Source organism: Homo sapiens, chromosome 18, assembly GCF_000001405.40.
Source record: "Homo sapiens chromosome 18, GRCh38.p14 Primary Assembly".
Classification (NCBI taxonomy): Eukaryota; Metazoa; Chordata; class Mammalia; order Primates; family Hominidae; genus Homo; species Homo sapiens.
Window position 1 is genome coordinate 75,684,802 of NC_000018.10, and position 72,089 is coordinate 75,756,890.

Genomic DNA, 72,089 nt, shown 5'->3' on the forward strand with positions numbered 1-72,089 from the left:
ACGGTTAACCGCTGGCTGCCAGGGGTTCTTCACCTGGACTCACACAACACATTGGGCAGGGATGCAAATGCCACTCTAAAAAGCTCAATCCCTGCTACGTGAAAGAAGCTAAGTGCTGTAACGGGGAGGGGCCAGTCTACCGGAACGCCACAGAAAAGTCAAGTTACAACAAAAATGAAAAGATTAGTTGGAGGCTCAGGAGCAGTGGGGTGACACAGGGAAGACAATTCACCCAAGTCCTGGGCCAGTTCACAGCTGCAAGATCCAGGGCTAGCACTTCTCTCTGGGCTCATAATGCATTGCTTCTGACAGGAAAACTTCTAGATATGACTCCAAGATTTTGTGATTTACTTGACCACCCATATGATACAAAGACATTAAATGTAAAAAGGCAAGTTCAAAACAAACAAATGGACACTGCTGACAGTAGAAGAACTCAGACTCTCAGTCGATGAGGAATCCCTTGCCCCATTTTTGCCGTTCACCCATTAATATATATTTTTTCACTGTGTCCCTTCCTTTAACACTTGAGCTGGAGCAAGATGAGCATCTGAGAAAACTGCCACTCATGCTTGGGAGATGTCTCAGGAAGAGAGCGCAGAGCCTTCGTGACGACAGTGCCCAGTTCTGAGTGTGGAGGTGCCGGGTCCTTCGGGGGCTCCTGTGCCAGCCGTTAGCTCCAGTTAACCATTTATGCTCCTTTACTCTCTTTCTCATAAGAGATGGCTCCATCTTGTTTTATCTACTGACTTTTTTTCCCATAGTTTTAAGATTATTTTTAATATTATTATTATTTGCATTTCTTATTTGTATAAACTTAAGGGGTACAAGTGCAGTTTTGTTACATGAATATAATGCATAGTGCTGGGGTCTGGGTTTTTAGTATAACGATCACCAGAAAAATGTACATTGTCCCCATTAAGTAATTTCTCATCTGTCACCACCCTCCTCCCCCGCCACCCTTCCAAGTCTCCATTGTCCATTATTCTACACTGTGTGCCCATGTGTACAGGTGATTTAACTTCCTCTTGTAAGTGAGAACACGTGGTATTTGACTCTGCTTCTGAGTTGTTTCACTTATGATAACAGCCTCCCATCTGTTAGTGTCCTTCACTTATTTTATTTGTCACATTATTTCATCATAAGTAGCATGAAAAGTCTGAATAGGAGATCAGAAATATACAACTTAGCAAAATAGCAAAAAATAAAAATCATTTTTATACATAAGTTTGAGATATTTGACAGAAACGTCATTAGGTACGTGTCTATTACATTTCTCATCCCATGTTGCTGGTCTGCATATCTACTTCAAAATGTCAACTTCATTCCATATCCATCAATAAATATTTACTGGGAGTTACTCTATAGCAAATATTGTGTTAGGTGTGGTGAACACAGAGGGGCACAAGACAACCATAACCCATATCTAACTGTATAGACCCCCAAATACATTCCTTATTCAGTACAGCAAAGAACATGCCATATGTGCAGAAGACAGCACTATGTGAGAAATCTCTTTTCTTAAGACCCAGAATGGTGAAAAGAAGAACATTTTGTTTTTGTCGACAATGAAGTTTCTTCCCTGGCTCTAGAACGCAAATAATGTTAAAAGCCCCACAGGATGGAATGCAGGAAACAGACCCTAAGGAGCTAAAGACTGGCTTCATCTCTGGCAACCTAGGGGTGAAACCTCAACAAAACTCCAGACTTATGTACAGGTGGTTCAGGCCACAAAAGTGTTGGAGGAATATCTCCAAGATGCCTGATGCTGTTCTCAGATGCCTCCATTCTCTCTATTGTAGATCCAGCCTCGGCTCAGCAGGGACCACGTGGGTGCAGAGCAGAGAGGAGCCTGGCGGAGAAGGAGCCCATGCCACGGGGGGCCTGGTGGATAGGAGGACTCCAGGGAGACCCAGAGCTCCTGAAAGAAGCAGTGTTGAAGGGCGGGGAGGGTAGTGCACAGAATGGGAAATGGTGTTGCCTCATAGAGAAGGAATAGGTAGGAGAGCAATGTTTCAAGTCTTCAGTATCTTAGGATAATGGGAATGCCAGCATGTTGTCCATAAGAACTTCCTAAGTACCCAGAATAACAGAAGAAGACAGATTACCCAGTGCTCGCTGCCACTTTTATTGAAACAGCATTAACTGCAGATGAATTTCATAAAGTAGTTTGTTCTGCATACAGGATCTCAAAAGGTATTCAGAGATGAGTCATCCAATCTCTTTATTTTGTAGAAGCCACACAGAGATTTTGATGCCTGTATGAAGTAAAAAACCCAGGATGGGAACGGGAACAGGTCTTAATATCTCTTATCTCCACAGGTCACAAGGAGGAGAAGACTGGATTTAAATGCTAAGTCCAGCCAAACACGCAGGGGTTACATCTTTGCAAGGGTTCTTAATGGGAGGGTGCTAACTGCCTGGTTTAGTTCTAACTGCCTTTAGAAATAGACAATGTTTGTCCATTCTATTTTTAGTCTCTTACACAAAAATGAAGGGTTATCAGGAGAAAAAGTTCCTAGAGTCAGCATTTATGTTGAAAAAGATTTCTAGATTTAAGTGGATCCAGTGTGAGTATCAATTGTCGGCATTTACTTCTATAACCACTCTGTCTTAAAAACTTTTAGCTCCATTTAGAAACTTATAAGTTATATATCAGACCCCTGTAGACAGAAAGAATACATAGTTTGAATAGATTGCTTCAAACAGACATATCTACGGGCCTAAATACAGTTGAACTCAAGCAGTGAAAAACAGAATTATTTTACAGATGTTAATCTTCTGAAAAATTTTGTCTAAAAAACGTCTATTGCCAGAGAAAATAGAGAGATTAAAATAAAAAAGGAAAAGCACTGATACTTCTAACATCTTTTATGTATCCATTCATTTGGTTGTCACATAGTCAGCTAAGAACACTTTACAACCTAAGACATGTAACGCTTTCTGTGATTGCCAATACCATTTTTGGAGAGTGTTTTTTATAAACGGAGCTGCTTGTCTCATGAGTCATCTGTTTCAGAGATGACAAAGAGCATCCCAAAGTTAGCCTGCCTCCTCCAACTCTAACTCTGGTTCCTACCTATGCACTTTAATATTTAAGGTGAGGCTTTCATGACCAAATATGAGTAATAAGTTTAAAACATTTGAACATGTGTTCCACCTGCTACCAAGAAGGAACTTGGAGATCAATGCCTAGATGTTCATTGACAAACCTACATATCAGCTATCTTATATGTCTGCAAATCATTTTTGTCTCCCTTCAGCTTTGCAAAAAGTCTAGCTCTAAGAAGTGATTTAGAAATATGAGAAATTTCTTGAATCTCTTTGTGCGGAGACTTAGGAGTAACCCATGTTTCCTTCTGGGCTGATATACAGCCGTATCTCGATTCCAAGTCATCCTTTGACAATGATCACCAGTCCCTTTGGCATCATCCTCCTTTGTGTGTTGAGGCCCCTGTAAAACCTCAGTCAATAAGTGCTTAATACAAAAATTGACAGTGGTTTATGGGGTACTGATTCATAAAGGACTCGGGCTGACAGCATCGAGCCTTGTCATGATTTGCATTTCCAACCACTTAGTAAATAACAGTATTTGTCTAAAAATAAAGTCTAAAAGTTAAATGCAAAAGAAATGAGTTCTCAGGAAGGTGGTTAAGTATTAAAACAAGCACTATAAAGTAGATTTATGTCATCTTAAAAGATCCTAGTCTACATAGGAGAATAAAGAAACAGATGGAGGTATACTGAACAGTTATAGGAAGTCTGTGCTTGTTTAAAAGTCATGTGTTGATTGACATCATCTTTAGGTCTATGTTCAATTTTCAGAGAAAGCTAAAGAATTGCATTGGTTTTCCTGATGGTTGCATAATAAATTAGATAAACAGGTCCTATAATCATGTCTTTAAATCTGATTTGTAGCTGCAAAGGGAATTTATGCTTAAACATCTTTAAGTGTAAACAAACACAAGTCAGAGGAGAAGGCATGGATTCTCAAGTTTCCTTTTCATGCTACAGAAACTTCAGGAGGCTAAGTCTGCTATTTTTCTCCCATCTCCCCACCTTCATCCTCAGTTAACAAAATAAAACATTACTTCGTCAGCCGGGCGCGGTGGCTCATGCCTGTAATCCCAGCACTTTGAAAGGCCAAGGCTGGTGGATCACTTGAGGTCAGGAGTTTGAGACCAGCCTGGCTGTCTCTACTAAAAAAAAAATTAGCCGGGTATGGTGGTGAGCACCTCTAATCCCAGCTACTCAGGAGGCTGAGGCAGGAGAATTGTTTGAACCCAGGAGACGGAGGTTGCAGTGAGCCGAGATCGCGCCCCTGTACTCCAGCCTGGGCGATAGAGTGAGATGCTATTTCAAACAAAACAAAACAAAACAAACAAAAAACTTCTTCGAGGCTATTATCTTTTTGAAATGAATATAGCTGAATTTCCCTGTACTTGGAGACTGGTGAGGACAGAAGCTCTGTGGCTAATCTAAGGCTTTCTATCATTAGTGCTGATGTTTATTCTTTGACAAATAAGATGAGGGTAGAAACTTTTTTAAATGGTAAAACCATTGTCTTTATTTCAAATTCAGGAAGAAAAGAATTGTAATAACAACAGCAAAACTATAACTTCATAAAATATATCATCCCAGTATCTCTAGTAAAATCTAAGAAAAAAACAAATCAATCCCAAATATAGTATTATTCCCGAATAGTAGACAAAGCTTCCATTTCCAGATAGAAGGGACTAATGGGCATGAGCAAAGGAAGGATGAAAGAAACTCCCTATGTTATGGATGTATGCAAAATGACTCATGATTAAGTACGAGGTAAAACAAAGGTATAATTCAGGAAGGTATTGTTCTGCCAAGGTGTTGCTATGCTTGTGAATTAAAATTGTTGATCTTGTTTTAAAACATATATGAATGTCTGTGTGTGCTCTAAAAAAACTTGAATTTGCATGCGGACCTGGTGTTCTGACATAGACTAAAGAGGTCTCACATGGACTCTGTTTTCTATGTATTTGCATAATAACTGAAACAGACATATTTTGATAGGCATTTGGAGTATTGTTTTAATATAATTTTCAACTTGACCTTTTGCTTTATAAACTAAGACTATTTAGTGCTCACAAACATTTGAGAATAAAATATTTTAGAGGTGGATCCTAATTTATACTAAGGTTGTCTTTCTAGGCTAATAAAAGATTTTCTTGGGATCCAATATGAAACTCCACAGGAATTTCAGTTTTCTAAAAATGTGAAATGGTAAAGAAGGTCTCCTATTAAGTAGAACAAGAGATGCATTCAAATATTAGGTGACGTTTTCTTAGAAAGTTAGAGGAAACGTAACATCAAATGTAATTTTGCATAACTACATTTTTGATAAGTATTGCACTATCTCATTTGGATTCTTTCCACTATAAACATTGCTTTATAATAACTTTTGTGATTTTTTTTTTTGGAAAACACTTTAATCTGGATGAGCACCTAAAAAGAAAAATTGTTTTAAATGGTAAATAGTGATTACAATAGCATCAAGGAGGAAACCTAAGTTAAATTCCCAGATGTTGAAAACACACATAGTAGAATAATCACATAAATGAAGCAATTGTAAGCCATCAGATTATTTGGGGATTCAATGAGAATTTCAGTGCTCAGTTGTTTTTTTAAATTAATTAATTAATTTATTTATTTATTTATTTATTTATTTATTTTTTGAGATGGAGTCTTGCTCTTTTGCCCAGGCTGGAGTGCCGTGGTTCTATCTTGGCTCACTGCAAGCTCCACCTCCCCAGTTCACACCATTCTCCTGCCTCAGCCTCCTGAGTAGCTAGGACTACAGGCGCCCACCACCATGCCCGGCTAATTGTTTTTTTGTATTTTCAGTACAGACGGGATTTCACTGTGTTAGTCAGGATGGTCTCAATCTCCTGACCTCGTGATCCACCCGCCTTGGCATCCCAAAGTGCTGGGATTACAGGCGTGAGCCACCTCACCTGGCCTGTTTTTTAATTTTTTTTTTAATACTAAGCAACATAGGTGTTTCCACCCAGTAAGTCAAGGTTAAAGTGGAATTTTCAAATGAAAAGCCAATCTCAGTCAACTTAACTATAAAATCAGTTTGCTAAACTCTAAAATTGGAATTTGGCTGGATAATCTCTAAAGTCCACTAAATGATGACAAATGTGGGGTTGTGATAAGGTGAGAATAAGAACTGTGGTCAGCATAGGCCAGGGGCTTAGATGACTATGAAGAGCTGAGGGGTGGACTTCTCCTCAAGGAAGAGGGTGGCAGCCCACACGCCCAACCCAGAAGACACAGTCACATGCAGAGGACTCCAGGCTCACTCTGAACATCAAGAGGCAGAGTGTGGACGTGCTGGGTCATTGGTGGCTCTAGGGCAGAGTCACGGGACTGAACCATTTGCACTGACCAGTGGGGAATGAAGCAGACCCAATCCAGGAAGGAGGCCTGGGTTCAGGTGACCAGGCTGGTGTCAAGACCAGACTCATGTCCTAGTAAGATGTGGAATTCAGGTGGGTGGAAACGAGGGATAGAGAGGGAAGTCAGAGAGTAGAAGATTCTGCTTTGGATGGAGAGTGTAGAGAACAAGACGCATAAGGATGTGGCCAGCATCCAGGTGCACTTCTCCAGCTAAATACTGCTTGTAATGTGTTGTTCATTGATGTACTAATTGGGAGGGCAAAGAACTACACTGAATTATTCCTCTGCTTTCTCCAGGCATGGATAAAAACATGGCCCAACTTCTGTCTAGTTGTTTGTTCGTTTGTTTAATCCGTCAGGGCCTGCAAAGACCCAGGCTGTCCTGCAAGTAGCTCCATGAAGCAAGACGTTGTCCTGCAACATTCCCCGCAGTGTTCCTTCCCACCTGCAGGGGCGAGCTGTTCCTTTCTCCATGTTGAGCTTCTCCTTCAAAGTGGGGAGTGGGGCTGTCTTGGCGGGGCATGCTACCTGGGATCTCTGTGTGTCTCCCAGGCCCTACTGTCTCACCTTGTGCAGGACTCTGCAACCTACTGACAGTGGGACTTTAGGGAAGTCAACGTCCTGATTCGGGAAGGTGGGCAATAAAGCTCATTTTCTGGTTTTCTGTGTGGATTCTGCACAAGGGCCCATGGAGAATCCCTGATACACACTAATTCCCTTCCCTGCACATGCTAATAAATTCCCTGCACATGTGAATTCCCTTCCTTTTCACTTTGCCATCAGTCAGTTCGACTGAGTTTATTATTCATTATTGGGTTGAAGAGAAGGGAAGAGAAGTAGGTTATGGTTACAGAATGCAGGCTTTAGGGCTAGGAAGATATGGATTCAAATCTTGCCCCTACCATTTGAAGTCGTGTGGGCCTGAGTGTTCAGTGAAACCTTTGGAGCCTCTGTGTTCTCATCTGTAGAATGGAGGCAGGACTGATGTGAGGTTTAGAGATGATGTAATGGTATCGCAGCCTAAAAGACACTACATTAATGCTGGCTTTCAGTATGAGCTTGCCCTGGTATCATTGTGTATACTGCCACAAATCATTGAGGCTGAGAGACAGTAATTCAGATGGACAGTACCTCATACTGTCACCTGACATTGTCACTTTCAGTGTGTACATTCCATGGTCACCTCCTTTCATCCTGTAACAGTTGCTAAAGTAGTCACAAAGATGGTGCCATTGTCCCTTAAGATAAAGTGCTCTCTATTGACTGTCACTCAGTGAGTGGGTGAATAAAACATGGTGAATCCATACAATGGAATACTATTCAACAATAAAAAGGAATAAAGTACTGATACAAGCTGCAGTATGAATGGGCCTCAAAAACATTAAGTTATGAGAAAGAAGCCAGACATAGAGGATCACATATTACATGAGACCGTTTATATAAAATGTCCATCAAAGGCAAATCTATATAAAGTGATTAAGTTAATCTGTGGTTGCCTGTGGCTGGGATGAAAATGATCACTGACTGCTCATGGGTATCAGTTTTCTTTTGGAGATGATGGAAATATTCTAAAATTACACTTGATCTTAGCCAATAGGCCGAGAAGCAATATCCTAAAATTAAATTGTGGTGATGATACAATGATTCAGTTTACTAAATGTCATGGAGTTGGATCCTGAAAATGGGTGAATTTTATAGAACACAAATTGTGCCTCAGTAAAGGGATTTTTAAAAAATAAAACTGTCAACGTTGCCATACGATTGCACAGCTGGGGAGTGGAACCCCTGGGACCTGGGCCCCCCTTTGGCTCTGAGTCTCCTTCCCCTCTGTAGACATTGTCACGTGGCATGCCACCATGGCCTCCCGCATCATGAAGGGTAGGCCCAGTCCTTCTGCAGCCTTTGTCTCCTCTCGCTCTTGTCCCTGCTCCACTCTGCTCCAGAGACCCTGGCTTTGGACCGTTCCAGGTTCCCTTGGCGTGCCAAGCCCTGGTCCCTGGGACCCTCTGGGCTGGGTCTCTGACTTTTCACTTCTGCCACTTCTGCGACAATGTTGCCCTGTCTGCGAGGTTTTCCCAACCACCCAATCTGATGTACCCTCTAAATGCTCCATCCCCATTTATTCTCTGTCCCTCAGGCTTAACTGCCCTCTGAGCACCAGCTCATCACATACGTGTTTGTTTTTTCTCCTTTCCTCTAGAATGTGGTCGTCTTGAGAGCCAGAGCCATCCTGCTTGGGGTTCTGGTAGCACCTGAGGCAGAGCAGGTGTTGTGAAGGGGAGGAGCAGACAGAGGGAGGGCAGGAAAGACGTCCCCAAGTGGGCATTGAGAGTCACGGGAGGAGAGCCTGAGGGGACGCTGTTCCGACCTCACCAGCTTGGCATCCACGGTGCCCGATTGCACTCAGCTCCCAGGGAGGCCGAGCACATCCAGTGGACTCCCAACTCCCCAGGCTGTGAGCGTCAGGGCCAAAAAGCTCTCTGAAGCCTAAGAGAAGAACATTAGCCAAGGCAAAAATTTAAAAAAAGAAAAAAGAGGGTCGAGGTCATTTCGTATTATTTGAATGACTTGTCTCCTTTCTGTATTTAGACACCGCTGAAGTCCTTCCATACTTTTCTGAAATCATAAATGACTTGTTATCCCTCGAGGCATCAGGGAAGAACTCCCTTTGTATAATCTGTATATTAAAAGACTTTGAAAGTGAATTTCTGTCAGTCAAAAAGAAACCTCTCTCTCTCTCTCTCCTGTCTCTCTCATACTGGTTGGTTTGAACACAAACTTCCCTGATGCCTTTCACCGTTTGTTTCCCTCTACGTATTAAAGCTCAAGCACAGATGGGAAAAGGGCACATGGGAAAAGTGGGAGGACACGGAGCACGGAGCATCTCCTAGCTTGCAGCCCCTGAGATTCCCGCCCCCACCCTCTGCCGGCTCCTGATTCACGTAGGAGCTTTTGGGGATGCACTTCCCTGCTGCCATTCCACACAGTACCTGCCAGGATCCAGTTCCATGAGCTGTCCCTCTTGATGGTTCCCAGAACAGGAATGTGGAGCATGGGGACCTCACTAAGGACATCTGCAAAGTAGATGAGAAATTGATCCTCATCCCAAGCCCTGGACTTCCTGCATGCCCTCATGCAGGGGCCCTGCTTTGATTCCCATAGCTCTGCCTTCATTGCAGGTGCCTGGAGCGCCTCTGCAGCATCCAAGCACTTACTCTGCCCACACTGAGTCTGCTGCTGTGGGAGAGAACCCCGCTGCTCTGTGGGCCACACCCACAGGGAAAGGCAGGACCTGTTCCCAAGGGAGGGACAAGGCGTGTTGCCTGTCAGCTGCTGGGCAGCGCTCATCCGTCTCTCTCATGACACAGGTGCAGTTCCCTGGGCCCTTCCAACTCCTTCCTAAGGGCTCTCAAGGCCCCTGATCCCTTGATTTATTTCCTGAAGCACCTCCTCTTTTGGGAGTCTCCCAAATATCACAGGACCTGCTTGAGTGGGGAAGATCTTGAATCCAGTGCTCAGAAAGGACTCTCCTCTCTCTAAAATATGATATTATTGGATGTCTCCTTCCTGCCTGCTCTCTGCCTGTGAGCAGGGCTGGCTTGATAGCCCACTGTGGGAAAAGCCGTGTTTACTCGGAGTGTTTCTTGACCATGTTAGCCAAGGAGGTGGCCTTGGCCTTGTCCGTCTCCATGTCAGTTGGATCTGACAGCAGGGTCTGTTTTCTCTCTCTCACTCGGCGACACATTTAGCCACCTCTACTCCGCCTCATCTTGGTCCGGTAGGGAGGCAGGAAGGTGATTCCCCTGGAGGGATTTATGTTTGAATGTAAGACTTTTAAAGATGGAAATGAGCTCAAGGTGCTCACCTCTGAGGGCATGGCAGGTAAGCATGTCCCACCCAGACCCTCTCAGATCACTCTTGGTCATCAGTCAGCATGACAATAGCACAGCCAGCACCAGCTCTGTTCCTTGTCATGCCCAGGAGGCTCACTCCAGGGTAGTTTCAATGGATATAAGATGCCCTTTACAATGTAATCAGTTAATTCATTAATCCTGCATTAATGGGACAATTTCTTCGTGTGCAGCACTAATGATACACAAATAAGACGTGGTCCTTCCTCTTAAGAATCTTGTGTCAAAGACAATTGGACATTCAGAATTCCAGGGAGTAAGGTGTGGCATATTTCTGAGCCATTATTCTGTCTACGATTATGGGCAACTTGCTTTTCTGAAAGCTCCCCATAGTCTAGGCATGTAATACATGTAACACACCTAGGATATGGGGGAGCTTTCAGAAAAATAGGTTGCCCGTAGTGCTAGATAGAATAATGGCTCAGAAAGATGCCACATCCTAATCCCTGGAAGCTGCGGATAAGTCACCCTTCATGGCAATGGGACCTTGCAGGAGTGATGAAGTTAAGAATATTGAGATGGAGAGATGATCCTGGAAGGTCCAAGTGGGCTCAGGGTCATCACAAGTGATCTTCTTAGAGGGGGCAAGAGGGTGAGAGTCAGAGAAGATGTGATAATGGAGCAGAGGCTGGCGTGATGCAATCAGGAGTCTAGAAATGGGATAGGCTCCAGAAGCTGGAACCACAAGGAACAGATTCTCCCCCAGAAACTTCGGAAGGAACACAGTTCTGTGGACACTTAATTTTAGCTGGTAAGATCCACTGCAGATGTCTGACTCCTAGACCTATATCACAGTGTCTATAAGCCACTATATGTGTGATAATTTGTTACAGCAGCAATAGGAGGCTGAAACACTCTGCATAGAGGAAGACATAATAACAACGAATCTATGTTCAGTCATTGCCATGTGCGAGATATCACCACAAGTCCTTTCCATCTGATAGTTTATTTAATCCTTGCAACAATTCTGTAAGATGAACAGTGTCATTATTCTCTTTTTCTGATTGAGCAAACTAAATTTCATAGAGGCTAAGGGACTTTCTAAAGTCACACAGCTAGAATGCGGTGGTGTCAGGATTCAACTCCAAGCGGTCTGACTCTGCGGTCTTAACCAGTCTTAACCCACCTCTCTGGGTGATAGTCCAGAAATGCCACCAAGATCACATGTACAGCCAAGGCAGACATAATGATCAGCCAGGGCAGGGATTCCCTACCAAACACTTACTCCATCTTCACCACTTTTAGGATCTTTCAAATACTGTTATTATTCTTGTAATTGAGAGAAAATGGCTGTTTTCCAAAGTCTTGAATCTTCTACTTCTCTGCGTTACGATGACACTGAAAATATGATACTATAGATGAGAGGCTGCTACCAGAGCTTCCCTTTTGGAAATTCCCGCACCTAGGGCCACATCACCACACCCCCTGGTACCCCTCCCTTCTGATGAGGAAGCTCCCACAGTGGCTCGAGGCTGTGCGTCATGTTCCCACAGTGGATTGCAGAATCATTGTGAGGGTAGAGACCAATCATTTTCTTAAAAATAAAATAGAATAACAGAGAATATTAGGGAACATGGCAGAATATATAGAAAATATCAAAGTGCAAAAAAGCATAAGTAAACTTCAATTTTGTTTGACTTTACGTATAAATATTCCCTTATTCCCAACATAAAATAGATTTATCACTGTGGGTTATGTTAGAAAACTAACAGAGAGAAATCCAGAGTGAGCTCTCTTAGACCACAGCCATCAGAAAAAAACCAGTTCTTAAAGGGAAAGAGACTGATGTTAACAATAAGCTCACATGTGTACTCAGGAAAACATCTAGAAAAGGCAGCAGTAAAGTCAGAGATCTTTAGTCTAGAAGGGTCTAGAACCACAGAAAAGTAAAATAAAGAATGACTTGCCAATTTGTATAGAACCATAGCTTGAATAAACAAGGTTTGTAGAAGTGAAATATTTATGAGTAAACTGAGGTTAGTGTTTGAAACTTATTTTGCTTTTAACCCATGTTGTCTGTGATATATTAAATTGCTGATAAGTGGATGAGACAGTCATATGTAGTGCTAATGTAAAGAGGTCTATTTATAAATAGCAGGAGCAAATGCACTGTATGATACATCTTTCCTGTTTTCTGTCATCATGGAGTAAATATAATTGCTGGTCTAAACAGGTTACACCTGTGGCAGCCACCTCAGGTGTAGGCCTGTGATTTAGAAGGAAATTATTCACTTATGAGTGATTGGTGTATCGTTTCCATCCAAGAGAGACGCAGTACAATAGATAAGCAATGTGGCCAGGTAGAAGGAGGCAGCTTTGCGGTCAGCTGATAAGACATTCTTTCTTTAGATTTCTTCTTCAATACTCATCACTCAGCCCTATTGTTTCCTTCGGACCCCATCCGACTGTGTGGCACAGCTTCTTTATATCAGCTCACTCCTCTGGGCCTGAGTAAACCATGTGCCTGTAGAAAAAAAAAAAAATGAGAAGGGAGGCAAAAAGCTCATCTTCTTGTAGCTGTCACGGATGTAAAAATCCTGGCAGCAAAGTGGGACTTGTGGTAATAATTGTGACACAATAGATTTTGACAAGAGAGACTGTTGATATGTTCATTTGCATACTGATGTGTAGTACTCTTTCTTCACGTTATACACTCTGGGCCCAACTTGCAGGCCCAACCATTCCTCCAGAACAAGGCATTGCTCAATCACTTAAGTCCAAAAAACTCTACATAAGAAAAGTGGCATTTTTTGTTTTTGAAAGAAAAAGTTATAAAAGAGAAAGGATGTAAAGATAAATATAAAGCAGGATTATGTGTGGCTGTATATTTCCTATTGGAAAGTATGGGCAATCTTTCAAGCTCATATACAAATGACATTGACTGAAGGAGATTGAAATCCCATAAGAAAATATGTAGCTGACTATTTGAGAACTATGAAAACTATACACCTAACCATTGACGCGAGAGCCTAGAATCCATTGAGAATTGATTTACTCCTAAAATTCTAGCAACAAGCAGGTCTTTGTAAGTGGATGTCTAGACACTGAATGAAAAGAACAGGGAAGACATTCATCTCTCTTATCCTACAGTTACAATCTTTCTAAAGATGCAAGGTTGATTTCTGTTGTTGTTTTTGCCATATTAGTATTTTTTAAAAGAAATATATTGTGACTGCTATAGAGCTAAGGCATCTTCGGAGTGGTGGTAACTGGCACAGCTGAATTCCACAGCTAGAATTGCACATTTGAGACCCATCTGTTAGTTTCTGAATTTTGTTATAAACTAATCAGGAAGAACTTAAGTGGAAGCTCACTGGAATAAAATGGACGAGGACAATAAACTTCATGGTCATTGACTCAGCAAGATCATAATGATGCATATGTGTGATATACTGTATATAAAGATTTAAATAATAACTGCTAAAGTCTGTCCTCTTAAAAACCTCCACATTTGGCCGGGCGTGGTGGCTCACACCTGTAATCCCAGCACTTTGGGAGGCCGAGGCAGGCAGATCACAAGGTCAGGAGATCGAGACCATCCTGGCTAACACGGTGAAACCCCGTCTCTACTAAAAATACAAAAAATTAGCCAGGCGCGGTGGCGGGCGCCTGTAGTCCCAGCTACTCGGGAGGCTGAGGCAGGAGAATGGCGTGAACCCGGGAGGCGGAGCTTGCAGTGAGCAGAGATCGCGCCACTGCACTCCAGCCTGGGCGACAGAGCGAGACTCTGTCAAAAACAACAACAACAACATCAACAACAACAACAAAAACCCTCCACATTCACTGGATCGGCATGAGATAAATGTTAGTCTCTGATAAGAATAATGGTGTCCAGCCTTGGTCTATAACAAGAATGGGAAAGCTCAGTTTTTATAGACAGCAGCTCCACTGATGACGTCAGATGTTTCCTTGATACTTCACATTCCCAGCGTCTCCAGCAGAGCAGCCAGCCGATGCCTCGCAACTGGCATCCTAGGGAAGGCTACTTCAGCCACCCAGTGGCTTCCTGGATTCTAGGCTCTCGAGTCTATGCTGAGCTCTAGAAGACTTCCTGGAAAACATATTTTTGTCACAACATGCAGTCATCACCTGTTTATTAAAAACAAGATTTTCTTTATCTCTGACTGAAGCATTTTCTAGAACATCTGGTTGGTTATACTTTACATAAATTAACAGACTGTCATCTCCTCTTGACAGTTACCTGTTTACTTTCACTTCATTAAATGCCATTTTTCAGAAATAACACAAGATATATGAAACACAACATGTAATTAAGCAAAACAATACAAATAAACATAAATAATCGTAATGAGAATGGGAAGGAAAAAATTCACTGGAGCATAAAACTGGGAATTTGTCTATTGCCAGGCCTGTGAAAGTAAACTCAATGATTGCAGTGATGTTCTAGGAAGCTATAGTAACTAATTTGCATGTAATGTATATAGTGGTTTTTTAAATAATATGTTAAAAAGCCTTCTATCTTCAATTTATACCTTAAGTAGAGCTGAATGCCCATCTTTTTTTTATTTTTTATTTTTTTATTTTTTTTTTTAGACAGAGTCTCTCTCTGTCGCCCAGGCTGGAGTGCAGTGGCGCGATCCTGGCTCACTGCAACCTCTGCCTCCTGGGTTCAAGTGATTCTCCTGCCTCAGCCTCCTGAGGACCTGGGATTACAGGCGCGTGCCACCATGCCAGGCTAATTTTTGTATTTTCAGTAGAGACGGGGTTTCACCATGTTGGTCAGGCTGGTCTCAAACTCATGACCACCTGCCTTGTCCTTCCAAAGTGCTGGGATTACAGGCATGACCCATCGCACCCGGCATGCCCATCTTTTAGTCAAGGAAAATCCAATTCCATGCATATATAACAGAAACAAAATACTGGGGATGACCTGCTGAGATAAAGATAGAGGGGAGGTTCCAACATGACCCCCTCCTGAATGTGAACCCAGAAGGCCTGTGAGGCTTTGGGAATGCAGAAGCAGTAGCTGGAGATCCCATAGGCTTAGCAGTTTCCAATCACTTATTCCCATCCTATATTCCATTCAGGGCAAATCATTTTAACAGAGAGAAACACCTATCCACATTTCCTATTCCCAGTTCAGTATCTTGTCTTTTTGATGAAATTACAGTATGTCTATTTTTGTCTTAACCAATTTTACCTATAGAGAAGGATATATATATGTAAAGTGCCTCATCATTTATATTGATGAGCAAACATTTTCAAGAGTTGTATTTTTAGATTTCTGCTTGTCATTTTTATATTATCTATCTATCTATCTATCTATCTATCTATCTATCTATCTATCTATCTGTCTATCTATCTGTCTACCTATCTATCATCTCCATTGCCTTTCAATGTGATCCCTGGGCAAATGGAGAGGAAAATATAATAATTCGATTGTATCTTCTATAATTAGCAATAGCTATAAATTTCCTGTTACTATTCATATCAAAATCACATTTAAATTATTTAGCTCTGTCTGTATTGAATATACATTACTCTCAACAGAACCTAACATTTTTCTCGTAATATCCATAATTCCATCTCATTTGCTCCCTCCACATATTGTCATTCTTCGGCTAAGTCTGTCAGTCACAGTTTCCGTCTGCTTCTCCTACTTCATGGGCCAATGTTTCTGAGACACACAGTGGGAGGAGAAAGAGAGTATCTTTCTGCCAGGTTTGGGAGGAAAGGGGCTCCACAGGCATGACAACTTTTGATTCCAGAATGAGAGTAAAGGATTAGGCGAAACACACCCAAACTTAAAATTATTTAACTCCATGTGAAAGTGCAAAATTTATACTCAATATTTTCTGGTCTAATTTCACTTTCTAGATGAACATTTTCCCCCCAGTAACAGTCCTAATAGACTTGCCAGACTTGATACATAAAGGTTGTTAAGTGAGAAAAGGAAAAACAAAACCAGCTGAAATAGATGAGACCATTGCTCAGCAGCCTGAATATATGGAAGCCTTTAGAAGAGAAGGACAACTTTATGGTCTTTAAAATACCAGGAAGCCCTTGGCAAACTAAGTTGGTTAGAAGAGGCATGTAAATTAAATACTTAATGTGTGTGAAAGAGAAAGACTATGTATATTCAACTGCATAAAGTTTAAACATTTTTCCATGGTGAGAAATGATAAACAGAAAGCAAAAGAGAATCAGAAGATTGGAAAACTATTTTTACACATATGACACAAGGTTACTATCTCCCATATATAAAAATCTCCTAAAATTAACTAAAACATTACAAATAGTCTAAGAAAATTGCTAGGATGAACAGGCAATTATAAGCGTTAATAAACATACAGAAGGTTGTTAAACTTTACTGAGAGTCGGAGGAATGTGAATTAAAGCAATAGTGAAATTGGACTGACAAAAAATTTGCAGAAAATGGTAACATGTAATACCACCGAGGAGGCAAGGAAGGAGATACTATCAAAGACGGCTGGGTGAGCAGGAAGAGCTACAGACTTTCCCCCAAATAAATTTCAAAATATTTCTTAAAATTAAAAAGTATAAGTACCCATGAACTCAGTAATTCCATTTTAGAAATCTGTTATAGAAATGGAAAAAAAAAACAAAAAATAGCACCAATATATGAGGATATAATCTCAAGATAATTGACTACAACATTCTTTATGGTGGTAAAAAGGTATGAATCAAAAGGAGAATGGTGAAATATATTGTGTTCCACCTTATCAAAGGGGGACAGGTCTATATACTGGGTTAGAGTTGGATGCACTACAGAATATTGCACACCTATCACAGGATGAGTTTACTGTCATGCCACCTGATGTACGTTTACTCCACAGAAAGCTGTGGAGTATTATGCATGCCATTTTTCCACTTTTTTTTTTTTTTTTTTTTTTTTTTGCAAAAGATCATATGTTTGCATGAGCATTAAGGGATGGGGCCAGATTGTTGGTGCTGGTTGTGGTGGGGCTGAGGGTGTTGGAGACAGAGAAGGAGCAGTGTGTGAAGGTAAACTAATGCCTCTCTTGTATTATTTCATTGATTTCACCATTTTATGATCATATACAATTTTTGTAATTTAGAAAATAAAAAATAAAAGTACATTAAATTTGTCTGTTAAAAAAAGAGAAAGAGCATGACTATGGATGCGGAAAAGGCAGGTGATGCACATCGTCACTTCACCCTTGTCAGGGAGAGAAGGGGACACTGTGCAGAATGAAGAACTGGGCAGCGGAGGGCCTGGGTTCCAGCCCTGGGTCCAGCATCACTATGTGGGAAAACTGGGAACTAGAGTAGCCTGAGAGTAGGATCAAGCCTGAGGGAAGTCAGTGTTAACATTCAGGGGCATTTGGGTTACCTGGAATGCCAAGGGGGAAGGTGGATTAGGGGTGTGGGCAGACAATGAACCAAATCGTCACCTGGCAGGAGGTGAGCTGAGGGGAGAGAGAGTGGGGAGGCTGCAAGAGGACTGGGAGCTGAGGGTGCTGTTGAGAGAGGATTATATGGGGCTGGGCAAAGGAGAAGGGTAACCCCAAATCCCCCAGCTCCCCAAGAATAAAGCCTGAGGCTCTGGAAAAGGGGGACGAACAAGGGGCTGGCCTGAAGGCTGAGCCGGGCTGCTCCAGGACAGAAAGCAGCAGCTGTGTCTTAGCCAGAGGAGAGAGGGCCCAGGCTCTGGGTGTTGGCCTCCTTCATGCTAATGCTCGGGTCTCTTGCTTTAGTGATGCTGCCCAGAGTGGCTTCAACCTCAGCTACACCTTGGCAGGGATACTGAGACAGAGTAACAGTTGTATCCTCACCTGGAGCTGGGACATTGAGGAGCAAAATTATGAACTCCTTAGGGCAAGTCTCCAACATGTTTGGCACCAGGGACAGGTGACATGGAAGACAATTTTTCCATGGTGTGTGCATGTGTGTGTGTGGCAGGGTGGTTTTGGGATGAAATGCCCCACCTCAGATCATCAGGCATGAGATTTTCATAAAGAGCAAGCCACCTAGATCCCTCACATGCACAGTTCACAATAGGGTTTGTGCTCCTATGAGAATCTAAAGCCACGGCTGATCTGACAGGAGGTAGAGCTCAGAGGGTAATGCTTACCCACCACTGCATACCTCCTGCTGTGTGGCCTGGTTTCTAAACAGGCCATGGACCGGTACCAGTGGGTGGGGAACCTTAGTTTAGGCTGCCAAAAGGAGCAATGGGCTGGGTGCCATGGTCCAGCTCCAGGAGGGCTTTGAGTTGGCCATGGTCATTGCCAAGTGGCAATGTTAGGACCAGAGCAGAACTGACCAGTGCCTGCCCTGGGGTCTGATCTTCCCTGAGGTTGTGTCTTCTGGAAACGTGGGTGGCAGTAATTAAATATCTGTGGCCCCCTTGGTTCCTCAGGATGAATGTTCTTCTATAATGCTGGAACTGTCTAATTTGATATCATTGTCCATAAAGAAAAAAACAGCAGGTACAAAAGGTAAAAGGCCAAGGGTAGGGACAGAGAAACAGAGTGTACAAGCTTCAACACTTGGGGTTAAGTGGAGTCTAAATCTAATTTCTTTAAGCCCAAGTCCATTAAAGGAAGCAGCTACATCCTTGCATAGCTGGCTTTGCATTCAGTATGTTGTAAATTCTTACTAACAGCAGCAGTAGGAATGTCCCCACACCTACCTGCCATGTCCTCTGCTTGGTGCCTATGAGAGAAGGTCACGGGTGCAGACACCTGAATGCACAGAGACCTGGGAGCAGAGCAACCTGGGAATTCAGAGACCTGGGGGTGCAGAGAGCTGTGGGTGCAGAGACTTGGAGGCAATGAGAACTGGGGTCACAGAGACTTGGGGGAAAAGAGCCCTGGGGGTGCAGTGACCTGGGGATTCAGAGCCCTGGGGGTGCAGTGACCTGGGGGTGCAGAGACCTGGAGGCAATGAGAACTGGAGGCACAGAGACTTGGAGGCACAGAGCACTGGGGGTGCAGACACCTAGGGGTGCAGAGACCTGGGGATGCAGAGACCTGGGGGTGCAGTGACCTGGGGGTGCAGGGACCTGGATTCACAGAGACCTGGGGACACAGAGACCTGGGGGTACAGAGACCTGGGAGTGCAGAGACCTGGATGCAGAGAGAGCTGGGGGGGCAGAGACCTGGGGGAGCAGAGACCTGGGGGTGCAGAGACCCGGGGTACACAGACCTGGGGGAGCAGAGACCTGGGTACACAGAGACCCAGAGGTGCAGGTATCTGGGGCCAATCCAGCAGAGGCAACAGGTGTGGATTCTGTTGGATGGAAACATGATTCCTAGACGATGTGCTCTCTCCAACAGGAAGCAGTTTGGTGTCCTCTAGTTTGTTATCATAGTCCTTTTCAATGTGCAGCTTTCTCTTCAATCAGCTCTAGCTCAGAACCGAGAGCATGCCAGTTTCCTTGGGCATAATCCCATACCAGGGATCAAGCAGAGCCTGTGCTTTGCGGGTCCCCACAGGAGACCTTGGCATCACCCACCTGCCCTCTGGTTTTGACCCGCCAGAGGCATTTTATATCTCTTTGTACCTTGCATGATGCTTAAAGAGTCTGGCTGTCTTTGAAGTGTGTTGGCTGCTCCTAGACGCCTCTGTGCTGTCTCCCACACTTCCACATGGCCCTTCAGCACTCAGCCTTTCCCCTCCCTGGAGTCTGGACACGAGCACACACATCACTGTGTGCTCATGGCCAGATTTCAATGGAACGAGATTTGGGCACTTAGATCCCTTTGGGCCAATGCCAATGTCACAGAACAGGAAGGACGGATGGCAGGAGGGCTTGTTCAAATAACGGGGCTGGGGACCCCCTAGACTGACCACTTAGTCAACAAAGACTGAGAGCCCCCACCCCAGTCCAGCCCACTGGGAAGGGAGCGAGTCAACCAGGTCCCTGCTTATTTGGCCTAAATGACTTGTTTTTGTTTTGTTTTCCCTTTTACAGTTTACAGTGTTGATTAAACTAGAGTTCTTTTATTGAATTGATTGGTGGTTTTGGAATTGCGCAGAGCAAACCACAATCAAATCCTGTGGGGTTGTCCAGAGTGCTCCTGCTGGCCACTTGGAGCAGAGAATGCTTGAGCTCTGCCCAGGCCAATGAGGTTTTGTTCTTTGAGAAAGGATGGAATGGAAACCAGACAGAAGAATAGTGGGGATGGGAGGAAAACTAAGGCAAGATACCGGAATCCAAGGAAAAAGAAAACAGAGAAAGATGGTACAAGGACGCAGGACAACTGAAGAAGGACTGTGGCCATGTCACAACCATAGCTGAGATAAAAGATCAAGAATTTGAAGGTGAGTACAGAAGAGCAGGACATATCCTCTTTGACAACTTGTTCACTCTAAAAATATTCTTTTTAAGTACTTATAGTATGCCAATTCTATAATGTAAAATTTGGGCTCTAATTATCTCAAAAAGAAGAGGCTTCATGCACTGAAATTAAACTTTTTTTTCTTTGCATAAAGGTTCCAGCAGTCCTTCAGGGAGATAAAAAAGTAATGCAGACTTTTTTTGTTCTCACTTTTTCCTTTAAAATGAACAGCTCCAAGGCATAACACCAGGCACCTTCAGTCTGAGGCTGCCACGAGATGGGGTGCAAGTTGTCTCATTTACATTAAGCTGAGTTAGAATTTGGAGAATTTACCTCCCTTCCTTCACACTTATGATTCCCAACTGCCCTCAGGATCAGTCCATCAGACCTGAATCCCAATCCCTGTGCCACCTCTGATTGGCACTACCTAATTTTACAGATGGCAAAACAATGTTTCAGAAAAATTAAGTAACTTGCTCAGTTGCACATTTATAAATGGTGGAGCTAAAATGGGAACTCAAGTCTATTTTGTCTCTAGAGTTTACACTCTCTCTTCCAAATTCCGTGTCTGCGTGTGCATGGAAATACATACACATGTATATGTATATATGGAAGTAGACAATAGCAAAGCATTGCCTTCTCTCCAAACAAGCACAAAATGCCAAGAAAATCTAAATTGTAATATGCATACTTTACATGCAAGTCAGTTTACTAATGACAATGTAACTAAAAACACATGGAACTAACACCTGTTTTTTAATAAAATAAATGCAGAAACATAATTAGTAGGAAATGGAAACTTTGCATGTTTCTACATGACGATGATGATGATGGGGATAGTAGATGCTCCCATTTTGGAGGACTCCTTTCTTCCAGTGTCAATCATCATATTTGGAGTTTGGTGTAAGTTATTTACATTATTTATTTAAAGGGCTCCAATACTTTAGGCTTAAGCAATTGTTCTTTGCTAGGGGCCTTCTAATTTTCCTAGCGGGTAAGCATACTGCATTCAAATTTGGAAGTTGCTTATGGAAACAAGATTATAAAGATGTCTGAATAAGCTAAAATAAAATTATTGGTGATAAACTTGATCATGCCTTAATTCTATTTAGTCCTAAAAGCCTAATATTTTGTCATTCGGAAGAGAAATGTATTCATTCAGCAAAGATTTTTGAAATGTTCTAACAACACACTCTAGGAATTAGAAAATGAATTTACCAGACAATCTGCAAGTGAATTTTTTTTTAACCAAATCTACCATTATTTGGAGAATGTTTGTTAGCATACCCACAGACAAATGTGTAGGAATATTTACTGTAATTCAGTGTACAGCTAGAGTGTCTGCGTTCGAACCCAGTTCCACCCTCAGCTGTGCGTAATCTTGGGCAAATCACATCACTTCTGTGGTGCGGTTTCTTCTGCTGTGAAATGAAGAGGACAGTAGCATCTATCTCAGGAGATTGCTATGAAGACTAAGCGAATCAATACGTGGTAAGCGTTTAGACCAGTAGTTAGCACATAGGATTAACGTATTAGCAACACTTTTTTTTTTTCGGACGGAGCTTCACTCTGTCGCCAGGCTGGAGTGTAGTGGCGTGATGTCGGCTCACTGCAACCTCTGCCTCCCAGGTTCAAGCCATTCTCCTGCCTCAGTCTCCCGAGTAGCTGGGACTACAGAAACATGCCACCACACCCAGCTAATTTTTGTATTTTTAGTAGAGACAGGGTGTCATCCTGTTGGCCAGGATGGTCTTGATCTCTTGACCCCGTGATCTGCCCGCATTGGCCTCCCGAAGTGCTGGGATTACAGGCGTGAGCCACTGCGCCCAGCCAGCATCATTTTATCAGATAGTTTTCCTACATCTTTTGAGATGATCACTTAGATTGTCTCCCTAATATGTTAATATGGTGACTTCCCTTAATAAATTTCCTGCTGATAAAGAATCCAGCATTTCCAGAATAAACTCAACTGCAAATAACATATCATATTTTTATATATGTAGTAAGTTAGTTTAAATTTATTTAAAACCTTTACAAGTGGAATTTTTCTTCCTTATTACTATACTCATGCAGTTTGAGATCAGGGATATACTACCATCAAAAAACAAACTGAGAAATGCTCATTTTCTCTAATTCCTAGAAGAACTTGTGCAAGATTGGAATTTCTCGAATGTTTGGTAAAATTGTGTGTAAAATTGTCAAGGGCAACGTCTTTTCTTGTAAGGGAATTTTAAAGTATTGACAATTTTAAAGCAAGATTCTAGAGTGTATTTTTTCATTTCTTCTCATGTTATTTACAGGAAACTATTCATTTTGTATAAACTTTCAAATATATTGGCATAAAGTTCATAATATTCTCTGGTTTTTAATATCTGCTATTTGTAGTTATGACTCCCTTTTCATGCCTTAGCTTATTTATTATTATCTCCTATGTCCTCCTGAGTTTTGATAATTTTGTGTATTTTATAGCTTTTTAAAGCTATATATCACATGTTGATATGTCCCATTATGTTTATTTTCTTTTTTAAAAAATTAATCTTTGCCTTTTATTGTTTCATCGTTTACTTTCATTGGATTTATCCTGTTAGTATTTTAATATCTTTTAAAATTGAATTAGTGGCCAGGCGCGGTGGCTCACGCCTGTAATCCCAGCACTTTGGGAGGCTGAGGTGGGTGGGTCACCTGAGGTAGGGAGTTTGAGACCAGCCTGACCACCATGGAGAAACCCCATCTCTACTAAAAATACAAAAAATTAATCGGACGTGGTGACGCATGCCCATAATCCCAGCTACTCAAGAGGCTGAGATAGGAGAATCGCTTGAACCTGGGAGGCGGAGGGTGCAGTGAGCCAAGATCGTGCCATTGCACTTCAGCCTGGGCAACAAGAGCAAAACTCCATCTCAAAAAAAAAAAAAAAAAATTGAATTAGCTCAATTTTCAGCTTTTAAAATTATATATTTCTCTAAATATAGTGTCATGTACAATTTTATAGCTTTTGATAAATAGTTTTTTGCTATCTTTTGGTTATAAGCATCTTATAATTATCACTATAATTATTCTTGACCTTTTAAAAATATATAAATGTAGGTTTAAAAAATTATATATATTTTAATTGTTAATTTGTAATTTAATTGCTGATAATCAAATATCTTGTTCTATATATTACTCATTCTATTAAATGTTAAAGCTCGCTTTATGGCCTAGTAATGGTTCAATTTATATGTCTGAGAAGACGATAATATTCTGTAAATGTTTAGTGAATTATTCTATATATATTCATTACATTATTTTTTAATTATGTTTTTTGACTCTTCTATGTATTTACCAATTTTTATTGCTTTATCAATAATTGAAAAAGTTGTAATAAATATTTCTATTACAGTTATGGATTGGACAATATCTTCTTTAAAATCTGAAAATTTTTTGATGTAATTCAATGCTTCTCATTAGATTTATATACAGTTAGATTTGTTATATCTTCTTGTTGAATTGACTTTTCATCATTGAGTTGTAGCAACTTTTATTCTCTTTAATAGTGTATTTTACCTTAAAGAGTTATTTTTTCTACTATTGTAGTAAAGCTATTCCAACTTTTTATTAAGATATTTTTCTATCTTTTTTCAACCATTTATTTTTTAATGTCTTTTTGTTTTATATGCATATTTAGCAAACACACACTTATGTGCATACATAATAGTGGTCTTAATTGGCAAGTTTAGACCATTTGCGTTTATTATTATTACAAAATTCTTTCTAGTATTTCATATTTTGGTTTTTATTTGTCTTGCTTTTTTTTTTTTCTAATGCTTCTTTACTTCTGCTTTGCAATCTACCCTTGGTTTCCACAGTTAGTCCTATTACCATCTCCAGTTTGGTGAGTTTTTTTTCTAGCTGGACTTATACATACTATACTATGTTTAAAAACTCCCCCACTGAGAGATATCATTGCACTGATCTATACGTCTATACCTACGGAATATCACTGTATTAAAGACTCTATCTTTAAAGTATCCTTTGGGTTCTGAGTAAGTGTCTTTTTTGTTCTTTTGGAAATGGTTTTAAGTATTCTTGGTTTTAGCACTCCCAGATTAATTTGATAATTAGATTGCAAAGTTTTAAAAAAAATTTCTATTAGACTTTTTATTTGGATCACATTGAATTTATAGACTCACTATGGGAAACTTACTATCTTTAAAATATCTATGAGGGAATGCGATACAGGTTGAGTATTTTTTTATAAGATGCTTGGGATCAGAAGTGTTTCAGGTTTCAGATTTTTTTTCACATTTTGGAATATTTGCATAGATATAATGAGATATCTTGGGTATGAGACCCAACTCTAAATATAATATTCATTTATGTCTCATATACACCATCACATGGCATAAAGGTAATTTTATACAATATTTTAAATAATTTCATACCTGAGGAAAATTTTTACTGTGTTTTCACTGTGACCCATCACATGAGGTCAGGTGTGGAATTTTTCACTTGTGGTATCATGTCAGTGCTCAAAACATTTTAGATGTTTGGAGAATTGTGAATTTTGGATTTTTGGATAAGGAGTGTTCATTCAATTTGTATATCTATCCATATTTTCATGTTCTTTAAAAGTTTTAAAAAATTTTGTACAGCTTTACTTATATATCTTGCACATATATAAGTTTAGATTTATTTGTTAGCATTCATTTGTCTTGATTGGAATTTCTCTTGGCATTTTCAAATTATTGATATTAAAAAAGTCTCAATCTTTACATATTTTGTAGTCCACCATATTGCAAAGCCCTTTTATTTCTTCAAACTACACCAATTTATCTTGATATAGTGATAGTGCTGGAGAAATGGCAGTTTAAGCTCTTCATTTCTAATATTTACACATTTTAACTTTTTCCTTTTATTATTACATTGACTGAAATGCATAGGAAGATAGAGGTGCAACGAGCATACTTATCTTCTTCCTGACTTTTTAATGTTATTTCTAATGTTTCCCACTGAGATTACGTTAGATTTCTTCTAGCTACCATATATCAATGACAAGATGAGACGATCTCTTCGTTTGTGTAGATAATTATCTTTGAATCTAGAATTATATTTTGTCAAAACCATATATGCATGTATGTATGTCTATACCTATATCTATCTATAGACAGAAACAGAGACAGACAGAAGACAGACATTTATCTTTTCAGTTCCCTATATATGTTATAGTAGTGACAAAAAACTGACAATTTAAAACAATGTTGAACCTTTCTTGGTTTTTTGGGGAACCTACTTATTCACGCTGTATTATTCATTTAGTACATACTACGTTCAATTTTTAATATTTTAATTAATTTTTTACATTCGTATTTATAAAGGAAAGTGAGGGGCCTCAAATTTTCTTTGCTTAATATATCCTTGACAAATTTTCATAGCAAGGTATCTAGACCAATATAATGAGTTGTGTTTTTTTTCTTTTTTGCTGTTCTCACATATTTTATATAACATAGGAATGATCTCTCAAATAACATTTGCTATAATTTACTAATCTCGACATCTGAGCCTGTTTTAAAAGGTAAATCTTCAGTTTTTATTTAATCTCTCTAGCATTTTTCTGGTCAAGTTTTGTATAATACTACATCTTTGTCAAATTTTGTAATTTATCTCTTGAAAACAATTTTTATAGACAGATTGATATAGAGCTAAGTCACGTATTTTAATCTACCATGCACTGTGCCTATGCCCCTTTTCTCCTCATTGTTCTTTTCTTTCTTCTTTTTTTTTGACGGAGTTTTTGCTCTTGTTGCCCAGGATGGAGTGCAATGGCGTAATCTTGGCTTACCGCAACCTGCTCCTTCCTGGTTCAAGCAATTCTCCTGCCTCAGCCTACTGAGTAGCTGGGACTACAGGCATGCATCACCACACCCAGCTAATTTTGTATTTTTAATAGAGACGGGGTTTGGGCGTGTTGGTCAGGTTGATCTCGAACTCCCAACCTCAGGTGATCTGCCCACTTCAGCCTCCCAAAGTGCTGGGATTACAAGTGTGAGCCACTACACCCGGCCTCCTCATTGGTCTTTATTGATGACTTCCATCATTTTTTTGATACTGTTGTAATTGAATTGTTCTTTTTATTGGGTTTTAAACTAAACTCTTAATCTTTTTGAAGGATTTTACATTTTGTATGCTATTTTATTAAACCAGCTTTAATCTGATTAAGTTTTCCTCTTTTTAAAAAATTTATTTCATTTATTTAAGTTTAAAGACTTGCTATATATTTCCTTATTTTAGTAATTCAAGGCTACTTTTTCCCTCTACATATGGCTTTTCCCTTTTCTTTCCTTTTTTTTTTTTTTTTGGTTTGCCTTTCACAGATCTTCATAAGTAGTGCTCCTCTTATTATTCATTTCTGATTTGTAATCTTTTCAGTAATTTTTTGAAATTAGTATTTTACTTTCTAGGTGATTACATTTTAGAATCAAGCCTTTTGTTTTAAATGTTATTCTAAATTTTATAGCATTGTGATTTTTGTTTTCTTTAGTTTATCTTCTAGTATTGTTGAATTCAGTATCTCTTTTTTATGTCAAATTTTTTAAGTACCTGATGATCTGGAGAAATGTTTCATCTTTGCATTTGAGGTTGTCAATTTGTTTATCCGTTTTCAGAAACTGTTGGCACAGGATGCATTTGAAAGGAGGCAGGATGCAGAGTCAGTCTCCTGTGGGGCTGGGAGAAGGGAAGCATGCACAAATGGCTGCTGCATGGCCGACTCTCTCAGATCCCAAACGGCTGCTGCATGGCCGACTCTCAGATCCCAAACGGCTGCTGCATGGCCGACTCTCTCAGATCCGAAATGGCTGCTACATGACCGACTCTTGGATCCTTAATGGCTGCTGCATGGCCAGCTCTCGGATCCGAAACGCTGCTGCATGGCCAACTCTCTCAGATCCAAAATGGCAGCTGCATGGCTGACTCTCAGATCCAAAATGGCTGCTGCATGGCCGACTCTCTCAGATCCAAAATGGCTGCTGCATGGCCGACTCTCGGATCCGAAATGGCTGCTGCATGGCCGACTCTCTCAGATCCAAAATGGCAGCTGCATGGCTGACTCTCAGATCCAAAATGGCTGCTGCATGGCCGACTCTCTCAGATCCAAAATGGCTGCTGCATGGCGGACTCTCTCAGATCCAAAATGGCTGCTGCATGGCCGACTCTCTCAGATCCAAAATGGCTGCTGCATGCCCGACTCTCTCAGATCCGAAATGGCTAGTGCATGGCCGACTCTCGGATCTGAAATGGCTGCTGCATGGCTGACTCTCGGATCTGAAATGGCTGCTGCATAGCCGACTCTCAGATCTGGGGACTTCCTGTGTCTAGGCAGTACCCTTTTCAACAAACCAAGAACCAACATTCACTGCTTTCACCTGAAGGAAGGGAAGAGGGATGTGAACAGGCCAAACTGAATGGTTGTTTCCTTATAAATAGTCCCTTTATTAGTCGTCCTGGTCTCCTCCTGCTTCTCTCAAGTATAGAACACCCTTGGGACCTCTTCCACCTTATATATGAGTCCTACATTTTAAGGGGTTATATATGATTTCATCAATGGGAAACCCCACTGTTATTTATCTTCAAAGACTCTTTGTGGTCTCTGATCTTCTGAAGACTCCACATATATAGTGCAATTATGTGTGTGTGTGTATGTGTGCATATATACACACATACATCTTCTGTATTTTCTATAGGTATTTGATCAAGAAAGAAAGGCTACTCTATATATTTAGCTAGCCATCATATATTAACATGGACTGTGTGAAACCATAGCACATAGCCTAAGTGCATATGTTGGACATGAGAAAAGATCTCAAATCAATCATCTTCATCTCTCCCTGAAGAAACTAGACAAATAAGAGCAAAATAAACTCAAAGCAACAAGAAGGAGAGAAAAGATAAAGATCAAAGTGGAATTTAATAAACTTTAAAATCAATGAAACAAAAAGCAGATCCTTCCAAAAAATAAGGAAATATGATGTCAAATGCTTATAAACTCACAATTTAAAAGAAATGGACCAACTCCTTGAAAATCAAAAACTACCCAAACACCATCAATAAGAAATAAATAATACGAAGAGCCCTAAAACCTCAACCAAGTCATCATAAGTCAATATCAACAGTGATAAATGATGTTGACAGTATGTAGCCTTGAAATGATGTGGTCTTTCTCTCCAAAAGGCATGTCTGCAGTGCAACCATGGTAAGAACATCAAACAAACCCAAATCGAGGTGTTGGGAGCTGGGTCATAGAAGCTGATTGGAGAAGGCCTAGATCTTCTTCTGTGACTGCCTGAATATGCGTCCCTTGAAATGATGTGGACTTCCTCTCCAAAAGGCATGTCTGCAGTGCAACCATGGTGAGAACATCAAACAAACCCAAATCGAGGTGTTGAGAGCTGGGTTGTGGAAGCTGGTTGAAGAAGGCCTAGATCTTCTTCTGTGACTGCCTGAATATGCGTCCCAAGAACTTCCACTTTCAGTTGTTCCCAGTGACAGCACAAGGTGGACCTGCTTGTTCTGCAGCTCACTAGGTGTCTGTCCAGTGAGTGACAATCTGTCTCCTCACCTTTCAGGAACCCTCAAGTTCAATGAAGTATTCTCTTAACCCTCTTATGAATTTCTGGGGATAAAGAAAAACACTTCCCTTTTCCACTGTGAGGATGTGGCTGCCTCTCACTGAAAGTGCTGCAGCCCCAAGACTGCTTTGTAAACTGTTCTCCCAGTTCTTCCACTGGGCCTGGGGAGGTGGGGCCTGGTGGGAATAGGACTCCTTCTCCTACATCTTCATAATTCTGTGGAGATGTAAATGGGGCTTGTTGATAGCTTTTTAGAATTTGAGGATAATGGGCACCTTGGCTTTAGAGGTGGGGCCTGGTGGGAATAGGACTCCTTCTCCCACTTCTTCATAATTCTGTGGAGATGTAAATGGGGCTTGTTGATAGCTTTTTAGAATTTGAGGATAATGGGCACCTTGGCTTTAGCCTTGCATCTCAGCTGCAATTTCAGGACAACAAAGAAAGTCCCAATTAACATTCCACTGCACTTAAATTTTAATTATATGTGCTGCTACTGGCTTTAGCTATCAATTATGATTCCATGTTTTTACCCGTAATACTACTTTAACCTGCACAACTAGATTTGTGTATTAGTCTTCTCAGACTACCATTAAAAAAAAAAATACCCACAAGCAGATGGGCCTTAAACAACAGAAGTTTATGTTCTCACACATCTGGAGACCAGAGGTTCCAGACCGCGGTCCAACAGGGTCAGCGCCTGATGGGTTCTCTTCCTGGCTTGCAGACGCAGCCCTGTCACTATGTCCTTATATGGCCTTTCCTTGGGGTGGGCATAGGGGTGGGAGTCCTTGGTGTCTCTTCTTCTGAAAACACGAATCCAACAGGACCAGGGCCCAGCCCTTATGACCTCCTTTAATCTTAATTACTTATTTAATGGACGGAGGCCATATCTTCAAACACAGCCACTAACAAGCAGGCCACAACATCCTGTTTCATAACTTGGTGGCCACATCTCTATTCTGTCTCCACTATCATTTCTGGCCCCTTGATTCCAAAGCTTTTGGTCTTCAGTATGTCATGCAAGCTTCCCACAGCAGCTCCATCCAGAGTTGGTGCTCAAATGTTATTAAAAGGGCTGATAATGCATTTGCCAATGTTCTTCCTGTTGCACTGGGAAAAGGTGTACATGACTATTTGACTTCAAGCCATTTATGGTGGTGACACCCAATATGAAACTGCAGCATATTTCCCAAAGAGATGACTTTACAGTAATTAGGCTGAAAATTTAAGCAAGCTTTTTTCCAAAAACTCAATGTTTCATTTAGCAATATTAACTAATAAAGTTTACATTTTTAAAAATTCTGTTTGCCAAAGAGTATCATTAAAGATAACACACAGTTTTGTCTGTTATTTACGGTGCTTTCATTAGCCATCTCACGAGTTGAGGTGAGTATTTCTGACTCACTCAATTTCTTATTTCTGAGGTGGTTCACATGAGAACGTGCATCGTGGGGCTGTGGTACAACTTCTTATTTTTAAAAATTCTTGTGTGACTTTTTTTTCTCTTCTTTTTGTCTCGAGCACCTTGGGAGAGCAAAGATATAATACTGGTAATGAGACAGGAGGAAACATCACAATAGGACTACATAATGCAACCATTTTTTTCATTCTTTCTCATCATCTTACAGAATTTTTCCAACTCTTTGATATTTACATAGACAAAACATTGTAAATAAAATTGTGTATTGTTTTACATTATATCATTTTATAAACATTTTGCCTGAGTCCCTCCTTGTGGTCACTAATGTTTTCAATATTTCATTTACTGCTTATTTCTTATTTTTCAATATTTCCGTTGCTTCCCATTTTTAACTATTGTAAATAGTATTACAGTGAACATCTTTATGATATGGAACCATATTTCTTCTTTTTTCAGATTACTTCTATTATTATGGATCATCAGGTAAATTTCTCAAAACGGAATCACTAGGTCAAAATTCTGAAGTATCCTGTGGCTCCTAATGTACAGGAAGAAATATTTTCTAAAACAGTGTGTCTCTATTCTAGCATTTCAGAACAACTCAACATTTCTTGCTAATTATTTGTAGATGAAAATGGAAATTTTTCATTAATTCTTTAGCTACTAGAAGTTGGTTCTCAGCTGGCTCACTTCACTTCTCCTTCCTCTTATGTGACTTGTGTCCTCATTTCATTCCTGATTTTTCTACCACAGGCTTCTTATTTTTAGAAATCAATTTATATAAGAATGATGTTAATTTATGGCTACATTTGCTTCCTCCCATATTTCTTTTTATTTCAGTTATTGATTTTGAGTCCACCGAGAAATTTCTGTAACAAATTACCTGTTCCTTATGGGGGATGAAACCGCTACCTTTGTCCTCATTACAGGGACAGTCAACTGACTTCAGTAATGTCAGTGTATACGTGAGAGCTACAGCATAACATGGATAGACCTGCTGGTGTCACAGTTCTGTCTTCAGCACCCCCAGATCTGTGCAGTTTCCTAAAGTGCATCATTAGCCACTAAGCCAACCCATCAGAAGCCTTCTGCTCTCCTCCACATATTTAGCTGACTACAAAATTTTTTTCACTTTATGCAAAGATACAACACAAATCCAAAACCCCTTAATAGAACACATGCAATACAGTAAATTATGGTTGGGAATCCACTGTCAACTTTTAAATTGTATCCATACAGTACAATTCTCAACCTTAGCATAGGGTGAATGATGTGTTTTGGGCAACATACAAGCCATTGTGAGCCATTCATTCATTGTATTGCAACTTTCTTCCTGAGCCCTGCAATGTAACATAAACTTCTGAGTAATGAATTTAAGTGGAGACTGTTAGTGACTCTATAATATTTAGAAAGCAAACCACTCTCTTTCAATAGAGAGACTACAGAGGAGGTTTGATAAATAAGCCCCTGCATTCTCCTTCTCACCTGCCCAGTCCTCACAGGCAGCTTGTGTACAGTAGTATATTGCCTGTGATGTCAAACTAGTAAGTTCATATAATTTTTTTCTGCGTATCCCACAATTTAACCCTGATACACATATATTTACTTTGTCTTTTTGCACCTTTGCCACACATCCAACTTTTTTTATCATTTACATTATTGAAAACAATTTTCTGAAATATTCCAATCTTTTGATTAAAAGAAAAAATATTTTATGACATTCCTTGTTGTTCTTACCATGTTATGCCAAATCTTTATGATACTGCATACTGAATCAACGGATGAAAAGAATAAATCCTCTATGTGCTGCAGAGAAAAACACCTAAAGGGCTGAACCAACTTCTGTCTTTTCACATGCACGTTTAGGCTACATACAATTACAGACTTAAGTCTGCAATTTGCCTGCATCAATAAGCATCTGATATCTGCTTATTGATTAGACAAAAAGAAAACATTACGCAGAGCAATCTCCGCAAACTCCTACATCTAAAGACAACTTGATACCTCTTTCTGGTTCAATATCTTATCCAAGTGCCCACTCCAAACATCCACAGGATGGTCTAATAGTCACCTAAGCCTGATCCAAACTCTTGTCTCAAAACTTGCTTCTTCCCCTGCTGTCTCCTTCCAGATAAATTGCAAGACATTGACCCTGTTGCTGCAGCCGAAATCCCGGGCATCAGACGTGACTCCTCTCTACTAGCCTTCATCCAAGCTGTCAGCAAATCCTGTTGGTGCCGTCTTCTATTCCAAACATGCCATTACTCGTTCCATCGTCCAAGCCTCCTTCGTCTCTTGCCCCAGGATCACACAGGTGTCCCTGCGCCCTACTCTTCTCTCCCTCTATCACCCATTGTCGACCGTGCAGCAGCGAGTGATCCTTTCAAAACTAAAACCAGAGTCCTTCATCATTTTACATCCTTTATACTTTTTCCCTAATCTTCATGTCTTTCTTTCAAAACCAATAAATTTTGAATAGTTTAAGGTTAGCTTAGCTAGCCCAAGCCTGGGTTCTATTCTCACAGCCTCCTTCTTGCTCACGCTTTTCCTGCTGCACTGCCTGTCTCGGGAGTTTGTGAACCCAGCAAACTTGCTCCTACCCAGGGCGCTGGGTTTGCAGCTCACGGGTATTCCCAGGGCTCATTCTCTTAGCTTAGTTTAGATCTATGAGCAAATATCACTGCCTCTACGAGACTTTTCCTGATTATCCACTAAAAAATTCTACCCCCATAACTCTTACTTGGCTTTATTTTTTCTTTCTGACACTTATCTGATATTAGAGTATATGTTTGTCTCTGTTGCCAAAATGTACACTCCAGAAAGGTGGAAAATTTGCCCGTTGCTATATCCTCAGTGGCTAAGACAGATTTCGGCATGTGGCACGGGCTTGATGAGTGTTTGTTGAATAAATGAACTATACATATAATTAATCTTATTTAAATAACATTGATATTTTACGCTTCTAGCTGTTATCCTCTTGTAAAAAGACTTGCTTGTTCTTACCCCAATTTGTAAAACGTGACTGATTCTCCTTCTTTCTTGCCATGTAATTCTTATCTCTGTTTTCCCAGTAGATGAGACACCCTACTATGTGGGAACTCTCAGGATAAATTTAGGGTAAACTGATCAGTGTTGGAGATTCAAATTGGGATAGCTGAGTTTCTTAAGTGGGAAGAATTGGGTGATTCTAGTTATTCTGTTCTTGTCCCCACTTCAGTCCTCTGTGGTTGGTCCATTTGGTAGAATGCACATTAAAATGGTTATCAAGTATTCTCTATTTCAGCCTAAGGATGCCTTCTGTTGAATTTTAAAGGCAAATTAAAGAGGCGACATTTCCCCTTCTGTAATCACCAAGTAACATTGCTTTGGCTTTCACTTACTGAAAAAGAAACAGAATTCCATTTGTTTCTCACTAAACACACTTGAAGATTGTCCCTTGAGTGAAATGAATGAAATCAGTGTTGTTATTTGTTTAAAAGGTAGTTATTGAAAGAAGTTTCTGTTGCTATTACCAATAAATTTGTGTCTCTGGAACCATGGAGAGATTAAAAATCAAAACCCAATAGGAGAGTGTGAGCCCTAGGAAGTATTACCTGGTCTTCTGGCTTTCAACAAAGCAGGACTTTGCCTTTGATTACTATCAGCAACACGAGGTTTTAAATTCTAGTAATATCCTCTGTTTTTCCATAACACCAGTCCAGGCACAATTTTACAGGGTATTGCTGTGTTATTAGTAGAGAGGTGAGATTATTAGGGTATCTTAGCCCCTTTTGTCTGGATAAGATTGTGCCAGTTGTTACTAGAAGTTAAATGTTACCAACAGATGGTAGACATGTCACCTTTCTTCTGAGCAGCATCTCTCAATTAGTAGGGTCACAGCAAAACTTTTTATGTCAATCAATGTATGCTGTATATATTTCCCATATGCTTCCTTCCTCATTACCAGAGTACATGAGACCAGCAACCCTCACTGCATTAGTCTGTTCTTGTATGGCTATAAAGAAAGACCTGAGACTTGGGTAGTTTATAAAGAAAAGAGGTTTAATTGGCTCACAGTTTCACAGTCTGTACAGGAAGCATGATGCTGTCATCTGCTCAGCTTCTGGAGAGGCCTCAGGAAGCTTCCCATCATGGCAGAAGGTGAAGGGGGAGCAGGAGCAAGAGAGAGAAGGGAGGAGGTGCCTCACACTATCAAACAACCAGATTTTGTGAGTGCTCACTCACTATCATGAGAGCAGCACCAAGGCAAAGGTGCTAACCCACTCATGAGAAACCACCCCCATGATCCAACTACCTTCCACCAGGTCCTACCTCAACACTGGGAATTACAATTCAACACAAGATTTGGGTGGGAACACAGATGGAACCCATATAACTCACCCAACCCCTAAATCTCTTACAAATACATCAGCTTAAGTGGTTCTGTCATTTCTCATGAGGCAAATCTGATTACTAACTCTCCACACTGACTGCTCTCTCACTTGTTCGTGTACAATTTGGATCATGACCAAATCCTGGAAACGAGTTGTAGAGAATACGATTCCGCCATCCATGTTCCTTACCGCAAGTAAGGGAACAATAAATGCTCACCGAGTATTTTTTGAAACTGAAGTCAAGTAACACAGAGCTAATGCCATCTTCCCAGTCTCAAAAGTTCATTGTTTCAGGGTCATTTTTTGGGCAATTTTCTGTATCCTCTATATTTCTTACATGCTATCTTCATAATATTTCTATATGTTTTTATAAATATTTTATCTCTCCATCTTGTAATGTATTTGAGACTGAATGAGGGAGGCCTGAGGCAGATTTCCACCTGTTCCTCTCACTAGCAATAGCCATCCATTCATCCATCCATCCATCCATCCGTCCATCCATCCATCTGTCCATCCATCCGTTCATCCGTCCATCCGTCTGTCCATCCATCCGTCCATCCATGCATCCATCCATCCATCCATCCATCCATCCATCTGTCCATCTGTGCATCCATACATCTCTTCAACAAATACATATCAGTCAGTTCCTATGCAACAAGTACTATGTTACAAGCTTGGGGTAAAAGAATGCACAAATGAACATAGTCCCTATCCTCATGAAAGTGTGTAAAAATTATCCGGCCGTATGGAGATGACAGTGCCACAGAATATTTCTAAATGGTCACTTAATCAATGTTGATAAAATACTTAGCACAGCAACTAAGATATTACAGAAAATTAAAAAATAATATTTTTTAGTGCTCAGATAATTAATTTTATTTTTTCTTGTTATAAAAGGAAATAATTTCATGATATGGCATTACTGCTGTGTACAATTTTAGCAGCATTTCACACTTTTTAATAGATGCTAAACTGTTCTCTCTCTTATATTTACTAGATTTTGCCTTCAACATTGGTGCCAATAATTTTGTTCAACTTTACTGTGCCTATCCTTGTCATCCTCCTTCCATTTTACCCATTTATGTTGATATAACTTTACCTTTTATACCCATCTTACTTGTTTTCTCCCCAATGTATGGATTTGCTTTTTAGTATCAATTTAATTTTTGGATTTTATTTCACAGCCATATTCCATTACAAGTAGTCCAAATTAATTTTATGCATAGTATTCTTTCTCACAAATAATGCCAAATTAAATGTATCATCTTCTATCTATTATTATAAGGTTGGATTGTTCTCTTTTTTCAGTATTTTGGCATTCTATTTATCTTATTTTCTTTATCTTCTATATTTTCAAGTTTGCTGCCCCATCATGGATTTGATTTGCTTTTCTAATTTTATACCCAATTGCATTCCTGACTTTCTATTTTTCCTTTTTCCAACTTAGTTCCATTTTTCTTTACTATTTCCATATGTGCATGCTTCTTTTTGAGATACGAAGCATATGTCCTCTAAATTTTCACCTTTTTTTTTTTTTTGGTAGAACATCATTTTTAGTAATATACGTTCTTTTTCTTATTCCTCTGTTCCTTCTGGGAAGTTTTCCATTTCTTAGGTCCATGTATTCATTTTTTTTCTGTTAAATATTCTTGAGCATGATAGATACACTTAGGCATGTGCCAGCAAACAATTTGGGCTTCATGCACATGTCCCCTCCTACGTTCCACCTGGGTCTTAGGTTAATACAATGGTCCCTTTCTTAATATACAGTGGCAAGTACGAGATTGCTAGAGGAGACTGCACATCCCCTTACCCTGCCTGTGGCATTTCCATACCACATTAGGGAGTTTCGCATTTGTCTTGGGAGAGTAGAAGCATGTCTCGATCACAGGGCGGCACACAATGCCGCGACCCTCCTCCTGATCTGGGCTTCCATCACAGTTCCTTCCCTTAGACTAAGAAGCAAATCTAGTGGATGGATTTTCACCTACCTTTCCTACTGACTTTTCATATGCTATTTAAAAACATGTTGTTGAGGAGAGCTTTGGGGAGTTCAAATCACCGAGGTGTATGAACAGTTTTTTGGGTTTTTTTTTCTAATTCTTAATTCTTCATGGTTACCTTTAGTTTCTTAGACAATTAATCTATACCAAGTTTCATTTTCTTCATTTGCTATCAATCAACAGATTCTCTCTTAGCCTTAGATTCCACCCTGTCATTCTTTTATATTCATTTACTATGAGTATCCAGATGTATATTATTCTATATCAAAACTCCAAATGCTGATTAGTCATTTAAGACACAATATATACCATAAACTAGAGATGCCTGTCTTAAATGTACAAAATTCTAGGACCAATGGCAAGCAGACCTCATTCTGACTTAGGCAGCTACAGTTATAATCAACTGAAGTGTCCACCAAGAAAATACAACTTAGTACGGTCTTCGAAGTGTCCTGGGGCCAGTGATCCCCCATCACACCAAAGCCATTCAGAATTCTAGAGCAATGATGTTGATAGTGAAATCTACGAGAGCTGCCCGTCTTTTCGTGGTCCTTGTGTCTCCTTTCCTTGATTGCTGTGGTTGATAACATACAGGAAAATTGACTGATATCGTTTATAAATGGACTTGGTCAGTTTACTTTGTGCACTTTCTCTTTATATGAGTCTGATAAGAATTGAAATGACCCAAAGTCAGATCTCATAAAATAGGTGACAGACAGTGGAAGAGGAAAGGGAAGAAAAGGATTATTTGCAGAGATGACTGACTGGTTTCTAATTTCCTTTTTTTTTTTTTTTTTTTTTTGAGACGGAGTCTCGCTCTGTCGCTCTGGAGTGCAGTGGCGCGATCTCGGCTCACTGCAAGCTCCGCCTCCCGGGTTCACGCCATTCTCCTGCCTCAGTCTCCTGAGCAGCTGGGACTACAGGCGCCCGCCACCTCACCCGGCTAATTTTTTGTATTTTTAGTGGAGATGTGGTTTCACAGTGTTAGCCAGGATGGTCTTGATCTCCTGACCTCATGATCCTCCTGCCTTGGCCTCCCAAACTGCTGGGATGACAGGCGTGAGCCGCCGCACCTGTCCGGTTTCTAATTTCCTAAATGCATTCTCTGCTTGTATGGCCAGACAAATCAGATTCGACTTGCTGAAATCCAGTGGTTGTCCAGCAAAGGCATTTAGAATGGCCAAAAACGGTATAAAGAACTAACAATCTAATAGTTTTGTTTGCATGAATATCCTAGTGACCCTGATTAAGTGGTGCTCGATCCAGGGCAAAGATGGGTGGGTGGTTTGAATAAGATTGGTTAACCTACTGGCGATGTCTAGAACCTACTGGAAGCACCTCCCTGATACATTCAACATCTCCCGATGAGACTCTGTGTCTAAGAAACGTTGCATTTGTTAGTAATTCTAGCAAGAATATTGTCATGAACAATACTTTTTAAAAGGTAAGAACATTGGATTTTTCTCTTCCTTTAGTGTCATCTCATTTCTAATCATTCTGAGCCCTGGCCATGATTTATGAGTGATTTAGGTCTATGTTGGCCAAGCTGTTCTGTGAAACAAGATTGCAGAAAATGAGAAGAAGGGCTGGCTACATTTTATCCCTCCTCCTTAAAGTTACCCCACACGCGAAAAAGTGGGACTTCCAGGATACCCATTTAATTACGAGTTATTTCCATCACCTTAAAGCATGTCACCCCTTTTAATTTTTTTCTTTCCCACAGCAAAATTTCAGCATCTTACAAGGATTGGTCCTTGGAACAACTGTTTGCAAACATTGCTTGAGATGATTTGCATCTCTTCTCTGATTGGCTGACAAACGCAAGTAGCTGCAGTGACAGACTTCTCATTGTGACAGATGGGCCACAGTTATTTCCATTTTAGTCTGTTTTGTTTAGAATTTATGTTGACAAAAAGAAAAAAAAAAGAAAAAGGAAAGAAAAGATTTCCTGGAAACGGGGAGGTGTTTGTTGTGTTTCACAAGATGCCTGAAAGGCACAAGATTTCTTTCAACTTCAATCGTCGGAGGATAACACTGCCTGGGGGGCCGCAGAGCCGCAGTCTGGCACCGTGCAATGCAAATCAGCCTGGAGACTGACAAAGAAGAGACAGAAAATTGATATTCCACTAGTTTTGAAAAAGCCCAAAGTAATATTTACAAATAAGATTTTTGATGATGCCAAGAGGAAGATAGTTTTTTTAATAAAACAGAAAACCATAAATTCTCCTACCAGCAAACAAATGCAGTTCTCACAATGTGACTATTTTCAGCAGTCTTTTTTGGTGAATGCGCCCACTGCTCATTTGTGAAGGAAACACATATGGACCCATTAACTCGTGATATGGGATTTCTGGGTTAAATTGGGATTGCCAATGGGAAAATCATTTCCAGGTTCAGTGGTTTAATTTCTGGTTGACAAGACTAAGTTTATTCAAAGCATAAATGAGGAGGAGGGGGATCTATGGAAGACCAAGGCATATAGGTTAGCAAAGTGCCTTACGCCATGCTCAATAAATTGTAGTTATTATTTGCAATTGTTATTTTTATTGTAAATATAAATTGCTACCCATCTTTTTTTGCTATTTTTTTTCTTTATGGGATAATTTGTAATTGTTTATCTGAAATTTTTTAGAACTCCATGTATTTCTTTTCTTAAAGCTTAGGAAATGTTTTATTGGAAATTTTTGATGTAGGTCCTTCTAAGGTTTAGGATATAAATATGAAAGTGCTTTTTCTTCACTTCGTTTGCAATTTTTAATTTACAAATTCCACAATCACATCCTTTTGAGGCTCCAATCACTTCTGTATCACAACAATCATTTATTTTTTGCTGAATTAAATCCTTAGAAAAAGCTTCCCTCATTATTCTCCTAGACTTCCCCGCCACCACCCCCCCCCCAGAGTAATAAACTGTGAGCATAGCAAGCAAAAATCTGTTTCTTTTTTAGCAGAGTGATTTTTTATTCAATGTCAAGACAGGTGAAATTTGCTTTCACTCCCATGGCAAACCTTACACAGTCCTGCTTTCTGCATTTCTTTTTAACTGCTGCCCACGTTCCCCTCCTGGTGGAGAGGCTGACCTCATCCCCACGGCCCCTCAAGAGCTCCATTCTATCCTCTTCTCAAGCTTCTTCACCACCAGCTCATCTTTAACTTCTTCATTCTACCATGTTTTAAAAAATTAATGTTTGAAACTTTTTATTTTGAATCATTTGTAGAATCACATGCATTTTTTCAGAAATAATTTAGAGATCTTGTATACTTTTTACGTACTTTCCCCCAGTGGTAATATCTTAACCAAACTATAGCACAATATCACAACCAGGAAATTGACATTTACTCAACCTGCAGGCATAATCCAGGTTTCTTCCCCTCCCCACCCCCCGCCCCCGCCCCACAGGGCCCATAGAAAAACTTTGGGAATTCTTTCCCTCCATATTTTGAGTTTGAATTAGTGCCTTTAAGAGTCTGGGATGAAAAAGTAGGAAACGGAATAATACCATATGATCAACATCCTGGAAGGACTATGGCTGTGACCTAAGTAGGGGAAGTTTTGCTGTAAACGTCCCCCGCCAGAGCGGGCCTGGGAGGATTCGGAATTCCTAGTACCTGGCTATGACCCAGGGCATCACTCACCTGTAGCCAGCAAGGGGATCTCTGGGTGACGGTGTGACAACCTAAGATAATGCTGCCCTAGAGGTGGTACACTAGTTTCCTAACCCCAAGGCATAGCTTATTTCTGCAAGTTCTCAACTGTTCTGAGCAATCCAAAACAACTATAGGCAACAAGTGTACTGGTTTTATCAGCAAAAGGGCGGGACTTGGAGCCCATCCTTCTAAGAGGCTTCCATCTTCATAAACTGTTGCTGTCTCAGCAGTGTCTCAGAGCTGGGTCTCTGAATACAAATGGTGACGTCTTCTATCAGCCCAGAGTTCACTGGTGATCTCTCCTCTCAGATAAATGCAGAGACCTCTGACTATCCTAGTTATTGAGAAGAAGCGGGTATTGCAAGATAGGAACTAGGCACTTGTAAGTGTTGATGTGTGGAAATGCAGGGGACCTTGTGCTGGGCGTCAAAGAAAGTGCAGAAATGAGCAGCTGCTACACATGTTCAGCTTCCTAGAAGCAGTCTGTTTGGGATGCACACAGTGGCGATATTGAGATTCTACACATGACCTTGCATACAGGGACTTTAATGAAGCAATGCCCTAAACTACGTGGGCTTGGGAATTACTCAAAACACTGGGAACAGTGGAAGAGGTGATCATTGATTGGTTGTAGGGTTGCAACTAAATGATGTAGTGGGAGAATCTGACACCAAGGGATGTGACCCTTATTTAGGGCGACTTGTGGGGCTGTGGAAGAGAAAACTTAGACTTAAAAAAATAGTCTTTTCCAAAATAGAACAGGCCCTGCATTTTGAGGCAACCGTCCATCAGATTCCATGGCTCTAGGCTGTGTTGCTGTAGCATTTCAAATTCAAAGCAATTCAAAGGAATTTCCAGCTACAATTCAAAGGAATTTCCAGCTAGACCTCAGACACAGCACTCAGCACCAGGTGTCACAATGAGCTTACAGGGTTCTCTGAACACCTGGAACCTTCCAGAGCATATGCCCACTGTCTGTTCTGAGATGGCTAAGTTTTCTTCGTGCTTGAACTGAGGCCTTGGTTACTACACTCTCATGACCATGTCTGGAACAAATGTTTAAGGAAGCAGTCCACACAAGACTCTCAGGATGGCATGGCTGAGAAGATGCCCATTATATAAGAAACTGTAGAGTGAATAATGTTGGAATTTTAGTTTTTCAATTTCAACATAAAAGCAGAAGGGGATCGTATTTTTGGGCTTTGTGGTTTGTTTTTGTTTTTTTTTTTTCTGAGAATTTTATAATGGGAGGTGGTCTACAGTCGGGTCTGGGGCATTTGGTGCTGCTGCCACTGCTCTGACGTCTCAGGAGTGGTTGGTGGAGGGTGCAATTGGTGGAGGGGGCAGTGCCTGTCCATAGTGGGGTGGGGCCTGTCTGTGATAAGGCAGAAACAGGGCAGAAGATTCGGCAGAACATGGTTCAAAACAGCGGTGAAAGAAAAATAAAGAATTCCATCACGGGTATTCCATCCACCGGGATGCACCTTGTTACAACTGGGTCCAATCCCGTCACAGTCAGGTGCCGCCTGTCCTTCTGCTAAGCCCTTCTCCCCTCTCCCTGTGCTCCTGGGACTTGCATGTGTACTCACAGGGTTCCTCCCACCGTTATTCAGACCTCCGCTCATTTTATTTCCTTTCTCTCTTCCTCATTATATCCAATGGTGTTTGTGACCCTTTCTTTGTGGTCCAGCCGAAATGCTGTCTATTCCATCACACCTCTGATAGTCTATTTATAAGGCATCTCTCTCCTTTTAACTTCTGTGTCCAGTTATCTATACCCTTCTTGTGGTACATATCCCTTTATATATCCCCATTGTCATTATTTGTTAAACTTAATATCTTCTTTACTAGGGAGAAATTCTTCAAAGTCAGGATATATATCTATAGTAGCTTTGCAGGTCATAATAACAATAGCAAGTCTGTGAGATTTATGTCCTTCCAGATAGTAAGGCACAAAAGCCCATTGTGAGTTGCTCCAGTGATGTGATGCTGGTGAGAATGGACAGAGTGACACAGAAGAGCAAGAACCCCCCAGGCAGCCCCTCGGTGGAAGGGAATGTGGTTGCCAGCAGCGGATCCAATGGCCCACGAGTGCCATGGTGCTGGGTTTGCGTCTTTCCTCTGCCACACAAGCCATCTTTACAGCCCCTGGCGCCCCCTGGCTGCTGCTTCATGAGTGACTTCTGCTCACCACCTGCTCTCTTTGTTCTCTTAGCAGCTGTGTTTTCCTGTCATCTCCCTCCCTGTCTATGCTACATGCCTCTTTCCTAAAGAGAGGGTCAAACTGGGCTGGCCCATGTCATCCAGTATGGAGCAATCCTCTTCTGATGAGCGCTCTCGCCTTGCCTCACTGGATCCATAAGCAAAAGCTGCTTTGTCCATCCTCTTTAACACAATGAGACCACAGCAATGAGGCCAAACCCACAATCAAGTGATCCAAGCTTGATTACCAGGGGTCACAGACACCTCCACAAGTTACTATGGGCATAGCAGCTTTCTTATGTTTCCTCAAAAATGAGTATTGTAATATTTCCTGGCCTCACTGTTACGATAGCATTTTGGGTATCTACTGTGAACCAGTTATCATGCTAGATACATCCAAATCAATCTCTCACTTAATACAACATCCTTAATGGATCAGGTACATCTGGCACTGTGACTTCCTCACAGAGAATAAGTAGCTTTTCTAGTCACACAGTGGGTGGAGAAGGGCCAGCTCTAAGGTCGCTCTCAGAGTAGCCTTACTTAGGAATGCAATTGATCTCTCTATATCTGAAGTTCATGCCTTCCTGCATTGATGAATAATATGCTCTTCTCCTTCCCTTCTCCTGGAGCAATTTCTTTTTAATAGTCTTCTAATTATGAGCTCTTTAGCATCAAGTTTGTGTGAGAGTCGTGTCTTATACTACCTTGGGCTAAACTGTGTTTAATTTAGGCTTTATACTGATATTTTTTCAAATTCTTTCTTATCTTCATTGTTATTTTCTCTTTAGGATCTTTTCCATTATTTTTATTCATTCTATGTCATAGCAACTTGACATAGAATGTCCTGTCCCCTGCCTCATGTTCAGGCTGGAGTCCTCGATCAGGTGCCTCCTCCTTCCTCTAAGTCCTTGTCAGATGCACCCGTCACTCAGACGCCATCAGCAGCGATCCAGAAGGCTACATGCTCCGGCTTTTATTTTCAATCTAGCTACACATATTCCACATCCTTTTTCCTCTTTCAAAGTCAATAAAAATAAGTTTCAGGATTTTTTAAGGTCTCTCATTTATTCTCACATGAATCAGCAGAGATGAGTAACAGTCATAGGTTTGATGAATCCTGGCAGTTCCTCCATCATCCCTGGGAAGAGAGAACCTCTCACTACCCATGTCAGGGCGATGCGTGCCTGCCCTCATGCCCTTCCTGGAAAATTGCAATGTCTCCCATTCCCGGGTGAATAACACATCCATGGAAACCTGGGGCTCTTTTCCCCTCGCAATGTGAGAGATATTAGGTCTTCATAAGAAACAGCTCTGTTCTGTGTGGCAAAAACCTGACTGATTATTTTCACTAAACTCTGAGCTTCCTATTGGCAGGGTGCTTGCATCCTCACAGCACTATTACAGTTTTTTTTAATAATTCTTTTCTGGATAATTTTCTCTAACCTAATTAGGAGCTCTTCTAAGAAAGCTCAAATAGACAGGAGCGTTGGGGAGAGAAATAAAGACAAAGAGAGAGAGAGAGAGTGAGGGAGAAAGAGAAGGAGAGAGCGATTTCTCAAGTCTTTGTATCTTCTGTCTTCATAAGACATCTTATTGGTAGTGACGGCTTTAAGCAGGAGATGTGCCTAACTTTCTGGTCAGTGAAAACATCTTTTCAAAAGCCCCAAATGTGGGATTGGAAATTGAATTAGAGTCTTTCCTTCCTCTACAAAACTTTACCTATATCTGTTCACCTTGGACTGTTGGTGGCTTTGGGGCTTTTGGAAACCTGTGTATGAGTTGGTCTGACTGTTCACCTTCCTCTCAAGATGCAGTGGTATTACACTTGCAAAATAGTAAACACTAGCAAACAAACAAACAAACAAAAAGCATCACATCAATTTTGCGCTCTGTGAGCAATCCAGCTTTGCACCTCACCCCTGCACATGGCCCTGCACACAGTGTGCAAGCAAGCTCACTTCTCCTCCAGACCATCTCAGTGTCCTTCATGGGCACCTTCCCTGCTGACCATCTCTGGTCCCTCTGAATGTCACAATAAGGCTGTAATTTAGTTCCTTAATCAATGACATTATATGGTTACTATGATCAAGTAGTTCAACATCTAATTTCCTAATCACCAGAATGTCAACATTTGTAGTTTCAGGGGGAAAGGGAAAAATAAAAACAACGACTATGGTAGTTTTGAGAAAATACCTATTCTAACAACCCGCTACTAGATATACGAATGCTATTTTTTGAAAATAATAAAAACACACCAAAGAAAAACCCCAACAAGCCCTTGAGGTGTACAAAACAGAATATTTAAGCTTATGAACCACAGTGAAAGTTTTAAAAGTTGTATTTCTAGTTGAGCTGACGTTTATTCCAGCCTCTGGATAATATTGAGTCAGAAATTCCCTGGAAATCCAGCATAAAATAATTAGATGAGCAGCATATCATGTATGTAGTCTTGTAAGAAGAAAATAGAAAGCTTGTTTAGCTTCCTTTTTATTGGTCTGATTTTTAAGCCCTTGGGTGTGCAAGATGTGGAATTAAAGTAAGTCCTAGAGAAGTTCTGAATACTGCTGTCCTTCCACTTGTCAATTACTTTAGGGTAGCGTGGGGTGGATAGAAATGTATCTGTTTGATTTTGTTCCTTCTCTTTCTCCAGGATTTCCTGAGTCTCCCGGTTATTCAACTAAGCACAGATTGCTGTTCATACAGATACATTGCCATGACTTCTGATTTGCTGGCTGTCACTCCCATTAATAACCGACTAGGCTGTCAGGCTGTCACTCTTTGTTGTTGTAACGATTTGTTTCATACAAGGGACTTGATTCATGAGGAAGAGGGGAAATAAAAACCCTACAGTTGTCCTGTTGACTTGGAGGTACACAGGGGTTATGGAAAAGCGTTAGGCAAGAACACACACTGCACTTTTATCCTCAAAAACTAATCACCAAGCACACAACTGGGATATTTTTAAGCTGAACAAATACTCCTCTTGGAGCTTGAAATTTGGTGGAATTCTGACCAGCTCTCAGGAATATTTCCATCCACAATCCTCAAGTAGCAAGTAGCTTTGTCTGACATAGCCCAAAGCACAGTTCTCCAAATGAAGAAAAAGACTTTGCTTTCTGGAGCACTCTGCCTGGCAGGGCCATCATTAAACACCCAAAGGTGGTGTGTGGGCAAGCCGCCTCCACGTGCCAGTCCCCTTGTGGGAGGCCTGGTTCTTTGAGAGCCCAGGTAGCAGAGGGTCTACTGAGGTCTAATTGCAGTGCCATTTTTCGTTCCAGTTTTCAGAAGAATTTTCACCTGTGCCTTTAAAGAAATGCAGACTGTGCTTGGTGACAGCCACAACAGGGGCCATCTGATGTCCTTGCCACCCAACGCTGCAGTTTCTCCAGTTCTAGCCCAGTTTCTCTGCTCCATTCAGCAGGGAATTCTCCAACAGTTCATGATGGAAGGAGGGGAGATTCTCCCTTCATCCCCCATTTCCGACAGAGAGGGTAAGAGGCCCTGCTTACAGGACAGATGGGTTTGTGAGTGTCACGGACTCCTGAGTGGTTGCTCAGCTAGCCAGCTCCTGCTCTGGGTGCCACAGCCCTACCGGTGGGAAGCCTCCCCTCCTTCCCCCCTTCTCCTGCACGCTGTCCTTCAGACAGTCCCACCTCTCTTCTCTTGGATGGACAGCCACTCTCATTTTCTCTTTCCCTCCAAGTAACACTGAATCCAAGAAAAGACCTCTCTTTCCAAGGAAGGCTGAGATGTGAAGTACTGCTCATCACCCATGACAGGTATCAAGCAAGCGAGTGACAATTTAAGGCAGAATGTAAAGCATTTCTAAAAGCCACGTGTATAATAGGCTCCATTCCTCACAGGTTCTCCAAATGCTCATGAGAAAAACTGGGTGGCGTGAAATAATGAAAACACAACAACAACAACAACAACAGAGAACAGTCCACAATGCTGCAGGCCTGGAGAAGGGGACTGGCCCCTGCTGTGGGGTAAGCACAACCTGCCCTGCCCCGCACACCTGCAGCTCTTTTCTATATGGAGCACAATCCTTAAGCTTCTGGTGAGAGGCAGCAAACACTGTTGTCTGCAGGCACAAGGAAAGACTCATTCTGGCTAGAGGAAGAATAAAGGTAACAAGAAATCTGCCAGGAGGGAGAGGCAGGAAACTGTCCTGGGCCCGTGGTCCTGTATCAATACCAGTAGAGGTATCAGAAGAAAGGCTGGAAACTCTCAAGCCCCACCAAGGGCACAAGGATGAGACTGGCTGCAGGAGGAGTGAGGTCAGTGAGAAAGCCCCACCCTGCAGGCTCAGGCACACAGGGCCCGTGAAGGCCAAGGCCCAAGGAGAACTCTGCAAGCCGGAAGTCAGCATGTGCCATCTTTAAAGCACTGGGGAAGAAAGAGAAACCGTGAACCTGGAAATCCACACCCAACAAAAATCTATCAAAAATGAAGTCAAAATAAAGACTGCTAAAGAGAAACAAAAGATCAAAGAGCTCAATACAAGCCAATCTTCAGGGAGAAGAAATAAGATACCAGCTAGAATCTTACAAAAGAACTCAGAACATGATTAAAATAAAGTTGATTTTTCTAATTTTCAGTCACTGGAAGTGATAACCATCTAGAGCAAAGCTAGTAGCTACGCAATGTGAGTTGAGGCATATGTAAAAGCAGAACGCATGACAGCAATACCGCATAAGACTGCAGAGTGAAATTAGAAGCAGGCTGGTGTAAGATTTTTATAGTACATGGGAAGCAGTGTGTTATTATATGAAGATATATTGTAACAAATTAAAGATACACATTATAAAGTCTAGGACAGCCACAAGATATATTTTTAAGATACATAAATAATGAATAAACAGTGGAGATGAAATTAAAACCTAACACAACTTGAGCCAAAAGCAGGTGAAAAGAGATGGAGAGAAATACAAGAACTGGTGGAACAAATAGAAAATATAAGAAATTAGTAGATACAAACATATTAATAATCATATAAAGTATAGACAGACTACACATACCAACTAAATACAGATATTCTCTGACTTGGGATAAAAAAGAAATATTCAACTACATGCTGTCAGCAAGGTGTATGCAAGGTGTCTGCAAGGTATCTTCACAGTGACTTAAATACAATGGCATAGATAGGTTAAAATAAAAAGATACAAAATACATTCCATGCTGACACTAATGAAAGTATGGCTATTATAATATCAGACAAAGTAAACTTTGAAAGAAGGGAGATTGCTATGGATAATGAGGGACCGTATGTTATGATAATGGGTCAACCATACATCATGATATATGAGTCAAGGTATCACAGTCTGAATGTGTATGCATGTAACAACAGGGCTTCAAAATACAAAAAACAAAGACTGAGTGAACTGAAAGAAGAAACAGAAAATCCAAAATTATAATTAGATTTATGGTGTCAGCTCCAAGATATAAGGAACTTGGCAGTCGCCACCCCCCAAATTTTACGATAAGGAAAAGCTGAACAAACTGAAAATTCACACCTTTCTTGGATCCATTAGCGCACTGAGTTGCAAGGCAAACTGTCATTCCAAAACCTGGAAAGCCCGAAGAGATATAGCACCTCAGTTCAGCTACCTGGAGCAGAAAGAAGCTACTGGAGGCCTTAAACTCCTAGGAGCACTTACTTGGTGAGCAATTGGGACCCGTTGCTGGAAGTTGGGAGCAGAATGGTGTGAGAATGAGAAGCCCCTGGGGCTGCAGACATACCAGGACTCATACACTCTTTAGGGCTTGTGAGTAGAATTCCCCAATATTTATAAAATATATGAAACCATAAGTCCAAGCCATCCAGAGATACCTAAGCAATATAATTATAATAAATGCAAGAAAAATGAGAACATTTTAAAAATAAAAGCAACACCATCACACCTAGATATGTCGTATTCATACTTCAGAAAACCAATCAGGAAGAATAATATTCTGAAGTTAGCCAGTTTACCTAAATCAAGGGGAAATGACAAATATAAAGATAAGAGCAGAAATCAATGAAATTGAAAACAGAAAAACAATAAAGAAAATCACCAAAAGCTGTTTTTTTTTTGTTTTTTTTTTAGAAAATCTATAATATTGATAAATCTCTAGTCAGTATAACCAAGAAAAAAGGAGAAAAGACACAAATTACCAGTATCAGGAATGAGGGGTGGGATTTCCCTACAGATCAAACATCATTTGAAAAAGAATAAGTGTAGAGGAATAACAACTTTATGCCCATAAATTCAGCAACTTAGATGCAATCGACAAATTCCTTCAGAGACACAAACTATCAAAGGTCACTCAAGAAGCCATGGATAAACCAAATAGCCCTGTATCTATTAAAGAAGTTGAATTCATAGTTAAGAATCTTCCCATAAAGAAAACTCAGACCCAGATGTTTTCATGAGTGGATTTCATTAGTCAATTAAGGCACAAATGCTACCAATTCAAAAACTTTCCCAGAAATTAGAATCAAAGGAAATACTTTTCTTTTTAAATAAATTTTAAGTCACATCTTTTTAATTTTATTTAATTTTGTTTTTATTTTTAACTTTTAAGTTTAGGGGTACATAAATAGGATGTGCAGGTTTGTTACACAGGTAAATGTGTGTCACGGGGATTTGTTGTACAGATTATTTCATTACCCAGGTATTAAGCCTAGTACAAATGAGACACATTAATTATTTTTTCTGATCTTCTCCCTTCTCCCACCCTGCACCCTCTGGTAGGCCCCAGTGTCTGTTTTCCCCTCTATGTGTTCATGTGTTCTCATCACTTAGCTCCCACTTATAAGTGAGAACAGGTAGTATTTAGTTTTCTGTTTCTGTGTTAGTTTGCTAAGGATAATGGCCTCCAGCTCCATCCATGTCCTGCAAAGGACATAGTCTCATTCTCATTTATGACTGCATAGTATTAATATTCCATGGTGTATATGTACTACATTTTCTTTATCCAGTCTATCATTGATGGACATTTGGGTTGATTCCATGTCTTTGCTATTGCGAATAGTGCTGCAATGAACATAAGAGTACATGTATCTTTATAATAGAACAATTTATATTCCTTTGGGTGTATACCCAGTAATGAGATTGCTGGGCCTAATAGTATTTCTGTCTTTAGATCTTTGAGGAATCACCACACTGTCTTTCACAATGGTCGAACTAATTTACACTCCCACCAATAGTATATAAGGGTTTCTTTTTCTCCACAACCTCCTCGACAGCATCTGTTATTTTTGACTTTTTTTCGTAGTTTTTTAATTTTTTTTGAGACAGAGTCTCACTCTGTTGCCCAGGCTGGACTGACTGCAGTGGCACAGTCTCAGCTCACTGCAACCTCTGCCTCCCGAGTTCAAGCAACTATCTGCCTTAGCCTCCCGAGTAGCTGGGATAACTGGCACCCACCACCACGCCTGGCTAATTTTTATATTTTTAGTACAGACCAGCTTCCACCATCTTGGCCAGCCTGATCTTGAACTCCTGACCTCGTGATCCATCCTCCTCGGCCTCACAAAGTGCTGGGATTACAGGTGTGAGCCACCACGCCTGGCCTATTTTTGACTTTTTAATAATGGCCATTCTGACTGGTCTGAGATGGTATCTCACTGTGGTTTTGATTTGCATAGGAAATACTTTTCAACTCATCTTATGAGGCCGAAATTATTCCGATACCCAAAGTAGACAAAGATCACAAGAACACTAGAGTCCAACATCCCTTATGAGCATATGGACAAAAATCCTCCAAAGAACAATTTAGCACACTTAATCCAGCAATAAATAGAAAGAGAATGTGTCATGACCAATAGGAGTCTACCCTAGAAATGTAAGATTGTTTCAACATTTGAAAATCAATTGATGTCATTTACCACATAAACACACAAAAGAAGGAAAACAATATAGTCATCCACAAATGTTGACATTCATTCACAATAAAATCTATCATTCTCAAGAAAGGGAGCTTCACCTGTTAAAGGGCATCTACAGAAAACCTAACGCTAAAATAGTATTTAATTGAGAAGGAATAAATGCTTTCCCCCACAGACTGGGAACCAGCAAAGATGACTGCTTATATGGTTTGGCAGTGTCTCCACCAAAATCTCATCTTGAATTCCCACATGTTGTGGGAGGGATCTGGTGGGAGGTAATTGAATCATTGGGGGCAGGTCTTTCCCATGCTGTTCTCATGATAGTGAATAACTTTCATGAGATCTGATGGTTCTGTAAGAAGGAGTTTCACTGCACAAGCTCTTAAACTCTTTTTTTTTTTTTTTTGCCTGCTGCCATCCATGTAAGACATGACTTGCTCCTCCTTGCCTTCTGCCATGATTATGAGGCCTCACCAGCCATGTGGAACTGTAAGTCCATTAAACTTTTTTCCTGTATAAATTACCCAAACTTGGGTATGTCTTTATTAGCAGTGTGAAAACAGACACACTGCTAATAAAGACAGACATGCTGCTAATAAATTGATACAGAGAGTGGGGTATTGCAGAAAAGATACCCAAAAATGTGGAATTGACTTTGAAACTGGGTAAGAGGCAGAGGTTGGAACAGTTTGGAGGGCTCAGAAGAAGACAGGAAAATGTAGGAAAGTTTGGAACTTCCTAGAGATTTGTTAAATGACTTTGACAAAAATTTGAACAATAAGGTCCAGACTGAGGTGATTTGATAGTGATTTGAACAATAAGGTCCAGGCTGAGGTGGTCTCAGATGGAGATGAGAGACTTGTTGGGAACTGGAGCAAAGGTGACTCTTGTTATGTTTTAGCAAAGTGGCTGGCACCATTTTGCCCCCACCCTAGAGATCTGTGGAATTTTGAACTTGAGAAAGATGTTTAGGGTATCTGGTGGAAGAAATTTCTAAGCCACCAAGCATTCAAGAGGTGACTTGGGTGCTGTTAAAGGCATTCAGTTTTATAAGGGAAGCAGAGCATAAAATTTCAGAAAATTATCAGCCTGACAATACAATAGAAAAGATAATCTCATTTTCTGAGGAGAAATTCAAGCCGGCTGTAGAAATTTGCATAAGTGACAAGGAGCTGAATGTTAATACCCAAGACAATGGGGAAAATGTCTCCAGGACATGTCAGAGGTCTTCATGGCAGCCCCTCCCATCACAGGCCCAGAAGTCTAGGAGGAAAAAGTGGTTTGGTGGGCTGGGCCCAGGGTCCCCATGCTTCATGCAGCCTAGGGACTCGGTGCCCTGCATCCCAGCCACTCCAACCACGGCTGGAGGGTGCCAATGTAGTGCTCAAGCCATGGCTTCAGAGGGTGCAAGCTTCAAGCTTTGGCAGCTTCCACATGGTGTTGAGCCTCTAGGTACACAGAAGTCAAGAACTGAGGTTTGAAAACCTCTGCCTGTATTTCAGAGGATGTACAGAAATGCCTAGATGCCCAGGCGGAAGTTTGCTGCAGGGGTGGGATCCTCATGGAGAACCTGTGCTAGGGCAGAGCAGAAGGGAAATGTGGGGTCAGAGCCCCCACACAGAGTTCCTACTGGGGCACCACCTGGTGGAGTTCTGAGAAGAGGGCCACTGTCCTCCAGATCTCAGAATGGTAGATCCACTGACGGCTTGCACTGTGCACCCGGAAAAGCTGCAGACACTCAATGCCAGCTAGTGAAAGCAGCCAGGAGAGGGTCTAAACCCTGCAAAGCCACCAAAGCAGAGCTGCCTAAGGCCGTGGAAGCCCACCTCTTGCATCAGCATGACCTGGATGTGAGACATTAGTCAAAGGAGATCATTTTGGAGCTTTAAGATTTGACTGCCCCACTGGATTTCAGATTTGCATGTGGCCTGTAGCTCCTTTGTTTTGGCAAATTTCTCCCATTTGGAATGGCTGTATTTACCCAATGCCTGTACCCCCATTGTATCTAGGCAACAAATAACTTGTTTTTGATTTTATAGGCTCATAGATGGAAGGGACTTGCCTTGTCTTGGATGAGACTTTGGACTGTGGACTTTTGAGTTAACGCTGAAATGAGTTAAGACATTAAAGGACTGTTGGGAAGGCATGATTGGTTTTGAAATGTGAGGACATGAAATTTTGGAGGGGCCAGAGATGGGATGATATGGTTTGGTGGTGTCCTCACCCAAATCTCATCTTAAATAACCACATGTTGTGGGAAGGATCCAGTGTGAGGTAATTGAATCATGGGGGCAGGTCTTTCCAGTGCTATTCTTGTGACAGGGAATAAGTCTGATGAGATCTGACGGTTCTATAAGGGGCAGTTTCCCTGCACAAGCTCTCTCTTTGCCTGCTGCCACCCATGTAAGACGTGACTTGCTCCTCCTTGCCTTCCTCCATGATTGTGAGGTCTCCCCAGCCATGTGGAACTGGAACTGTAAGTTCATCGAACCTTTTTTTCTATATAAATTACCCAGTCTCAGGTATGTCTTTATTGGCAGCATTAAAACAGACTAATACGACTGCTTTCACCACTCCAATTCAACATCACACTGATAGTCTGAGGCAATGCAATGAGGGAAGAAAAATAAATTACAAGTATATAGATTGGAATGGCAGAAATAAAACTTTCTGTATTCACAGGTAGTAATCTACTTAGAAAATCCCAAGGATCCTAAGAAAATCTTTTACAACTAATAAGTGAAATTTAGCAAGAACATTAGCTACAAGATCAATAAACAAACTAAATGCATTTCTATATCTCAGTAATGAACAAATGAAAATTAAAATTTCTGAAACAATATTTCTTGCAATAGCTCCTTGAAACATTAAAAACGTATTTTGTTATAAATTCAACATGATATGAGTAATATGACAAAATATGTGTATGACCTGCATGCTGTAAACTATACAACGTGAATGAGAGAAATCACAGATAAAGATAAAAAGTGAGATGGCATGTCCATGAACTAGAAGACCCCCTGTTGTTGATGTGTCAATTCTTCCTACACTGACTTACAAACTCAGTGCAATCCCAGTGAAAATCCTAGCAGGATTATTTTTAGAAGCGATTCTGAAATGTACACAGTTAAGCAAAGGAACCAGAACAACCAAAATAATTTTGGAAAAGAACAATTTTTGAGAGTTCAAATACCTAAATTCAAGACTTCATGTAAACCTACAGTAATCAAGACAATATGGTATTATGAAAAGGATAAACATGTGGATCAATGAAATAAAATAGAATCCAGAAACAGGTCCACATGTGCATGGTAAAATGATTTATGACCAAGGTGCAAAGCAATTTAGTAGAAAAGTAATTAGTCTTTTCAATAAATATGTTATGACAAATAGACATCTACATAAAGAAAACCTTGACCTCTCTGACACACCAGAAACAAATTTACCTCAAAATGAATCATAGAACTAAATGCAAAATGGAAAACTACAAAACTTCCAGAAGAAAACAGGCAAAAATCTTTGCCAGCTTAATTTGGGGAAAAAATTTTAGATGCAACATATAAAGCATGTTTCATAAAAATGTTAATAAGTTGGATATCAAAAAGTTTAAAACCTCTGCTCTCCAAAAGACACCATTAGCAAAATGAAAACTGTAGTCACAGGCTGAGAGGAATATTTGCAAAATACATATGTGATAAAGAACTTGTGTCTAGCATACGTAAATAATTCCCAAGTTTAATAATAAGGGAAAGCATACATAACAAAAAATGGATAATTCACCAAAGAAGACATATGAATGGAAAATAAATTCATGAAATGATGTCTAACACCATTAGTAAACAGAGAAAGCGAAGTAAAACCACAACGAGATTCCACTTCACACTCATGAGAGTATTTCAAAAAGAAACCTGAAATGCCAAGTGCTGGAGTGCTGGTGAGGACAAGAACTCCTGAAATTCTCATTCGTTGCTGGTGGGAACATTACTGATATGGCCACCTGAAAACAGCTTGACAGTTTCTCAAGAAGTTAACCGTACACTTACCTTTTGACCCAGCAATCCCCTCCTAGGTATTATCCTAGAGAAAAGCAAGTTATGTTCCTACAAATACCAGTGCACACATGTTCAGAGTAGAATTATTCACAATCGCTCCATCTGGAGCCAATCCAAATGTTCTTCAACTGGCGAATGGATAAACAAACCGTGGAGCATCCGTAGAAGAAAATATTCCTCGGTGTAAATAGGAACCAACTACTGAAACACACGATGACACAGATGACCCTTAAATGCATCATGCTGTGAGAAAGAAGCCACACCCCAAAGGCTACATACCATATGGTAATTCTATGACATTCTGAAAAAGATAAATTATAGAAACAAACCAGTGCATGTCAGGGGGTGGGGCCAGGGTAAGGGTTCACCACAGAGGGGCACAAGGAGACTTTTGGGAGTGAAGGAAACGTTCTGCACCATATTTTAATTGTAGTAGTGGTTATATGGCTGCATTAAATCAGCTAATAAAACCATACACTAAAAGGAAGATTCTATTTTGTAAATTATAAATCAAATACACTACATTTTAAAATAATTAATGTGAACTTACTGTTTGTTGTAGCTTAGACAAAACTTTAACCGTTTGATACATTTTAATAAAATAGATGAACAACAAATATAATTTCTGCTTTAAAAAATGGAATGTAACAAACTGGAGAAATTACTAATTAGCTAGTGTCAGGACACATACTTGTGTTGCTATGTCTCATTTAACTATACGTGACTGTCCCTCCCTGTCACCACTGCATGAGCTTGCAGCCCTTACAAGTGTAAGCGCCTGTATTTGTTTCCAATTGAATGACAGTAGTAGAGAAAGGAGATATTATCCACCTGAACATCTCTTATAAGAGTGAATTTACAGTTTTATACCTACAATGCTTAGGTATTTTTAACTCCTTGCCATATTCAGAAGCTGCTGTTTAAAAAAGATCCTTGCATTTTAGCATGTAGAAGTGTCAATGCAATCCATGTCCAGGTCTCATTTCCTCATTCAACAGACACCCAACCTGTGGTCCATCAGAGAGGGGAGGAGGAAGAAACACCACAACCTCACTTTGCTTCCCCTGTCCTATTTCTGTAGGGTCCTGTGTGCTGCATCTGCCCCATGTCCTGTGGGGATCCCCGTTGACTGAACTGAGCTGGCTGGTGGACCCCAAGCTGCTTGCAGATGTGGTTCAGGAGGCTCAGCTTCCTAAGGCACAGAGTGGAACATGGATCTCAAAGGACACAGGAAAGACATCCAACATCATATTCGTTAAAAAGAACATTTCATTTTGCTTTGTCAACATCTATCACTCTTTCCTCTCACAGGTTAGGTTTTCCCAGTCCTAGGAAATCCTTGGTGTACAGGCTTTCTGGGATTGCTGCACATCAGTTTTTCAGTGATTTGGGGCTTAATTACACTTTTGCTTGGATAGTTGTGTTATCTTTCATTCCAAACTAGAAAAGGGAGTCTCCAGGCTTTCATAGGAATGCCTTTAAAGGGTAAATAAATTTCGTGAATCTAAACAGTCTGAATAAGAATCTGGAAAATGAAGCACTGGAGAATGTTTGCATACCTTCTGTTCACAATAACAACAGCAATGTAAAGAAATTTGAAACTCTTTAAAAAAAAAGCCATAGAAGAAAATAATGGCCCCAATATTAATATAATAGTTAAAATCACAGACTTTGAAGCCAGCGTGATTCTGCATGAATTACGGCTCTTGCATTTCTCTGTGTGATCTTGGATAGCTTACTATCCAAGTATTTTGCTGTGTGATCTTGGATAAGTTACTATCTTACTTGTGCCTCTTTCTTTTTCTGAGAAATAGCATTAATAACAGTACTCTGTAGTAAAATATGTCTCCCTTTTAGAATAGTACTGGTGTGTATTAAGTGCCATAAAATTGTTTTCTATGAAGTGAAATATGACATGCCTTAAAACAGTTAATGGCATGTAAGAAAAGAAATCAAGTTGACTTCGATATTTTAAACATTTTCTTTCAAGGGGCACAGATTTAATAAAATAGGTTTACATTTTTTTCTCACCAGTCCAAACTCTTTGGTTTTTAAATACATAAAATTTTATAGTCCTAACTGTGTAAGGTTGGTCAATTTTTTTTTCAAAAAATTTACAAGAAGCCATGGGCAGATGGTCAAAATGCAAATATTGTAATAATTAAATTAAAATATAATGAGTTACTCAGCCAACATTGGAGATAAAGGGATCAGGGACAATTTAGAATTTCTAGTTTCCAGATCCCACATAATAGGAAGTCAATAAATACTTTCTATTGTTGATACAATGAGAAATAAAGTGAGATATATTATTTATACTAAATCAATTGAAAAACAAAAAGTAGCAACGGATAACAGTGTGTCTGACTAAAATCTTTCATCATTCCAAGCAGGTAGAGAATAGGCATTTTCTGAAATGAATAAATAAAGAGAGGTAAAGGCATCTGCATTAGTCTGCTTCAGCTGCCATAGCCATACCACAGACTGTGTGTCTTAACAGACATTGACTTCTGACAGTTCTGGAGGCTGGAAAGTCCAAGACCAAGGTGCCAGATGTCTCAGTTCCCGGTGAGGACTCTCTTTCTGGCTTGCAGACAGCTGCCTTCTCACTGCTTCCTCACATGGTGGCATGGCAGGGGTTGGGGGAGAGAGGGAGGAGAGAAGAGAGAGAAAGAGAGAGCACGCACAAGCACACACTCTGGTATCTCTTTCTCTTCTTATAGAGGCACTGATTCCATCACGAGGGCCTCAAACTCATGACCTCGTTTAAAACTAATTACCTCCCAAATGCCCCAGCTCCATACCCCATCAAATTAAGGGTTAGAGCTTCAACATATGAATTTTGAGGGGACACAAATACTTATTTTGTTATGGTGTTAACCACCAGAATAATTAAAGATAATATGTTTGAGTAGGACTGGGAAATAGAAAAGATGTTTATTTTTTACATTTAATCACCAACATATTGTTGGCATTATTTTTTCCTACGTACACACATTAAAAATAAAAAGAAACAGAACTTTGGAAAAGCACTCCAAAAACTGTATATTTATACTGTGCAGAGCAACATCCTTATTACCGGGGTTATTTTTCTGGATTGAAAGGAAGCCAAGCAGGGACATTGCTGAAATCATTGTCAAAATACTTTCTACGTGGCTCAAACAGAAAACATTCCTTAGGCATGTTCACAGGGAAATATAGTTTTAAACGTTATTTTCCTTTGTTTTTAAAGGTTATTTTCCTTTTTTAAAAAACATTTTTTTCTTTTATTTTTTAATCATTAGGTCCTTACAAAGAAATGAAATAATAATATTGCCATAATTAAGATACAAGAAAACTTCAAACACAGAGGTTGTTTGTTTGTTTTTATGATACCTAAGGAAAAAATCTGATCACCATTTAGAATGAGGATCTGAATAACCATGATGTGTTGTATAGCTTCAAAAATAATTTGTTTGTGGCTGTGACAGTTTAAATCAGTAACTTCTTACTTCTTTGTAAGGTAAATAGCTTTTCTGACTTCCAAATTGCAAGGACAACTTCGGGTCAATATCAGGTGTCTGGCTGATATGAAATAAACAAGACTGCCAAAATGGGAGAAGAATGGCATGCACCTGCCCCAGATACTGACACAACCACCTATTTCTGGAAGCTTTTGGACTCCAGGGAGTGCTCAAAGAGTCCAGAGGCTACTTAGTCAACCAGCCAGTTCTGGAGTTCGTTAATTCTGGAATTCATAATTCAGCGCACATACAGCTGGTGTTTGAAGCCAGGAGATCTTTAAACTGTCTCTCTACTAGAACCTTTCAGTCCTAGCTCTTCTTGGGGAGACAGAAACACTTCTTTAAAGCAGAAGGAAAAAGGAGGCCAAGGTTAAACACTGCTCTGGGAAGGTAATGGAAATAAACAAGCGATGAAACAGCTCAACCGAACTTTCTCAGGACTGCACTTCACAGGGGCCCATGCTGCTATTCGGGTGACAGTGCTGAAAATGGCACTTTATTGCGGCTTCTATGGCTTCTTCCTCTCCTTCAGCACAGCATAGAACTAAAGAACAAAACACCGATGAGGACGATGATTACTGAGGAATGCGGTGAAAGTGAGCTACCATTCAGTCTCACTATTTAGAGCAGAAGAATTGCCTTGAAATTACCATCATTTTTAAACTTCACCTTTTCACCAACTTGAAGAGTTATCTGTGCCCACCATTTCTATCAACCTAGCTTAAAATCTGCCTATTCTACAGTATTTTCTAAATTGATGTTTAGTTATTAAACCGCGATTGCCACAGGTCCTCACTGTACTTTTAAAATTTGATCTCCATGGGACTGTAGGAATCTGAAGTTTCCATAAGCACATATTCTCACTCTTTCCTCGTCACAGGAAATATACATTCATTTTAGAGGTGCGGGGGCAATTACAGTAGCCAACGCAGGCCTCCAGCAGCTAATCAAAGTAATAGGCTGAAAGTTCTCAACTTCTCAGGAGACAGCATCATTGCCTCCAGCTGATACAAGCCAAACAGCACGATGGCCTTCAAAATAACGACACCACCAGGCTAAACAAAGTTTTAAACTAACGCATCACTGTATATGAGCATGCTGAACACAGCTTCAGAGAGAGGACAGAAAAAGAGGGAATTTCGTGACATAAAAAGACATCTGTTGCCTCCTGCTTCTTGGAGCCTCGTGTTGCCAGGTTCCTGTAGCTAGCTTTTGGTCCACTCGTATTTCTAGGACAGGCAGAAATCTTCCCAGTGAGCTCTTGGAGTGCAAACCTCAGAACTTCAATAGCCACACTACGAGGTAATAAATACAATACCGATGTGGGTCATTTCTTGAAATATCCATATCCTTCACGTGGTAAAGCACTGAGGCAGCCAGAAGCACATCAAATTGAAGGAGGTGGAAAAACACCTATCTTCAAAAAACAACCGAGAACTAAAGTTATTTCCTAATAGAAGAAAAAGACCAAATGGCTGGGATTCCCTCCGGTTTTATTACGAATGTCCATTTCCGGTTTTTGCTACACTTTATTGCCTCAAAAACTTGAGTGCCTCTGTCTCCAACGGCGCTCATTCTTTCCAGCCATTTCCCGCTGCATTAGTGACAAAAACCCATCAGTGGGGCCTATTCTATTTCAGCTTTATCACATCGCTGTACTCAGGAGGGCTGAACGCAATTTAAAAAATAAAACTGTGATTTCTGTCATCTGAAACCTGCTTGGAAAACTCACATGAAAATATGTCAGGGGGATGATGGAGGTGGAACGAAGAGGGAAAACGCCTCCACTTTAAAAAGTTTCTGCCTATTGCGGTAGAAAATCCACATCGATTGTCAAAGCACCGACCCTGCACAGTTCCCAAGGCTGAACGGCAATTTGGAACTGGCTATTGAACCCGGTGTTTCACTTTAGAGATTCTGGACAGAATATTTTTATTAAGCTATTTTCCAAATGAACGGCTTTCCCGGATTCCAGGAGGCTCTTTCTATTCAGTACCAAGACTTGGGAAGTGCCTGATCCTTCACCTGGCACCTGCTGTGTTGGCATGCTCGGCTCCCCTTTCTGCCTCTGTACAGGGTTTCCCAACCTGCCTCTCCTCTTGCCTTACCTCTCCTGCGAGGCAAGTCCTTAAGGACACTCGTTTTTCTTCCCTGAGCCTTTCTTGGCCTTCATAGCCTCATTGCCTTATTGTCACACTATGGATTGGTTCTCAGCTTGTGTAAGTGACTTACAGAATTACTCACGAAACCACAGAACCGCAGAACATTCGCAGTTGTAATAAAGTAGGAAAACCAGACAAAGGTCCTGAATTCAAGATACAAGGCCATTGGTGTTCCAGCCTCCAGTGTAGGGTCTGCACGCCTATGACCATCTTCTTTAATTTTTCTGAGCTCCAACTTCTTTTTTTTTGTTTGTTTTCTTTTTAATTGGAGCATAGAATTATACTGAATGAGATAACATGTGAATCGGTTGACCTTCAGCTGAAAGGTCATCTCCCCAAAACATGTTTCCATGACTCCTCCAGGTTCACCTTCCTCTCTACGCCTCCCATGTTGGACTCCACTCCATCATGACGTGGTCAGGTTTCGTTGCAGTTTATTCCATATGTGCTTTCCCTATTTGGTAGTCAAGTGTCTCAAAGACAAAGACTTGCCTTATGTACATTTGTAGTTTTCTCCAAGGGAGGAAAATAACAAATAGTAACTACTTGATAACATGGTAGATACTTATATATTTGACAAATGAATCAAAGCACATTGTAGACTGTAAAGTACCCTATGAACATAAGGTGCTACTAAATGCAAATACAAGCCACAGCTCTAAGGCCTCCTAACATGATTTATGTCAACATCTTTATTTCATACAAGAGGGAACAAGGGTACAAAGGATGGAATGACATTATTATATCCCCTGGCTCGTTACCAATACATTTGAAACCATAGCCAAGTCTCTTGACTCTCCATTCAGAGCTCCCTTCACCACCTCCACCTCTTCACCTCGTTATTTGTATGTATTGACTCACTGTGGAGATTATAACATTTTTAAATCTGAAAGTCATGTAATCTACTTCTGATAAACTTATCTCAAAGGATTTCCATAAACGTTTGAAAATAACAATGATGATATTGGTTGTGGTGACGATGTTAGTGATGAAAAATTATTTTAGGTCATAAAATTTTGGGGTTTCCATCGTATTTCCAATATCGACCTAAACTAACATATACATATAAACTATCATAACACATTTATTGGAATTAAAAAATAATGTAATTTATTTCTTTTGGAAAAGTCAGGTAGAATTAGTAAGCAAATTTCAAGCAGGTGCTTTAGTTCTTTGTATGCGGATATGTGTCCTTCCACTTATGAAATCATAGTTGACTGGATAATCTGAAGTCTCTTTCTGTTATAATATAACCATATCCCAGGGTAAATGACCACAAACTTGTTTTTTAATCCTTTGTTGAGCTCAATGGAAAGTAAGGGAAATCTCCAAAAGCAAACAAACACAAACCTCAAACAAACCAGTGAAAAGTGAGAACTGGATAAATATAAAATCAAGGATTACTGTAAAGACAGATGCCTGTAACTGTATCAATTGCTAGGAAACGATTTGCTAAGTCCACAGCAAAATGGTAGGGGTAGTGGTGGGTGAGATAAACCTGGAACCCCCATTTCCTTAATCAGGACCCCCAAAGGGGGTTTAATGTGAACCTCGATTATTAGTGTTGATTGATTTCCAGAAGAAGCAAATGCAAATTTCCAAAGGAAATCAACTCTAATCTAAGCCTCAGGATTTCTGCGACTTACAGGCAATAAAAATATTACTGCAAAATCTGACCAATGTCTTTGTACTTGAAGTGGCTTAAATGTACACAATATAGTTGGGTCTTATTTTGCTTCTAGGCAAATTGATAATCTTTGTCTTTTAAAGCTGGTGTGACTGGACCACTTACATTTTTCAAATTTATTGTTTTAAGACCATTGTAGAATCACATGCATTTATGTAAGAAATATTAATAATATTAATATGTAATATTTAATATTATTAAATATAATAATATTAAATAACAATAGAGAGAGGTCCTTGTACTCTTTACCCAGTTTTCCCCAATAGAAACATCACATAAAATGACAGTGTAACTTCAGAAACAGAGTATTAATATTGACAGTGATACAATCCACTAATCTTATTAAGATTCCTCTAGTTTTAATTGTAGTTGTCTCTCTCTGAATGTTTGCTTCCATACCCTTTTACTAGGTGTAGTTTCTGTATGTACCATCACCACAGTCAAGACACTGACCTTTTCCATATCTGCAAGGATCCCTCATGTTGCACTTTTATAACCATATCCATATTTCTATTTTCTTCCCACTTTATCCCCAACTCCTGGCAACCACTAATCAGTTCTCTACCTCTGGAGTATTATCATTTCAAGAAAATCACATAAATGAAATCGTATAGTATGTAACCTTTGGAGATTGGCTTATTTTCTCACTGAGCATAAATCCTTTAGGATTCATCTAAGTTGCCATGTGTGTCAGTAGCCTGGTCCATCTCACTTCTGCATGGCTCTCCATAGTATGCACATACCCAAGGTCTACCCATTCACCCATTGAGGGACATCTGGATTGTTGCCAGTTTTGAGCTAGTACTAAAGCTGCAATGAACATTTATGTATGGGTTTTTTTGTGAACATAAGTTTTTATTTTTCTGTAAGAAATGAACTTTCATGTATGGGTTTTTGTGTGAACATAAGTTTTTATTTTTCTGTAAGAAATGCAGCAGAGTGCAATTTCTGAGTTGTGTGTTAATGTCCTGTTTTATGAGAAACTGCTGAACTATTTTTTACAGTGACTGTATCGCTTTACATACCCACCCGCTATGCCGTTTTTCTGCATCCTTGCCAACATTTGTTAATGTCACTATTATTGTATCCATTTTGATAGGTGTGCAGTGATATCCACTGCAATTTTAATTTGCATTTCTCTAATGGCTAATGATAAATGTCTTTTTATGTGCTTATTTGCCATCTGTGTACCCTCTTCAATAAATGTCTCTTCACATGTTTTGCCCATTTTCTAACTAGATTATTTGTGGGGGTTTTGGACTGTTGAGTTTTGAGACTTCTTTATAGATTCTACATACAGATCCTTTGAGGGATATATTGTTTTCTACCAATCTGTAGTTTGTTGTTTCATTCTCTTAAAGACTTCTATTTGATTTGGAAGAAGAAGGTTCCTCTCTGAGTGGCCTTCTATTGCTAAGCTGAGGTTGGGAAATACTGGGCTTGGGTCGCGTCTTCTTTTGGATGGGAAGGTTCTAAGACGCCCTGATCCTACATTGCTCCTCCAGTCCCTGGGTCCCTAACCAAACTGCCTGTTGCATTTCACCTTTAAGTGTTCTCCTTTGGTTGTCTCTTGCATTGTTTCCAGAGTATATATGATTTTTAGCTCAGACATGTAGAAAGGGACAAGTCTATGCCATTTTTTTCTGGAGCAAAGTAGATAATTCACATTTAACATGATTGATGAGAGTAAAAGCTAACACCCTCTTGCCAGTTGCTTTCTAATTGTTTGATCATTCTTTGTTTCCTTATTTTTAATTTGTGTTCATTCTTTGGGTTAAACAGTTTTTAGGATTTTTTTCCATCTTCTATCTTGACTTATTTTCATTTAGGAGATATACCTAATGTAAATGACGAGTTAATGGGTGCAGCACACCAACATGGCACATGTATACATATGTAACAAACCTGCACGTTGTGCACATGTACCCTAGAACTTAAAGTATAATTTTTAAAAAGTAGGCAATAATTAATTAGAGTCTACTTTCAAGTAATATTAAACCACTTTCCAACTTTACAGCAGTATATTTCCCGTGCTTTCCCACCATATTTGTGCTGTTACTGTCACATTTTACCCTTACGTTAGCTGTAAACATACTGTATTACAAGTGGAGTGTTCTTACTTTGAAATGCATGTGGCCATAATAATTTTGGATTTGGGATTTTTTCAAATTTTGGAATATTTGCATTATGTTTACCAGGTTAGCATCCTTCATCTGAATATCTGAAATCCAAAATACTCCAATGAGCACTTTATTTGAGAGTCATGTTGGTACTCAAAAAGCTTCACATTTTGGAGCATTTGGCTTTTAAGTTTTCTAATTAGGGATGCTCAACCTGTACTGTGATTTTTGCTTTACATAGTAATCATCTTGTATAGTAATTAATGATAAGTAAAAAGAAATTTGTGTGCACCCTTTGTTTACTCCATTCCCAGTACTGTTCTTTTTTTTTGCCCTAATTTTTAGTCTGAAATCATAGTTCCTCGACTTTAAGAACTTTCTTTGATGTCTTTTGTTGAGATTGTCTGCTAGCAATGAATTTCTTGAATTTTACTTTTTTGGGAGAATTATTTATTTTTGAAAGATAATTTCACTGGAAATAGGATTTTTATTTTATTTTTATTTTGTCTCCTTTCTGCACTCTAAAAGTGTCCACTCATTGTCTTCTATCTAGCACAGTTCCTGATGAGGAGTGAGCTGCTTTTAGCTTTGTTTCTCAGTGTGTGATGTTTCCTTATACTCTGGTTGCTTTCAAGATTTCCTTGTTTGATTTTACTTTAAACAATTTGAGTATAATATACTTAGATAATATTCGTCTGTGTGTATGTGCGTGTGCATGCCAGGGGACATATGTGTTTCATTTTGTTTTGCTGTGACCTCTTGGGGGAATTTATTCTGCTTGGTGTTATCTAAACTTCTGGATCTATGGCTCAGTGTCTGTGTCAATTCTAGAAAATTCTTGGCCGTTTTTTCTTCAAATATTTATCTTGCCCTGTTCTCTCTCTTTTTCTTCTAGGATGCCAATTACCAATATTTCAGGTTATTTGCTGTTGTCCCCTGGATATTTTGTATTGACCTAACTTAAAGTTCACTGACTTTTACCTTGGCAGTGTCGATTTATTTATTTCTGTTCTTATCTTTATTTCCCTACGAAAGGATTAGTTTGCTCTTTTTTGACTTTTTTAACGTGGAAACTTACATAATTGACTTGAGATGTTACTTCTTTTAAAATGTAAGCACTGAATACCACAGATTTTCCTCAGAGCACCATTCTCACTGCATCCACATATTTGGAACACTGACTTTTATTCAATTTATTTAAAGTATTTGATAGTTTACTTTATGATTTCTTCTTTGGACCATAATGTATCCTGACATGTATTATTTAATTTGCAAACACTTAGGGATTTTTTCACATATCTTTTTGTTATTGATTTCTGGTTCAACTCAATTGTGATCAGAAAATATGCTTTGCATAATTTCAATCATACAAAACTTACTTAGTCTCGTTTTTATTTCCAATATTAGTCATTTGTAATTGTGGAGAATTCAATCTTGCCTATAGTTCCCAGTGTTCTTGAAAAAGTGCTAGCCCCCTGACACTCTTTACATCTCACGAAAACCTAATCTGAAGTCATTTTCTAGTTAATTGCTCTGATTCAAAAAGGTAATCAGACTTCTCTAGTGTCTTCAAGTGGCCAACACTGCCTGAAGGTCACCAGAGATAAATAAAGTGTAGGACATTGGAGACATCTCTGGATCATACAACCCAAGACACACATGTCTGCTGCTTCGTGGGGAGATTTTTTTTTTTTTTTACACACCGAAGCACAGCAGTGAACAGGAGACCTCTCAGAAAGGATGGGCCAGTTACTTGCTTTCCTCTCACAAGCAGAAATAGTCCTGTATTCTTGTTCTTCACTGTACTAGGTTACTAGGGCTATCGTAACCAATTACCACAAAGTTGGTGGCTGAAAACAACAGAAGTCTATTCTCTCGTCGTTCTGCAGAGAAGAGGTCTGAAATCAAGGTGTTGGCAGGGTTGTGGTCCATTCGCATTGTGGCTTCCGTATTGCTGGAAATCCCTGGTTACAGGCACATCAATCCTGTCTCTGCCTTCATTACTCCCGTCTCTGCCTCTGTCACTCTGTCTCTGCCTCTATCACTCCCATCTCTGCCTCTGTCACTCCCATCTCTGCCTCCGTCACTCCTGTCTCTGCCTCCGTCACTCCATCTATGCCTCTGTCACTCCATCTCTGCCTCTGTCACTCCCGTCTCTGCCTCCGTCACTCCGGTCTCTGCTTCCATCACTCCATCTCTGCCTCTGTCACTCCGTCTCTGCCTCCATCATTACGTGGCACTCCCCTTTCTCCCTCTGCTTGTGTGTCTTCACCTCTACTTATAAGTGCACCACTCATACTGGATTAAAGCCCATCCTAATAACCTCATCTCAACTTGTTTATTTCTGCAAGGTCAAATTTCCAAATAAGCTCTCATTAACAGGTATGAGACACTAGGACTTTGACATATCTTTTGGGATACAAAATTTTATCCATAAGAGAGATGTCCCATAATATTTAAGTTTAACCTGTCCAAATTAAAATTCTGATCTTCCCAACTGGAAATATCCTCTGGTGATATTCTTCTCATCTGATGTCAAAGTTGCCCATCACAAATCTTGGAGTCGGCCAGGTGTGGTGGCTCATGCCTGTAATCCAAGTACTTTGGGAAGCTGAGGTGGGTGGATCACTTGAGGTCACGAGTTTGAGATCAGCCTGGCCAACATGGCGAAACCCCATCTCTACCAAAAACACAAAAACTAGCCAGGCCTGGTGGCATGTGCCTGTAATCCCAGCTACTTGGGAGGTTGAGGCAGGAGGATCCCTTGAACCTGGGAGGCAGAGGTTGCACCACTGCACCACAGCCTGGGCAACAGAGTAAAAATTCATCTCAAAAAAAAAAAACAAACAAACCACCACCACAACAAAACAAAACAAAACAAAACAAACACACAACAACAAAAAAAACTTGGAGTCCTTTGTCATTTCTGACTAATTTTTCTTACATCTAATCTCTAAAGAAATCTTGCTTATATGTACATATATATAAGCACTTATTCACCTCTTATCACCACTTCCATTGTTCCTCCCTTCGTTTCAAGCATCATATTTATAATTGTTTTCTAATATTCCATTGTGCCCCTCTACTATAACTTATAGAACTAGTATTTTAATGGATAATTTTACTCCCACTTTTTTGCTATTAAAAACAGCACTGCAATCACCATTCCTATGTAAACATGTTTCTAGACTTAAGCAATTATTGCTTCCAAGTAAAGTCCTAGAAGTTGCAGAATCAAAGGTAAGCACATTTTACATTTTGTTACATCTCACTCTATTGCCTTTTGAAAGGTGGTATAAACTGGTCCCCTTTAAATAATCAGTAGCTAACAGCAAAGATAAACTTTTCTGCTTTCTGATATGAATCTTGACTTTTGAGAAAAATTAAGCCATTTTCTTCTTAGATTTACTTACTAATATTTTTTGTGTGCCCACAAGGCACTGTTTAGACACAAGTCCTGCTCTCATGGAGCTAAAATTTCAGTTGAGAAGACAGACAGACAGACAGACTACAAATTATGACCATAGTAAACAAATAGGCTTATATAGTGTTTTAATTAGAAGGTGACTTTCACGTGGAAATGAGCAGCAGGTCAGGGAGCCAGAAGTGTAGTGAGGCAAGAGTTTCCCTTCTGGATGAGAAGATCAAGGACTCACTGCGAAGTTGATGACAGAGCAGAGGCTGGAGGAGGAGGGCTTCACTCTGCAGCCCTCTGTGACGGGGGCATTCCAGGTGGAGGAAACACCAGGGCAAGCCTCAAGGAAGAAGCATCCTTGGTGTCACATGATCCTTAGGGTGTCGCCTTCCCAGCCGGAAGTGCCTGTGGCTAGTGGTGCCTTTGTGCAAGTTTGGCTTGGGCTGCAGAGCTCGTTCCGCCCACTCGGCCTAGCAGGCTGTGCTTGGCTCTTGCTACCAGTCTGGGTCCCGTGCCTGCCAAGGGTGAGCCAGGTGTGGAGCAGCAAGGGGTGCATGAATGAGCAAGTGCAGGGTCTGGCTACTGCACACAGCCAGGCACTCCAGCTGCTGCGGGGCAGGCAGCTCCAGGTGCCAGCACAGGTGCTGGCTCCCTGCAAGGCTGTGGCCAGACCAGGCATACTGCAAGCGGTTTCCACTCTGAGGACTGGGAACGGAAACACAATGGAGCCTGGAAGCTTGGAGATGCCAGGAACCACAGAGCCCCAAAGAAGGTGTCACAGCCCTGGCTCAGGGAGCTCCTAGATCAGGGTTCCCTGAAGGGCCACAACTCTTCTCTCCTTCTCTCTTCTCTCCTTCTCTCTTCTCTCCTTCTCGTTGCCCATAACATGGTGAGTGGGGGGCATGTTTCAGCCCTGTTTGTGTAATAGCTCTTTCAGTCCCACCATTTGGTGGGTCCCAAGTTCTTGTCCCATGTCCAGAAAGAATGAGGTACACAGACAACTGAAGTGTGAGCAAGGCAAAGAGGTGCTTTATTGAGTGATAGCACAGGTCTCAGGAGACCTAAAGTGGGTAGCACCTTTCTGCAGGCAGGTCATCCTGACAAGTGTGCAGCCCTCAGCAGAGAGGAGACCCGGAGTGGATAGCTCCTATCTGCAGGCAGGTTGACCTGTTCTCTCTGTGGGTCTGACTGAGTCAGGGGTTTTTATAGGCTTCAGAAGGGAGGGAGTGCATGCTAACTGATCAGTGGGCAGCCATGGGTGAGCCCGGGAAAAGCACCGTAAGTTCTCACTCTGGGTTGCAGATTCCACCTAGAACTGACAGCCTGGCCCTCAGGCTTCAGGCCATCCTTGGCTTGAAGGTGGGCCTTCACCAGGGACCTGTCCCTTGCCACCATCTATATGTCATCCATGGCTCCCAGGCTGTTTGTGCTGAGGGGCACCTGCAGGCCCGTGCTGAGTTACCCTCAGCCACTACTTGGCCTCCCTCCTGTGCTGGTGGGCACCCAAGGTCTGGAGGGGGCCAAGGCAGCAGGGGACTGGTGTGTCAGTGCCACCAGGAGTTCAGGCATACCTGGAAGAGTGGCAACAGCACCCAGGCTCAGCCACAACTTTGCTCCAAAATCAGAGCAGGTGCCAGGAGTGGGAAGAGGCCAGGCAGAGGGAGCAGACACCTCTGAGCCTGTGAGGGGAAGGGAGCTTCCCAGGCCCACAAGAGCACAGGGATGCCTAGGTCTGCAGCTATGGCTGGGTGACTGCAGCTGCACCCAGGAGGGCAAGCAGGAGCCCCACCAACTTGGATGGGGGAGGGGCTTTCACCTGTTCCCAGCTCCCATCGACTGGTGGAGTGTGCAGCCCCAGCTGTGCCTCCCCTGCTGCAGCTGGCATCATGGTAGCAGCCACTCCAGATGGGCCACTGCTGCCATCCCTAGCATGATCAACAAAGAGCCAGGGACCAGTGAGGCTGGAGCTGAGGGGTGAGGGAGGAGCAGAAGGAAGTGAAGGAAGAAAGGTTGCTGCCTTCTGTGGTCAGTTCTTGGAGGCTTGGCAAGCGGTAAGGGAGCTTGGCTTTTCCTCTTAGTGACACAGGGGCCACTGGAGGGTGAGGAGCAGAGGAGTCATAGAGGAGTCACGTGACCTGGTCCACCTTCAGAACTGTGCATGGAACAGGATGCAGGAAGCAAAGATGGGGGCAGTTTCCAATTATATGGCCCTCGTTTCTTCTGAAGTCCTCACCAGAAGTGCTTCTAACAGCAAATTTCTACCAACTGCCTTTTCAAGGCAATCTGGACTTTTGCTATATGCTCCTCAAAAAATTTCTTCCAACCTCTACCCATTGTCCAACTCCATGGCCATTTCGGTATTGCTATGTGTTTGTGACAGCACCACTCCACTGTCAGTACCAAAATGTGCATTTGTTAGAGCTCTACTAGAGAAATAGAACAAGTGTGTTTGTGTGTGTGTGTACAGAAAAGTGCAAGCAAACCACAATCCTAAATTCCCTGTATGAGTTCTACAATTTGTTAAATAAAATTATTTTCAAAATCATGAATTATATCTTCTACTGTTTATAAAATAATGCATTAATAGAAAGAGAGATTGCAAGAAATCGGCTTAAGCAATTTTGGGTACTGGCTCACCACATCTGAAATCTCTGGAGGAGACCAGCAGGCTGGAAACTCTCAAGCAGAGCTGATGCTAAGTCCACAGGCAGAATTTCTTCTTCCTTAGGGAAACCTCAGTTTTGCCCCTAAGACCTTTCAACTGATCAGATGGGGCTCACCCAGATTATAGAAGATGATCTTCTTCACCTAAAGTCAACTGCTTGTAGATATCTTCACATCTACAAAATACCCTCCCAGCAACACCTATATTAGTGTTTAATTGAACAATATTATAGCCTGACCACGTCAACATGTAAAACTGTCATACTCAACTGTGGGTGTCCAGTCATTTGTGGAGGAAGAATGCCGTGTCATATCTCTTCAGAGGTAAATGCTAGAGGCAAAAAAGGGATGGATACACTTATTATTTACTGTAAGGCATTTAATCAGAAATCTGTCTCTGATCCAGAATGCCTCATGTGTGAATTCAGCACAAAATTAATAAAGATGAACATTAAAAACCAGCGGTCATCAAACAATAAAATAATCAATTTTAAGGAAAATATTTACTGGTTTAATTAAATGTTACAGTTTTTGAGAACATCTTCCAAAACATGCACCAAAAATTTATTGCTATAACTCATCTGAAAGTCTCAACATCTGTTGAGTGTGGATAAAATGTGTCTGTACTCAGTGGACTGTTAATATAAAATTATACTGTATCCTGTTTACTATTCGGTGAGGAAAACAGTTAAAACTGACCTTAGTGTATATACGTTGGCTCCTTCCTCCATGTCTTTCCTTTTATCGACTTATTTTTGGGTTCTTTTTTATTGAGTTCATATTTTTATTAAATTCTTAAGCACATAAAGGTATTTGTTGATGTTTCTTGAAAAGGTTCTCCGCCCCCCACAACTGTGTTCTTCTCCTGGTTTTACATGATGTTTTTAAAAAATTCAATAACTAATTAATTTTTGCCATTAATATATGATTTATTGTATTTTATTTTGGTCTTGGGAATATAGTGGTGCAGATATCAGACAGAATCCTGGCACCTGTGGAATATAAGCCCTATACCTAGAGGCAGAAAAAGTCAACTCAACAATGAATCCCATGTAATAGCTTGTAAAGAAGCCTCTCTCGCCCAACCTGGAGCATCTTCTCAGCCCCAAGAAGTGAACTTCAAGCCCCTTGCATTGGAAGATGGGCAGTTGTTATTGCCTTCCTGGTTGTGCCCACAGTTGCAGGTCCAGACTTTTCTCCTGTAGGGTGTTCTCTTTCTCTTTTTATCCAGAGACACCTTCTCCAAACTATGATACTGTGAGAATTCTAGGGATTTTATCTATTCATATTCTGAGCACAGCTTTTAGGAGCCAGGGGTAGAACTGAAATGTTCACACTGATGGTTCAGAATCTTTAATTTCTTATCCACCACAATCCCATCTACTTGAATGGTGGTTGCTGGCACATTTTAGCTAGTTTTAGGTTGTATATACCAATTTGCATCCTCATATTTAACTTGTACATCTGAACTTTGCTCCTTTGCCATCATTTCCCTTAGACGTTGCCTAGGTAACATTCTGTGGCCAGGCCCCATTCTGCCCTCTTCACCTAAAAATCAGGTACTTAACTTAATACAGCTACCTTAATATCTCCTGGAACAAAATTCTTGGTATTATTTAACAAGTGATCTTTTCTGTCTTCTTATAGGGTCCATAAGCATTCCAATAGATGATCCTATCTGTCAGCTTCACACAACCATATCTGTAGGCTCTAGATGGGTATC

General features: G+C 40.6%; 1 long non-coding RNA gene across 1 annotated transcript, besides 3 other annotated features; it reads right to left on the bottom strand.

The window, feature by feature from the left end:
• Positions 8,289–8,880: an enhancer, noted in NCBI's record as "H3K4me1 hESC enhancer chr18:73405045-73405636 (GRCh37/hg19 assembly coordinates)". NCBI's record gives its function as "activates a minimal SCP1, AML or CMV promoter by ChIP-STARR-seq in naive H9 embryonic stem cells {active_cell/tissue: H9 hESC(naive)}" and the evidence as "EXISTENCE:reporter gene assay evidence [ECO:0000049][PMID:30033119]".
• Positions 8,881–9,472: an enhancer, noted in NCBI's record as "H3K4me1 hESC enhancer chr18:73405637-73406228 (GRCh37/hg19 assembly coordinates)". NCBI's record gives its function as "activates a minimal SCP1, AML or CMV promoter by ChIP-STARR-seq in naive H9 embryonic stem cells {active_cell/tissue: H9 hESC(naive)}" and the evidence as "EXISTENCE:reporter gene assay evidence [ECO:0000049][PMID:30033119]".
• Positions 11,282–27,602, bottom strand: LINC01898 (long intergenic non-protein coding RNA 1898). Its single transcript, NR_134646.1, has 2 exons — positions 27,215–27,602; positions 11,282–12,810 (listed from the first exon to the last, which is right to left on the bottom strand). It is a non-coding gene; the product is annotated as a long intergenic non-protein coding RNA 1898 (long non-coding RNA).
• Positions 27,033–28,232: an enhancer, noted in NCBI's record as "MED14-independent group 3 enhancer chr18:73423789-73424988 (GRCh37/hg19 assembly coordinates)". NCBI's record gives its function as "activates an origin of replication core promoter dependent on BRD2, BRD4, P300/CBP and CDK7 cofactors, and independent of MED14, by STARR-seq in HCT116 cells {active_cell/tissue: HCT116}" and the evidence as "EXISTENCE:reporter gene assay evidence [ECO:0000049][PMID:35650434]".